This window comes from Chroicocephalus ridibundus, chromosome 1, assembly GCF_963924245.1.
Source record: "Chroicocephalus ridibundus chromosome 1, bChrRid1.1, whole genome shotgun sequence".
NCBI classification, from domain to species: domain Eukaryota; kingdom Metazoa; phylum Chordata; class Aves; order Charadriiformes; family Laridae; genus Chroicocephalus; species Chroicocephalus ridibundus.
Window position 1 is genome coordinate 72,803,356 of NC_086284.1, and position 71,017 is coordinate 72,874,372.

Here is a 71,017-nt window from a genome sequence, read left to right on the forward strand (position 1 = left end):
AAGAATGGGGGAAAGCACAATAAAATACTACTTAGACTTGGAGAAGCAAACACAGCGTCTTCTTCCAAGCAGAAATGCAGCAGTTGCTTTCTCCTGTAAGCATTACCTCAGCCACTTCTGGACAGATAGGCTTTTATCCATATCTCCATCTTCATGAGTCACCATATAAATTGTTTGGCTGCCCTGAGTGGGTCTAAAGAGGGAGAAATATAAAGAGCAGGTGTCACCAGCACATGGCGGAAACCACAGTCCTCAGCTTCATCGTCACCCTCCCAGAGGCACTGCATATACAGGGAGCACAGAGGGCGACTGGCAGAGCCCTGTGGGAAGACCTCACACCAGAGTTCCTCAGTATGAGAGAGACAGAGCTGCCCGGATAGACCCTGCTACCACTTGTGGCAGGACCAAAAGCAGGCAAAGAACATGGAGACACCTGGGAGCGTTGTCAGGGTACCCTCGTTCTTTATCCTAGTCAAAAGGAGATCGGTAGCCAACACTGCCCTGGGCAACCTCTAGGATTAATGTCGTGCCAACAGAGACTTAAGTGTCGCAGTTACTGTGGGGAAGAGGTTTCCACCCAGTCTCCGCACCAGACACTCCAAAACCAGGGGATTTGAGATGGTGTAAGGACTGGAGTGATTGTCAGTGATTGTCCCCCATCTCAAGCCACCAGACCCCCAGTCTTTCTAATGGCTTCACATCTTTCAAGAGATCTTAATCATGCAATGATTGCATTGTTTGAATCAGTTCATTCTAGTCCTGGCACATCCCAATTTACATACTATTTTGTGTTGCCAGTTCTGTCATTAATGTTTAATGCCTTAATTCAGCCATCAATCCCCACTCAGCAAAACGATTCAGCTAAGTACATATTTAAAGTTAAGCACATTCTTAAAGGCTTTGCTGAAATGAAGGGGTCTCACACACACGCTGCCATGCTTCGCTGAACTGGGTTTTCATGCACAAAAGAGTTCACTTGCCATAGGTACTGAGGAGAGGAGCCTTCCTCTTCCTCATGCACCCTCATGTTAAAGTGTGCAGCTTATGAAGGACACAAAGTGTAATATAGAGTTATTCTGTAACGTATGCGAGTTTTCTGTAACGTCAAAGCATTATATTCAAGGAGAAGGTGATTGCGATCCTGTTTTGGTTTTGCTCCAAATGTCATGATGCAACCAGATATAATCTTTTGTATTTTCTGAATTCTGCCAAGTTGATTTATCTTAACCCGAAGTTTGGAAGGTAGCTAGGACTCTGAAAATCTCTCTTCGCAGCAAACTGATCAGATTGAGGTAATGCCTGATCATTGGCGTTATTCATATCTGAAAGGAAGTAAAAATCAATAAACTTTTGCACAGATGTAATTTCATACATGGTAGGTCAACTAGTAGAGATAATAAAAAAAAAACAACAACACCAAAACCCAAAAAAACCCCCAAACCAACAAAACATACTGATTGCTTTCTCAAAGTGGGATATTTCCTTTGTCCACCAGGCCTCTTAGTAAAAATCAATAAACTTTTGCACAGATGTAATTTCATACATGGTAGGTCAACTAGTAGAGATAATAAAAAAAAAAAACAACACCAAAACCCAAAAAAAACCCCAAACCAACAAAACATACTGATTGCTTTCTCAAAGTGGGATATTTCCTTTGTCCACCAGGCCTCTTACTCCAACACTGACCAAATTGTTTTAACTTTTCATGTTGAAAATTTGATAGTATGTTGTTCCAGGGCCTTGGTTTGATGGGTGGCAGGGAGGAATTTGGGTTTTTTTCACTCTCACAGGAGAGTGAATGAAATAAATACCATAGAGGCCTTTTCAGCTCCAGAGGAATACAATTTATTACAATCACATATTTTTCACCGATGGTGGTGGTGGAAGCAGTAGTGGATTCTTTCATGACTGTTTTATACATACTTTATCTTAAGTGCTTAAAAATCTTATAAAGCACTTATTTTAAGTATTTGAGAGATGTTACCACTTCATTGTCCCTTTACAAGACAGCTGTTTCCGGCAATAGCTCCTACATCATCTGTTTACAGCAAAGAGTAACTCACAAGGTATCCAAATCTCTTGAATACAGTGGGGATGAGAGGAGGGAGTAATCTGATGAGGCAATTTTGTGCCAAAGACACTCGTTGCAACATTTTGGAGTTGTCTGTTACCTCAAAGTTTGATTTAAATTTGTCCTAGTCATGGGTAAAAGTCAGAGGAAAGGAGTTTTCTGTAGCACGCCTTTTAATCAGTTCAACCATACTCCTAACTTCAGGTCAAAATTTTGTGCAGTCAAAGTGCGTGTTCCTTAAATACTCTTTCGTTTTATGCAAGGAGGATGTCCATGACAGCAATAAACAGCTTTGCAACTTTCAGCTTATGCAAGAATAAAGACTTACTACAGCTTGACCTGGATTAAATTGAAGAAGCAGATTTCAGGTTTTCAATCAAATTCTACTAGCAGCCTAGTATTTGAAATCAGAATCCCCCTTCTCTCCCCGCCCCGGCAAAGTATTAAATTTATTAGAAAGGTTAAAGAGACATTTTCCCCAAAAAATGGAAACCCCCTGATCAAATAATAGGACTGTCAAGATCTGAAAAGCACACAAATCCGTCTGTCCTGTTATTGTAATCTGGAAATTGGGCAAGAGAAATTCTGTGACCTACTTCGTATCTCTTAAGCCACTGCCAGTAACTGGACAGTTTTTTTGTGCAGTGTTTGCTTCCTCTCATCAAAACTTTCCTGAGTAGTAGGTGTTGCCCGGGGACTTTCTGGTCTGTGTGACTCCCCTTGCTTTCGGTCTGTCACCACAGTAATAGTCCATTTATCACATTTCAGTTTCAGATGTAAATATTTTTGAGTTTTTTAATTTTTATTTTTTTAGTTGTAAATATTTTTTTCCTGCTAAGGCATCTTTGGGCCTAGGGAGCTCCACGGACTTTGTGGAGTTTCAGACAGGTGCAGAAAGCCAGTTGTTGGCCATGAACCTTGAGAACTACGACCAAGTCTGAGAGGCACATGCAAACACGTAAGCAAGCCAGCTGTTGGAAACTGGAGATGAGGTTTCCTCTCCCCCAGGTACACGGAGTGGAAGGCACTGCTGCGAATCAGTAGTGAGCACACCTGAATCAGCAGTGAGCGTGCCAGGCGCAGGCACGGCTGCAGTCTCGTACAGGCGGCACAGCCTTCAGCATCTGCTGGAAAACCCACCTCAGAAGCTCCATAAGTACTTACGTGACAAAACCACACAGATCTTATGGTTGCTGCAATATGGTTGCTGGAAAAACTCTGCTGCTGGTTCTTAACGACAGCCGGTTTAAAGGAATTTAAATAGGCTTTCACTCTGCGGTATTTGCAGGAGTATTTGCTGTGTAAGCTGAATGTCCCACAGAGAAGGTCAGTAGACCATGGAGACACAAGAACAGACAACCAAGAACTGTAACTTCCACAATAGGCTATTAAGTCCACTTATTGATGACATATTGTACTGGTTACAATGTGTATACTAACCAATGTTTTGAGCAGACATCATTTTCAAGGCTTGGTTCCGGGGGCCCTGTGAGTGAGTAGCATCTTCCCATGGGGTTCTCAATAGTGCGCGAGGCTTTGCAGATTAAAAGCAACATGTATTATACATGACATCTGTGTGCACTGCTCCTCAGAAGCAAGCTACATTGAGGGACTAGAAAACCAGCAACCTTCCACCAAAAATTCCCCTTTCCTCATCCCCTGCCCCCCCCCGTCTTTAATATTGCTGTCCTCTGACATGATGGCTTTGGTCGCCTCGCCATAACAAAGCAAGCCAGCCTGTCTGTGTCACACGTGGGCTTTCAGCAGCTAATTAACATGAGGCAGCCATGGGAGTTTTCTGAGAAGCTGAGCTCTGATGGAACCCAATGCCATCCACTAGGAAGCTTTTAGACGCTCCAGCCATACATAATTTATTTTCGCCAGTCACATGGCAGTAAAGCTCATTTTGCATAATGGATACTTGCAATGGAAAAGCGCTTACAGGGTTTCAGTGGGGCAGACAGCCCTTTCATCTATCTATATCAAAGAGAAATTAAACAATTATGGGAGTTTACTGCATTCTTGTAGAAAACTCTGCAAATAATGTTTTAAAGGCGTGCAAAACCCATTAAGGCAGCACTTCTGCTATTCACATCCACTGCCGCACAATTGTTCATTTACGCCTCTTTCCGGCGTCTTTGTGCCTCCTGATTTACACATAATGCATTTTCTCACCTGCAGTTCCTCTGAAATTCACTTTTGGCCGCAGAGGGCTCGGCGCCAGGGAATCCCGCGTCCCGGCTGGCGTTCGCCCCGGGGCCGCAGGTCGCCCTGAGCCCTCCCCTGCCTGTGGGCAGGATCTACGCCCCCCACCCGCCCCAGGTCCCCGGTCCCCGGGGCAGGGATGTGCGGCGGGTGGCGGGGTGGGGGGACACGGGGACAGGGGACCCGCCACCGGGAACCGGCTCCGGCAGCGGCGCGCGGCCACTCGCCACCCCGCCGGCCGGTAGCCAACGGCCCCGAACGGCCCCGAACGGCCTCGCCCGGGATGGCCGAGGGCAGCCCCACCTCCCTCCTGCATCTCTCCATCGTCCGCTGGTGGGTGCCGGGGTCCGGGGTGGCTGCGGAGACCCCGGCTGGAGGGGGGGCAGCGGGGGGAGGTGGTGCGGCTGGTCTGCTCTCACCCCCCGCGCCTTGCCGGGGGGCTGGCAGGACCTACCGGGTGGGCTTACTACAGGGAGGGCTGGAATCCGACTTTTAAACACTTGTCTGGTAGGACAAGGGTCTGGTTTGTTGTAAAGGCCCCATCACAGAGTGATAGAACTATAGAATGGTTCGGGTTGGAAGGGACCTTAAAGATCACCTAGTTCCAACCCCCTGCCATGGGCAGGGACACCTCCCACTAGACCAGGCTGCTCAAAGCCCCATCCAGCCTGGCCTTGAACACTTCCAGGCATGGGGCAGCCACAACTTGCCTGGGCAACCTGTGCCAGGGTCTCACCACTTTCACAGTAAAGAATTTCTTCCTGATATCCAATCTAAATCTACCCTCTTTCAATTTAAAACCATACCCCTCGTCCTATCACTACATGCCCTTGCAAACAGCCCCTCCCCATCCTTCCTGTCAGCCCCACTTTAGGTACTGGAAGGCCACTATAAGGTCTCCCTGGAGCCGTCTCTTCTCCAGGCTGAACAACCCCAACTCTCTCAGCCTGTCTTCATAGGAGAGGTGATCCACCCCTCTAATCACCATGACTGCCATAAACGATACCATGGAAGCGGGGACGTTTCCCTGAAAGTCCATCTCCTGCCACAAGTCTTACTGATGTGGAGGTGGTTTGATGTGGGGGAAAGAGGTTTTTGTCTCAGCCTACCCACTCATAGGGATCTGGCCCCTGGGCTGCCATCTACTTGACGTGACGCTGCAGTGCAGATGGCAAGGACCATCCCTGGCTGGACCACTTGTGGCTCATGTGCTTTTACAGTGGGCAGTGACATGCTGAGTGATTGATGTTCTCCAAGGTTATGTTTCCTCGAGGCGAAGGTAATGGTCGAACTCCCCAGTGAGAAAAATACTTTCTGTGGTGGAGTAAGGTTGTCACCATCATTTTCTTGTGCTTTGAGAAGAGCGTCATCTGCCGTGTGACAGCCAAAGAGAAACCAGGGTTACTTTCCTACTTTCACCAAGCACAGCTGAGTGCAGCTAGAAAGCAGTGTTGAAGCTTTGTGTGAAACAGCAACAACACGTACAAGCGAACTTTTAACTTGACAGCAAGTAATCTTCCGTCTTTTTGTTCCCCCTCTCAGTAACACCTGAGCAGCAGGAGTTATTCTGTGCTTCCCCTGTGATATAGATACCACTACTCCCATTTTAAAAGGATTAAAGGAAGAGATTCATCCAAGGTTATCCAACAAGTTTGAGACACTGCATAACACCGAATTGCAAAAAAGCCCTGAAAGGATGAACCGATGATTTTCTCATCACAACAACTTTCTGAATCACTTTTTCATGTTTTGAAATTTTTTAAATATTTAGCTTCATTTTACGGTTGGTGTGTTAACAATAGCAAACCAGATTTTGGTCCAGAAATGGTTTAACAGCAGACTTGTGAATTTGTATAATGGCCTGTCTGCCAAAGGCTCACATACAACGGGTGGCAAACCCCAAAAACCTAGAGTCCATTTGAGGTCCTAGAACCGATCAGATAACAATCCCAAAGGAAATTGTGGATGGAAAGGAGTAGGTAAATGGAGGAGGTCTTTCCCTGTGTGCTCCTTAGCCTCCATCTTTCTCCCTTACCACTCTGTCCTTTTGCTTTTGTTGTCTTTATTAACAGTTTTGTTTTGATGCATGCCATAAACACACAGGTTTTGAGAACCTCAAGGCTGACAGGCAAGAAGATGAGCACTCTGCTCTTTTCCTGTGTGGATTTTTTTTTCCTGACAGACAGTACTTTTGTATTATGTGTCAGCACTAAGAATGTGTTTGACTTGTTATTTGAAAAAGGCTGGCAGTCTAATAGACGATAAATTCATGAAATGAAATTCCCAAATATTTTGTCACTAAATAGTTAAATGCTGAGGCAAAACTATTGGCAGAAACCAGCTACTGAAGCATGAATTAATTTCTGCAGCAATTCCAGTGACTCTTGTGGTGTTATATTAAGGATGGATTTGGACTTAGGTTTAATCTCCTCCGGGACTGCTCAATTACGAAGGGTTTTGAGATGGTTGCTCTAGAAGAAACGAGCATTTCTGCCTGCTGGGAGGCAGAGCTCAGTCAGGACTCTTATCTAGAATAAATTTCATTTACCTTTCAGCCCCATGATGGGAAATACCCCATTAGTGCAGCAGATCCCCGATCTTTGGTGCAGGTTCCTGCTCGTGTCTAGCCGTGAAGCCTTTGCTGTTGGGTGGTGGGGCTGGAGGTGGTGAGGAGCCGGCACAAGCTCAGCCCTGGCGCTTGGCAGCACCAGCCTCTTGGCTTGGTGGGTGAGAAGATGGGCTCCGAGGAGGTAAAAGTGAGGTATTTTGGGGCCTTTTGCTAGGGAGAGGGAAACCTGGAAGAGGCAGTCAGCCTTCTTCCCATGAGAAGGAGGAGGAGGAGGCATGAATAAAAAGTGAGGTAGACACCATCAGACTGCACAGCAATGACGGTCTTGCTCGGTCTGTTCTAGCGAGCCAGTTTGCTGAAGACCTTATCCGCTATCTCCTGCCAATACAGGTAATACAGAAAAATAAACAGTGGGTCGCCTGAAATCAGGCTGCTAATAAAAGAGAGGATGCTGATTTAAAATCCAACAGGCTTATCTCACCTGGTGATTATGAAAAGTCTGCTTTCCCAACCAGCTCGATTATCAGTAAAGACACAGTGAGTAACTGGCACTGTGCTGCACTAGCATTCATCTGATAAATTAATTAAATATGCACAAATCACTTGGTATAACGGAAGCAGAGTCACAGTAAGAAAACACTGTCATACAATCAGTGTTTCATGCTTTGAAAATTAATCTCTCTGCTTCTTTGCTCCAGCTTTGCTCCTGTATTTGTACTGCAGGAGGCTATTATCTTCTGACATCGAAACCATTGGCATTATCTTATAATTAAAGGTCTTTTTTTTTCTGGTGAAGGTAATACCTTAGGCTAATAAGTAACTAGGTTTACGTCTTCCTCACCTTATTCACGCAAGTAGTTGCATTGACTTGACTATGACCATTGTGATAAGTACGGTGAGTAAGGGATTTGGCCAAAGGATGAGTATTTAAACACCTAAACCAGTTTCAGTCCTGGCAGTTCTGTTACATAGTAACCGTAAATTAAAATTCTGTTCTCTTATTAAACTTGTGCTAAAATCAGTGAGGTTGTGTGAGAACAGAACTTGGTCTTTCATAGTTTGTGGACTCTCTGTCCTAAACCATCATATCAGACATTTTAGATGGAAAAATGCTCACCATATTATCTTTGGTATAGTGGAGACCTCCATAATTAGAAGATCAAAGTTACATCCTGTTAGAGAGATGCTAATATTTTGTGTATTGGTGTTAATGTTGTAATGGTATTACTAAGCTGTATTTTTTTATTAAAAACTACGAGATGTAGTTCATTTATTAGCAGAGTCACCCATGACCTCTCTTATGCTCTGGAAACCAGGAAAGTAGAATTTTAAAGTTAAAAACAAACATAGAAAAAAAAAATACGTGTGTATATATATATTTATGTATTTAAGTTGTATTTTTTTTCCCCAGAATACAGATTAACATAGAAGTAGTGGCTCATTTTTTTTTGATTCTATGTTTCTATGAAATCAGAGTAACTATTACAGAGTTCACTGTAAACCTGGTGAGCTATTACAATCACAAGCTAACAATCCTTTCTTGCAATTCTAACATAAACCAATTGATGTTTTTGTTTTAAAGGATAGCTGATAATTTCTATTTGTGTGAAGGATGCACTGTACCCCGCTGGCTACTATACGAATTGTATATGGAAGGCTGCAGTCCAAATGCCAAGTATCAAGTAAATTCAGCCACCTTTGGAAAGGTACAGAGTAGACAGGATATAGGAGATAAGAAGCAGAGATAGATACCTAAACAGAAAATCTGATGATCAAGTATACAGGCTGCATAACAAGAGAGATTAAATTATGGAGAAGAATGAATATGTAACATATTATGGTTGTGCCTTTTCTAATGTATTTCTGGTAAGCCCTCGTGTAGACACTGTCATACTAAAGAAAAGAGTATTCTTTGTGGTGGAGTTTGTTTTCTTTGGGGAACTGGTATATATTGTACTAGCAAAGATTTATTTTGCCAATATATTTTAGAAAGTTTTACCAAGGTAAACAGCACAAGGTTAATAAACTTGTCCTGAGGAGCTGATTCTTCTGTCCTTAAAAGATTCCTTTGATTGTTACATAATGTTATACTTTCCTTTCTAAATATACTTACAGAGATTTTGCTCCAAACGCAAACTAAAAAAGTTGCTATAGAGTCATCCAAGCAAAACAAATGCAGATGTAAAACCCCATTCTCCTTCAAACAGTTCCACTTTTCTAATACGTGGAGGTTGATACCATCCACAGAGCAATTATCACTTAGAAATCCGGATTGCAACAAACACTCATAGCTATTCAACTTTATTTAACAAATTAAGAAAGACTATTTGTTGCTCAAGACTTTTTGTTCAGAATTTCCTGTTTTTACCACTAATATTATTCTATTAGTGCCCACGGTAGAAGCTACTAAACGTTTTTTTAACACAAAACCAAAATAATTTAAGCAGGAGTTGTACCTGAGATCAACCTAATTTGTGCAGATAACTTCATTTTATGAATCATTTATCTCGATTCAGTTGAATCTAATTTTTTTTTTTTACTGGGTAAGTTAAATCGCTCTTACTTAAAATTAAGATTTGAGTGAGTGATCCAGCGTGATTTATTACCATAGCTTAATGGATCATCGCCCATCAGCCAAGCCCATGGGTAGAATTTGCCTGGCTCAAGGTAGGTGTCTGTTGTGAAGCTAATCACCTTAAAACTTCTTGGTGGTCAATGGAGAGAAATAAGTAGTTACATATGATTCCTCTCACCCTAAATGAGTCATCTCAGGCAGCTCAGATGAACTGTGCCTCAGAACTGCCTGTTTTTCTCCATTCTCTAGAGACTCCGCAGCGACTAGCTTAGACATCTCTACCTTGTAACCACGTAGGTTAATCCCACCCTGACTGTACACTTTCAGGTGCTCCAGCATGATGGAGTTACCACCTGTAAGCTAAGCCTTCTTGTGGTTTGTTAGTGCATTTTACTCTTAAGTTGGGACAGGCATGGGTGAAGCATGAGTCTGGTCACGCAGGAGAGCTTAGCTGATGAGCCATAGCTGCTATAGGTTGGTGCTTGCAACCGTTTGCTCACGGCCTTAACCGACCCCAGTGCATCGGGGTGCAAATTAACACACCCCAAGTGAGCAAACTGGGGTGCAGCTCCCCAGTGGCTGGAAATGGTCTGGCCTTCTGCAGCAAGAGGCTGAGGAGGGCAGGAACTGCAGCAACGCCGGTTTAAACTAAAGGTGCGCACGTCGACGGTCACCACAGCATAGCTAATAGGTGTTAATAATCCACCAGGCTGTAGCAACCTGACTGCATTACACGCGTGTGGACTGTCAGGACTTCTGCAGTCAGGTCCTGTGTGAAACAAACTGTGATGATTTAAGACACCACTAATCCCTCCTGCCCTATCCCTCTGCCCAGATACGCCACTGTCTCTGTAGAAGGGGCAGTGGGAAGAAGTATGTGGTTTATGCCACGGAACCCCCAGTTTAACAGTCTGTCCTTGTAGGAAAATGGGATTATGCTAAAATACCAGTTTGTGAAAGGGATCAGCTGGGGGGTGTGCACACAGAAACGCGCAAAGAATAGGACCACTCCAACACTGTTACAACTGGAGGTGCACGCCAGTCTGAGTTGGGGAAATTTGTCTTTTAGCAGGCTTTTGGACCAGCAAAGCGCACTTTGCACAAAGTCCAAGCTTTGCACTGCTAAGTCAAGGCTCCCCTCACTCCCCACTAACGTTGAATACTTGATCCTCTGTTCCTGCTATATGGGGAATGTTAGCTCCAGCTGTCCTGGGTTAGTCTCTGTCTTCACGGAACAGCTCATGCAGAATAATCGTAGTGAAGTGGATTATAACCCTGACAGTGTCTTATTACTTCGTAGTGCCTAACCTTGACAGATGCTGCGTGACCTCTGTTCACATTTACCACCGCGGTGGTCAAAGGGTTGCTTTGCAGCTTGATGATTCAGGTCCTTTTAAAACAGATCTTTTAAGAAGCCAGGCCCTATCCTGCAAGTACTCCTCGCAAGAGTGGGTTGAGTAGGTGAAGTCCCTCATGTGAGTAAGTCCTACTCGAATGAGTAAGGCTTGTAGGTCTGGCAGAGTACTGGAGAATCACGGCACCTTCGAGTTCCCCTCACTGATATACCCCACCTGATCGTGGGTGGTCTCCCGGTGTGTTTCAGTGCAAGGTAAACCAGACCAGTCTAAAATTTCCTACCCGAGGGAGGTAATCCCTTAAATTCCTTGGATTTTGGTCCACAAAAGCCTGACCGCGTTCAACAGTTACATTTGAGAGCTGTCTAAGAACAGGTATTATCCTGCAGATGATGGAAAGCAAAAGAAGTGAGCAAGGAGAAAAAAATGCAGCAGATATGTTTTTGTGTTTTAGAATTAATTTACCAAGTATCTCTAACTTTCTGTTTGATTTTTTTTTTAGCTTATTCGGTTAGTTTTCCCTGGTCTGGGGACAAGAAGGCTGGGCACGAGAAGGAATACCAGGTAATGATTCTGCTACCGTTGTTTGAAAATGCTATTTATAACTGGTCTAATAAAATCTAAAAATGGCTGAATTTTCAGCTCCAGCACTGTAATACGGCAGCTGAATAGTTGGTTGCAAGTCTGTAATACATTGCAAGATCCAGAGCGATTTGTGACATCACCAAGTACATTAAAATAGAGTTAATTCCCTGAAAATCACCACATGAGAGCTGCTTTGGTAGGGCATGAATTCCAAACCAGACCGGTTTTTAAAAAATTAGCACTTTGAGTTGTAATAGCTTTTACAACATGGTTTGCACGAGGCATCTGCCAGACACCACAACCTTACTCAGAGCTCTTGAGACACGAGATCGGGAAAGCCTGGCTCCAGGATGCACAGGGGCGGCAGCCATGATTAATGTCTGTGTTGTGCTTTTCATCCTTGCACATATCTGTGGAATGACCCAGCATGTACTGGTGGTCACTGGAAATGGTGTAAACAGTTTAAAACCATTTAAATCAGACCACCTCAGGTCCTCTTCCTACATTCCTCTCTTTTCCCTCCCCTCTCTTCTTCTAGAGCACGGAGAGTTTGATATTCTTTCATTGATTCAATGTCCTAACTTATAACCACACTCGGAACATCCAGACTGGAAAAAGGGATGTTTTAAGGGCACCGAGACACAGCAATTTTACAGGCATTCTGAGTAGCTCTCAAGTACTGGCTTGGAGACAAACATGCCCTTACTTGATCTGCAACTTTTCTCCACTAGTCTGGACTTGCTATCAGCTTGATCCAGAGAGATCCTTTATTTTGGGAGTGCCTCACCGCAGACACTCCCAGGCTTCTCCTCCTAGCTGGCAGGATTTGGGAAGGTGCGTGATAGCCCCCAGCCTCCATGCTCTCTCTTCCCATCAGCAGAAGGTTACCCTCTGCTGGCTGCTGGGGCCTGAAACCACAGCACTGCTCCCCTGGCTTCCCAGTGACACAGCCAGGGAAAAGCCAGCTGGTAGCACCTGGATAGCAGGGATGGTGACTCCGCTGCTCACCGAAGTCAGGAGAAATCTTAGACAAGGTCTGGTGGGTTTCTTGGGTTTTAGCTTGCCATGATCACCGATGGGCCATCCAGTTCCTAAGCTACTGTGAACGCCTGCGGAACAACTGCACTAAATCCTTCAGCTTCCATGGGGATGTGGGGACCTCTGTCAGCTGAGCCTCTGGCTCCTGACTTCTCTAGCTGCCTTGTACAAATTTGTTGCACCCCCCATTCACTGGCTTAAGTTTTTTTTGTTTAGAAGAAGGTAACATTCCAGGGCAAAAACTGTTTAAAAGAGTTAGTGAAGAGTTTGTGCAATTGCTTTCTGTTGGGGGAAAAAAAATTCAACAGAATTTAAAAAACCCAATGTAGCTTTTTTAACTTGGTATTTTCTGGCTTATATTGGATGATCATCTGGTTTCAAAGGAGGAATGTAAATTATTCGCTGACTTGTTGAAAATCATATGCTTGTCAGTTCACCATTTTTTTTATTTTCTAGGTATCATTATGATGGAATAGCCATCAAGAAGGACTCTTCCTTTTATGCACGTTATTGCTCTCTTCTGTCTGAAAAAAATTATCAAAGGTTTGTTTTTTAAATGTTTTAATCATAAACCGTCTCATGACAGTCTATATATTATCTGTATGTAAAAGTCTGTAAATCATCGGTTGAACACTGACAATATTATATTTTTCTTATTATTATACACACTATAAAAGTGCTGTGCCCTAGTAGAGAAGCTCCATTTTGAAAACATGTCCTGCCTAATGGGACTTCCTTGAACTGGACATTTTAGCCATGTAGATCTTAAGAGCAGGAACTTGTGCCAAACCTAAAAGAGGAGCTTAATGTAGTCAGACTGTAAATGGGAACTCAAATAAACATGTTGACAATTGCTTCACCACCTTCCTTATTCAACAGTAGGCTGAAGAGAAATATAAATGACTGCACTGTTTTGAAGAGTGCTACACTCAATCATGTTATCAGGGTTTTTTTACTACTTGAAACAATGAGGTATATTACTTTGACAATACTTCCTTCACTTTGTTTTAAAATTTCAGGTTTGAAAATCACCTCTTGTAAGGGAACACCAATGAGAAAATGTATAACACAAGTAGAAATTTATTGCAAAAATTAAAAGCCTGAAAATAATTGATGAATGTAAGATGCTTTGGCAGACTAAACCGTAGACGTGAGCACATTCGTTCTCATGGTTAAGCTCATGGTTGAGATAAACAAACCACAGGCTTGACTTTCTCGCCAGAAAGAAGGAAGGGAAATGCTGCCACTGCTTAGTGGTTTTACATTCCTTTTAAATGCACATAAGAAAAATAGGTGCAGCTGATGGCTTGGACTTTAGAGACCAGACTCATATCCTCACTCTCTTACAGACTTGTACACGTGTATGCGGATAAATTCTGTACTTTGGTTTCCATTCATTAACACGGAGATGCAGCATTTTTCTGTAGCACGAATGTTAGAGGGATACAAGTCAGCCTATTAAGCACCTTGATATTCTGGTGGTGATGAAAGCTGTTTCAGAGTCTTTGATATTTTACATGATAGTTACTTAATTGAATGCATGCTCTGTGAGAGAATGGAAAAACTATACCCAGAGGTCTGTTGCCTTCCTCCATCGGTTTTATAGCAGAGTAATGTTGCAGAAGTGCAGAGAGTGACAACAGTGAAGAATGCGACAGGGCAGAGGATCAGGTTCTGCAGATGATCAAGTGGCAATCGGTTGTTGTGAGACCAAACAAATTATTTATAGGCAACTCGTGGCTCCTTTCCCATGAGACCCTAACCGAAGTGATATCCCTCCGCTACTCATGCACCCAGGATAACCAGAACAGGCCTAAGATTTGACGTCTGTAGCAGGGAAAGGTCTTGGCCACTGTTCAAGGAACTTTGCAGGTCTATGACTGGCTCTCTGCTGGTCTTTCGTCTTTAGAGAAAAAAGGGTGTTTCCCTGAAGTTTCACTTGGAGACAGCAAGCTTGCCGAGTGCAGTAGGAGAGCTGCTAGTTCTGGTCGTAGAAGAGATGAGAGAGAGAACAGAACAATTTGAATTGTCGCTCTTTTTCTTGACAGCTTGGAAACATGCAGAAAAATTACAGAAAGTAGGAGGAACCAAAGATGTAATGTTGGCTAAGTCCAGGCCAGGTGCAGAAACAAGGCCTTTAGCCACTGCTGGCAGCCAGAAGCACCACATACGCCAGCACAGCTTCAGTCCTTGGCCCCCTCACAGAAATGAGCCGTGTTCCCTGACGAGGTAGGGAACACACTACAGCCCATGCTCAACCATAGATGAACTGCTGCGCTGGCTGCAGGCCTCCCTCACCTTCTCCACCAGCTGCCAGAGGTGCCTGCCTGGACACCTACGCCTGAAAAACTTATGTTTCATTTGGTCAATCCAAGGAAAAGGAGGTGTATTCCAGGGAAAGAGCTGACATCACCAGCCATCTAGTGATCTTGATATAGTTTCTTGGGATAACTTTTCAGATTTAAAAAAGTCAAAATATAAAGATTGTATTCAGACAAAGATCATCTTTTGAGTTGCAATAGAAAAGTCTCTTGACTACAAAATTACCTTGTCTGACACTTCCTTCATCGAAGACAGTTGTAAGAAGCCACTAAGCTGATGTGTGACACCAGACAGCTGAAATCAGAACAGCTTCCACTGTAAATGCTGGCACACGTCCCTGTCCTGAGCACACGTGCACACCCACAACACCTGGGCAGCCATGGGTCACAATTACTTCTTGTGTCTGTTAAAGGGCAGCAGGAATAAGAAGGAGAGAAAGTAGTAAAAAAGCACAAAAAAATGCAACCAGAGATGTATGAATAGCACAATTAAAAAAAAAACAAAAACCAAAATTAGGCCACATACAAAATAAACAGCAGCTTCAATCAAATAATTGAGTTTGTTTCCATCTGGATTTAGGATTTTGCACATACTTTGCAAATAAATAGGAATGCATCAAGGAAATACCTCATCTTTACTGTCCTCTCAATAGAGTTCAGTACTTTTTGAAATCAGAATTAATTTTTCATGATCCAATGAAGTTGATAAAACCATCAATGGCAAATTCTGGACTTTTTCTTTTTTTTAATTAGAAAATTGAAATTTAGAAAGAGAGTAATGAAAACTTGAAGACTTTTCTACCTGCAATAAGTATTGCTCCCTCCCATGCCTGAATAGAGGCCAAAATGATGATGCTTTTTCTGTTGAATCTACCTGAGGGGAAGGTGGAGCTGGGAGCCCATTTGCAAGACTAAGGCATCCACCTAACCTACTGGTTGGTGAAGAAAGGGCTGGTTTCAAAACTATGATCCACTGTCTCTAACTCCTGAAAATAATATTTCTTGACGATATTGGGATAGTTGGCAATTGCCACGATGCTGGTAATGAGGAACTAGGTCTGTGAAGGATCTGGCAGGTTGGGAGCTTTGCTTATTGGTGTAATAGAAATGGCCGTATGATTATAATGGTTTGCCTTTAATTACAAAAAAGGCATTTGCCTTTTGATAGTCAGTGGGGCCTCATACATGTCAGTTGACTGAGTTGGAGTGATGAGAGTTGGATGCTCTTATACAGCACCTGTGAGTTGGCTTGTTTAGAAACCTTGAAGTTTTTGAAGATATGTGTACCACGGCGCTGATGATGATGTGGTGAAAGAAGTGTAAATAAAAACAACTGTACCCAATGAGGTCTCCAAATGGATTGCAGAGATTTAAGGGAATATGGTATTTTCTGATTTGCATTACAATAGGATGCCCTCTAGGAATGAGAGCTTTGAGGATGAGCTCTCCCTAAAATGGTACTTGTTCTGGCAAATCAAGGAGGCTTGGAGTATGGCGGTGATAAAAAATGCCAGCAAATTTTGGCTTCATAAGAGTTACTTTATGATTCTAGTAATAGGGAAAGTTTGGGCTTCTGATTTCTAGTACAGCAAACCCACGATTTTTTAATAAAAAAAAACCCTGATATCATTCTAGCAAATTAGCTTTTCTAATCTCAGTGTAATCTGACAGTCAACAGCACACACATTCGCCACTCTCCTTCCTTTCATTTTTCCTTTGTCCTTTGCATTCACCTCCTCTTTTAAGTCTTTTCATCATCCCCACCATTGTGTTTCCCGTTTTAGCTCTAGTTCCCACCCCATAGCTTCATCCAAACTCTGCAAGACACATGGTGAATATCCTCGTGATTTTGCTGTCACCGGTTTTCCCCTTCTCCCACCCACCTCTTTTTTTATGTGTCCCGTCTTTTCCCAGGCACCGCTCTCCCGGGGAAGCGAGCAGCTCTGCCTGGCAGCCGAGCACCCCTGCGGGCACCGGGTGAGTCCCAACCACCTTTGCGAACAGTGGGAGGACACAGATGTTAGCTTTCTTAGCACTTAATGGTCACTGAGCTGCCGGGGTGTGGGAGGACCCACGCAGCAGCCCTTCTCGCACCTCGCCGTCCCCGCGTCGGGGGGAGCGGGGAGCCAGCCTGCCTAAGGAGCCAGCCCACTGGAGAAGAGCGATGCTGATATGTGTTGCCATAGCAGCAGCAGCAGAAGATACAGCTGGCCGCCTTCTCGGGGAGAGCAGGAGCTGGAAAATATTCATTAATTTTGTTTCACAGGCTTTAGAAATCTGCAGGAAGGACCTGGTTGAAAGAAGCGTTATGAAACATTTCTACTTACACATTCTTCCCTTTGTCCAGCCACCAGCTCCAAAACGTCTGGGAGAGTTGATAGCGTTACCAAACATACCCAACATGAATGCTGTGCCCTGTCTTGGGCGGCCAGTTTGGCTGTTTCACTGGAGCACCGCCTTCATGGCAGAGAGTAGTGGCAGAGGGAAAGGTAATTTTTCAGGTGGCGAGGGTCTGTTCTGTGGGCAGCGAGAGGATGCATTTTGAGTGGGTTGAGTTTCCAAACAGATAAGGTGTTACGTTTTGTCCCCCATCCCTTCAGGACGTATAGTGGTACCCTGGTTTACAATACATCACAGCAGCGAAACCAGGATCTGATTAGATAGCCCGAGTGCTAGCAGTCACCAGTGGAAGCACATTTTGGGCAAAGTTCCTGCCTGACACCCTTCAAACCAGCCGAGTCTAAAAGGACCCTGGAGTTTGAAATGCCTTCACAGACAGCGAGCAGGTGTCAGCAGCAGATGGGGGCTTGACTGGAGGAATCCAAATCTCACAGCACGTCCCTTTTACTAGCAAAATTCCTCTCCCTCCTGTAGGATTAGCCTCAGCAAAACAGGCAGGGAGAGAGGTAGGAGATGGTAAAGCAAGAAAGCAGCCTGTTGTGCCCGCATCCCTGGCTTTTCGGCCAAAATCCAGTGGTCAAGCCTTTGCAGGTCCGGGTGAATTCTGACCATGTGGAACATCATGGCAGGCTTGCAAAGTAAATGGGGGACAACCGGAAAAAAAGCCATCTAAACTGACACAGGGTGTAGAAAATGGAGTTACTGTGAAATCAAAGCACAAGGATGATTACGCTTTCGTTATTTGTGTTTATAATTATTATCATTCCAAACAAACTGCGACTACAGACACAAACCCATGATTTTGCAGGAAGTTGGAAGACATTGCACTATTAAATGGCTAATACCTTGCCATCTTTATAATGAATGGTTCAGTTTTACCTTAAAATTAAGAAATTGGTTTTCAGACTTGTTAGAAAATCATAGGCTGCTGAATGGCAGGAAAGTGAGCGGGGTTTCTTTCCCAAACACAATGCTCCAAACTAGTGCACTCTATCCAGTTTGAGCTCATTGTCTTACTAAATACAGAATAAGTTGGTGAGCTTTTTAAAGTTTGGGTTTTTTTCTTTTTTTCTTTTCTGTTGTATATTCTACCACAGTGGAAACGCCTGCCGTTATGGAGATGCAGTTGGTTACAAGGGCAATAGCCAAAAAAAAAGAACAGTGAGTTTCAGATACATTAAGATACATTAGACTTACAACAAAATGTCTATCTGTGTGTTTAATTCGTACTGCTATATAATATGCTCTGGTGAAATGCAGTTAACCCATCACCTTCTTCAAAATAATCTTTGTCTGCGTAATCTCACTAAATGCTTACTCCCCCCACTCCTGTTTCACCTGGTAGCTAAATATTTTTCTTTTCTTAACGTCACCTCAAATAATTTTATCTCTGCTGAGACTGGAAATCGTGGCTGACAGCCCAGGTTTTGAATATTAGGGGAGTTAGTGGGGCACAACCTTCCTTGCCTGAGGCCCACAGTAACAGACCCTCGCGCTGCTGAGCCGGTGTCTTTTCAATGCGCTCAGAATTTGTCGGCACAATAAGTGTTTAAATATTAGGAAATGATTAAGAAAAAAAGAGCGCAACCCCTGCTCACCGAAAAGGGCAGACGCGAGGCTAACCTGTGGGACTTCTCCCATAAGCGTGCTGTCATGGGGTGGCTTCACACCAGGGTTGCTGGAAGTCAGCAGAGCACGAGCAGCAAACTTAGGTGGACCAAAGTGAGGATAAAAGGAGAATCTGGATGCCTGTCTTATTTTCACAGAGCACTCGGGTGCGGTAATGAGTGCTCTGAAGTGGATGTAACGACAGCTGATGAGAAAAGCGCTGTCACCCCAGCAGCAGAGCCAACTATCTGCAGCCTTATTTAGAAGGTTACAACTGTGACATGAGTGCTATAGAACACATATGTGGGAGATACGCATAGCATTAAATATTTACCGGTTTTGAAAAGAAATTCATGTACTATTTGGGATTTAAACATTTAGTCAACCATGCTTGTTTCTTTCATCCACCCCTACTTTCTGAAAAAAAGGACAAGCATTCCTCTGAAGAAATACATCGTATTAAAAAATCATGTTATACAATTTCAAGAAAGTACTTAATACATTTAACAGAACTGACAAGATAATTGTGATCTTCCTTTTTTTTTTTATTGTTCAAAATAAATTCCGATGCATTGAGAGCAAGGATTTGCACTGTTCTCCATCTGTCATTTATCTGAAGACGGAACAAGAGAGATTTCAGTACCCTTGGCCTGAATTCTGCAGATTCTATTCTTGGGAGCAAGAGTTAGGGAAGAAATATTCCTATGAAATGGTACGTTTAAGTATTCGGTTATCAAGCTAGTTAGCTCTTTGCCTGTGTGATCTTTCTGTACCCTCTTTCTGGTCACCTTCTTCAGGTTGGACTGCTTGCCAATGAGTACTACAGCTATTGTCAAGATATTTTACGTATGGTGAGAGAGAAAGAGCTTGACAAGGTATGCCTTTGCTTTAATAACACTCATTCTGACAACAGCAAACAACTCCAAGGATAAAATTGTTTCTGCGTAGTTTATTTACTTGATGGTTTGATCTAAGGTTGATGTTAATTTATAGACAAAAGGAGCATTCAGTCAAATTATTTGGGAATTCTTAATTAACGCAAGATGCTCAGAGAATCTGAGTTTGTAGGCATACCCGGAGCACTCCTGGCACACCAACAGGTCTGAGCCCAGTACAAAACACAAGGCCATGGAGACATGTCTTTCATTATATCCTCATATCCACGGATTAATTCTTTCTCTCCTCCTTCTTACGCTGCCTGAAGTTCAGCTTGTTGCCCCAGGACGCTTCCATTTATGCTGGAGCCCAGCCAGGATGGGGCCAGGCAAAAAACCCAGCTCCACGGTCATTCTTCCGCTTCTGTGCTTATGTGTGTTTTTTTACTGAATTACACTTCACATTTCACAAGTGCGAAACCAGTGAAAATTCATACAGGACTTTGTGCGACAGGTGGAAGCCTGTATCATCTCATTCTGGAGGTCTCTGCAGCCTGAAAGAATAGCACTGATGTCCATGCCAGATGTATGCCAGCTGTTCAAAAGCTATGATAAGCAGCTATTCAAGGTACTGTAGACACACATGTTTGTTGCCATTATGTTATCATGTGTTTGTCTCTTTTTGGTAGCTCTTCCTGAGGAGAAGGGCCAGCTGCTTCTTTTGTGGGATTTTCGTTTGTACCTCAAGTCTGTTCTTTGGCTTCTTTGGGATTTTTTAAGGAGCCAGTGGAATTTGAGATAACTTCCATTTTGCTGCTATATATTCCTTTGAAATTTCCTAATATCAATGGAGCGTGCTGTTAAAAATGTGGTCTGTGGTTCTGGCATGGGGTTATGTGACTGAAATTTCGACTGGTAATTGTTTTCCAAATTAGGAGAGTTATTTTCCCTTTGAGAACACTACTGCATTTCTTGGTTACATTCAACATAGAAATATGCAGTTTTCTGATCAAAATAATTTGCTTCTTATTTAAAGCAGGTCATTAAGTAGTGTCTGGTAATTAATTCAGGAAACGACGTTTATTGTTACTATCTTTTTCCTTCTGCTGATAAATGTAGCTTAACTATGGCTTAATTGGAAGAAAAAAACCCCGAGCTTCTTTACATTTCCATTTAAACTATCAATGCAATTTATTTCATGCATCTGTGGTACACCAATCATGTGCAGCTCCATGAATTTGTATTCTAGGTAATGGAGAACATCCTATTTCACGATTTCCTGGAGGAGATGCCTGTGCAACACATGCAGTCAATCAGATCGTTCAGTAAAAATGTTGAACTTTGGCTGCTTAATGCTTTGAAAGAGTTTCCATTAACACTTCAAACATCCAAATCTACAGGTATGTTTGAGTAACAGAGAGATTTTCATAAAAGAATCTTTGCTTAAACTGCAGAGAAGATTGTGTTATGAGACTCGTAGAGAAATTATTATAAAAACTTTTTTAGCTGATGTAACTTTGATATAGGGAGGACTAGAGGTAGTTGGGATACAGTTAAAAAGAAACAGTCTCAGATAACGTGTGAGAACAAATTTAAGCCAAATTTATTCCCAATTCATGGTAAATTAAAGTGTACTTGAATCTTTTTAAAGATCTGTCTCTTGCCATGATCGCTTTAGCTGCGTAGATGGCTGAATAATATGCAGTCTGCCCTCTGAAATTTAGGTATCATTCTGCTTCTTCACCTTGCGAATGGTTTTGTGCGGGTAAGTTAATTAATGGCTATAGTGTAGTTCAATATAAAGGGGAAAAAAGCCATAGTCCCATAAGGAAACTACGACTCTGTCATTAGAGGACAATTTGAAAAAATCTGTACTATACAAAGCTGTGTGTATATATGCGTGCTCGTAAATATGTACATATAGCTACATATGATCCTGAAGGTTCTGGCTAAAATATCATGTTGCTCAGTTGCTCATCGAGTGAAGACCAGCTCCTCAGTGACAAAGCAGGGCTCCTGTGTAGACAATGGATTGTATTAGCATTCATATACTCAAGTAAGACTTCCAGACAAGTCTGGATTGCTTAGGCCCTGCTGTGTTGTCCCTCCCAACAGATTTTGGAGTGGCTGAAGTCCCCCATGAGGACCAACATTTGTGAATGTGAGGCTGCTCCTATTTGTCTATGGAGGGCCTCATCCTCTTGGTTTTCCTGGTCAGGTGGCCTGTAGCAGACCCCCACTGTAACATCACCTGTCCCTGACTTCCCTTTAATCCTGACCCATGAGCTCTCAGTCGGCTCCTCATCCATCCCCAGGCGGAGCTCCAGGAACTCCAGCTGGTCACTGACGCAGAGGGCGACACCCCCTCCTCATCTCCCTTGCCTCTCCTTCCTGAAGAGCCTGTGTCCTTCAATTCCTACGCTCCGGTCACAGGAGCCATCCTACCACGTCTCTGTGATGCCAATAAGATCTTAGCCCTGCAGGCATGCGCATGTCTCTAACACCTTTTGTTTATTCCCCATGCTACATGTGTTTGCAGAGAGGCATTTAAGTTTTCTACATTTGAATGCTTGATAGAGCAAATTTAGTAATGTGTTTTCAACACGTGTGTGCATGGAAGTATATGTAATTAATCAGCCGTGACCCTCTGTATATACATCCTGGTCTTTCTGGTTTTTACAAACTTCAGGGAAAAAGAAATTTTCACTTGACCATTGCCTGTATACAGAGCTTTGCAAGTTGCTTTATACTTGATTTTCCTGCAACCAGGAATCAGTTATTTTATATTTTATTCTTAAAAGGATGTCATTGGGACATTCTTGTCATAATTGCAACGTATTATAAACAGGAGAAAACAGAACCAAAGAAACCAACTCCGACTAATAGTGCTGCAGAATTACAGATGCATAAAGGTGGAAATGTAAACCCTCTAAACAAAACATAGGAGGTTTAGAATTAACGTTGCTTTCACTCACCTTAAACCATACGTGTAAAAGAGTATTAGTCTTGATTGAGAAGTATTTAATGTAAAAAAATATTGGAAGTATTTTTCCTGTGTGTCATGGGTTAAGAGATTTGCGGTGAAGGAAGAGTGGTGACCTGGGCAGCTTCTGCTTGCCAGCTTTAAACTGCGAGGCTCCTCAGCCCGTACTGTTGGCTCAGTGTCCCCGCCGTGCCCGTCATTAGACTGTTTCTCCCCTAGGGATCCGCTTTCTAACTTAAAAGATCTGCTTTCATTAACATCTTTTGGACTGTAAAATATTAATGATACGAAACATATGCCTCTTCTTCTTTAACAGAAGTTACAGTGTTTATAAAAAGACTCAGGAGAAAGACAGACCTTTCTAACATGGCCAAGGTATGTTCCAGAATCCATGAAACAAAAAAGCTGAAAAGCTGGGCATCTCATTCACTCAAGCAGTTTGGACTATTTATGAGATGCTCCATTGTAGGGCAACAGCAGCAGCACAGACGTTCTTATCTGTATTCTGACCATGGCCCAGATAATCATTACTCTCCGACCCATCTCTTCCCACACTGTAAGTATGCTGAGGAGGCCTTTTCCTCCCTCTGGATTCTCTGAAAGCCTCTGAGATATGGTCAATGGTTCCCCATGGAGAGAACATAGGAGCTGGAAGGGTCAGATGACAGTTTCCAGTATTTTTGCCCAGCCTTGAAAAAGCTGCTCTGATAGCACATGCTGGAGTTATTCTAAAATTGGTTCTATGTAGCATCCTGACCACTCTCTCTGACGAGTGCTACAGCAGCCTGCACAAGAGAAACCACCAATAGCTGGCTGCAGAGAAGCTCTGTGGTCAGGGAGCAGGCCGTAGGGTCTATAAGGGCACAAGACCCTCACCTTTCTCAGGGACCCCAGGGATCAGCTGACAAAATCTTCTCCATCCTCTGAGCGGACAGTGTTGGAAGGAGTGCTGCAGGGAAGCATCCTCTGAACTTTCCTCCTCGGAGTCATCACTCAGACTGGCTTTTCTCCTTGGAAAGAAAGAGACAAAAATCTCTCAAGCAATTAATATCTCTGCCTGCTTTTTGTTCTGCAGTATCATTCTTCTCAGCATCAGGAGATGCATACAGGAGATGCATTTTTAACCCTTTGAGCACTGCAAAGTAAGTTGTTTCATTAGCCTGTACTTATTCAGTGCTGCATTATTACGAGGGGCTGTACCCTCCTTGCAGCCTTCCTTCCATTGGTGTCCTTTGATACTTCCAAAACCTTGGCTTTTGAGGCTGTCCGGGCCAAAACAAAACACATAGGTCACAAATGGGGAAGGAAGAAGACAAAAGGTGATAGATTGTCTCCTCTTCTTCAAAGAGCAAGTACGAGATTTTCCCAACACGCCACCTGGATTAAATCACTGCACTGTGTCCCCACAATAAAGAGGAGGAAGGAGGGGAACTGTGGCTTCATGAACTGCACGGCAGTGTCCTTAATACACTTAGCTTCTCTTTACGGGAAAACTCATCGCCAGCAACTCACAAAGACACACCTCACTTTAAAAAGGTTTTAAAAAAACATAATAATGCACAAACATGCATAGGTGCACTAACAGGCAAAAGGTGGACCTCTGTGGGAGGTGCCGAGCACTCGCAGTTCCTATTTACGCAGCAGCCCTTGGAGATCCTAAATACTCGAAAAGTTCAGCTTCGTGTGCTTCGAGATAGTGCTTCTTATGCACTGAAGGACATGATCCAGCAAAACTGCAAGTGCCAGCTATTCCCAGTCGTTTGCATTTGATTTGTGTACTCAGACTTTACATCATCCTTCTTGTGCTCGAGCCATGATGTCAGGGGGCTGGCTGCAGCTTTTTGCTTCTTCACTGCCTGTTCCTAATGTGCAATAAAGCTGCAGAGAGTCAACACTGAATTTACACCCTCAAAATTTAGGGCAAGAGAATTTAAGCCTAGTCAGGGAGAATTCCCTAGCAGCAGCCTCTGGCGGCTCTACATCCCCTTTACACCATTTAACTGGCACAAAGTGAACCTCATAGACCTGAGAATCAGGTTCAAATCTACGCTTACAGCTGAGCACATTCTGAGCTTGGTTCTTGTTCATGCTAATGAGCTCTTGGCACTGTTCTCACAAGTAAATGATGTTTGCCCCTTCTCTAGAGCCTCTTTAAAATACATGGGGAAAGGCAAAGGAGTTCCAGCGTACCTGATGATTAGTCCCATCGGCACTTTAAAAACAATAGTTTCAATAAGTGAAATTATGTAAGTCTTGTAAATGAGCATCCCCGTAGTCTTTCAGGGGTCACATAGCCTCTATTACAACTTCTGTTAGAGATCTTGCCAAAGCCATGGATACTGGGCTCCAGCAAAGCAGGGTAGGAAACAAATACCAGCTAAAAATTCTCATGTAAATGCATCCCCCTGTCCAACACACACCAGAAAATGGTTAGCTGAACACCACAGGTGTTTAAAATTTTCAGCTTGTGAGAAACTGTTCTTCTTTACTTTGAGGGTCGTCTTTACTTTGAGGGTGGCAGAGCACTGGCACAGGCTGCCCAGAGAGGTGGTGGAGTCTCCGTCTCTGGAGACATTCAAAACTCGCCTGGACACATTCCTGTGCAACCTGCTCTGGGTGACCCTGCTCTGGCAGGGGGGTTGGACTAGATGATCTCCAGAGGTCCCTTCCAATCCCTACCATTCTGTGGCTCTGTGATTCTGTGAAACATGCAGATGCTTCATGGGAAGGCGGACATCCCTCAGAAAGGATGGACGAGTGTTTTAGTCAGACCTGATCCTAGGCTTTTGTGGACTCCTATCCCATTTCCCCTGGTGGCCCTCATCAGACGCTCATGTGAAGTGGATATGAGTAGAGCAAGCGATACCTCATTCCTCCTCCATTCCTTCATTGTACTCTCCTGGCTTCCAGCAACATAAGATGAATGTTATATCCACATCTTGGTATTTAATACCTTGGTTTTTCACATGCACAACATCTTGGGGTAGTGAGTTCCAGGGTTTGATTATTTGTTGTATGAAAAAAACCTTTCTTCTATTATTTTAAAGTTCCTACCCTTCTTCATGCAATTCTCCCTGCAAATCCCCATGGCATCCTTCCTCAGTCATTTCTATCCAAAGCTGAAGCTTATCTCATCTTCTCATGTAGGAGTCGTTTGATATTTCTAATCAGCCTTCTCAGTTTTCTCTGTCTAAAACGCACCTGGAATTTTAACTAGAGACAACTGATGGTCAAAGCAGGTGAGAGAGCTCCTAATGAGAAGTACTACAGAGGAGCTGTGCAGCTGCAGCCTCTGAACGGTGTAACCATACCGACCCTTGTAGAGTGCTTTGCAATAATTTAACCACCTGGTGGGAAAATAGGAACCGTTTTGTCAGGGTCAGCATTCAAAAGAAGAAAAAAAAAAAAAGTAACCTTCCCATCGTATGTAGCTAAAGCAGGCTGACAGCTGCTACTACCTGGGCACGCAGAAGTAATTAGAGCATAAAAACGTGCAAATTCCCTGCGAGAAAGGAATGTGAATACGCCGCTCGTCATTTCTTGGGGCTGATTCCTGCCTCTGGTAAGCTGTGTTAAAGTGTCGTCAGAGCTGGCTCTCAGTCATTTAGAGAATTATTTTTTAGTACAGTCCCTTTAGTACAATATCTAAAGGGACTAATCTGAAACTCGTGGAGTCGGGTGCCAGCAGCGTATTGCTGGTGCGCGCGCTTCGGCTTGTGTGCTCTTGCTGCAAGCAGCAGCGGCTCTTCTTCTGACACTGGAAACTCCAAGTAAAGTAAGAAAAAAAGACTTTGCCTTTAACTCAGCTGAAGGGGACGGGCGAGCGAGAATCAGAGTGCTTTTGGTATTTCAGCAAAGCTAGCAGAATGATGAAAAAGAAAAATGGCCGGATTGGGAGCTACGCTTGCAAACAAATGGGCAGCTGCATTCGCTGCTGTTTGTGGGGTCATGGTAAGCACCTGGTGAATGGGATTCGTTAAAGTGCTTATGAATCCTGAAGGTTTTTTTACAAAAATTATTTTTCCTCTGGATGGCCAAACTGGACATGGATTATCAATATAAAAGCCCAAAATTCAACAAAGGCTTTAGGATCTTACTCTTTTCAGTATGGAAGTGAGAGACTAAATGTATGGATTAACAAATTTTAATGGATTCATGTTGAATTGCCTTCATGGTTTTCATTATTTAATCAAGAATCTGAAGCAATACTGTTTGATATTAGCAATTAAAAAAAAGTGAAGAGATGAGGATCAAATGTTGGGCTGAAAATTATTTGCAATATCTATGTGAGCAATACTTTGGGGGACAAATACGAAGCCATACTCATTCACAAATGACTCATAAGCAGATAAAAGGGATAAAATCACAACTAATATTATCATAACTAATACCATATTTCTTATCTTATTTTTACCTTCTCAAAGGTTTGGGCAACTTGAGAAAACTTGCCTTTGAATTTAATTGAAACACGTTACTAAGGACAGGTAACACGGAGGGGAAAGTCGGCCCTGATACACCATTCCATGTTTTAGACAAAATACCATTTTTTGGCATAACTGTAATAACTCTAAGCAAAACCAATTGCCCAGGCAATTGCCCAGATACTTCAAGCATGTTAGCCTTGTCTGCTCCATCACAGACAGCAACAGAGAGTGTCATTGAAAAGAATATCTCCCAGAACAAAAAACTCTTGAAGACAACTTGAGATTCATCTCCTTTGATTTTTTTATTTTTTTCCCTCCCAATTTGGAGACTGGTTATATAAAGTCTGGTATTGAATAAGGGAAGCTTTTTGACATAGTTAAGGGCTTGAGAAAATGAAAGGCATTAACTGTTTTCTTATTCTCTATAGACAATGAGAACAGTCTTGAACAGCAACAGCAAAGTCACTGTTCTGCGATCAGACTTGCATGCTGTCATCGATCAGGGATTCCTGGATGTGCCTGGAAACCTCTTTCAAATGAAGTGTAGGAATCCGGAGGAGCTCCAGAATGACATAGAACTCAAATGTAATTTTTATATTTTTTTTGCTATATTTTGTCTATCCGCTTAAGCCCTTGCTTGCCATTGTTAAAGCTCCAGCATTTCCTCTTGTTTATTCATGGCATCTGCCCTAATGGGAATTACAGTCATACCATAACCCGAAGTACTGGAAAAGAGCCAATAAAATTGAGAATGGAGCATGTAATATTATCCTTTTAACTTTAAAGGTTAAGAATTAAAGGCTTTCCGTTCTGACTCTCTCTTACAGCTTTCTATGGCAGCAGGAGTGGGGTTTGTGTTACTAAATGCTGTATCTTCTAGAAGAAGGTTGACAAACAGGGATTTACCTTTTTCTTTGACAAAGAAAAAGTTTCCAAGAGTTTCATTTCGCATTTTCCTCTGTTATTAATCCAAGTACAGAAAATCATTTCTTGTGGCCAGATTTTAAAATATTTTATGCTGAACTGGATGAGGACTATTTGCCTTTCAGCTTTCGTGTCCTTTCGCTGTATTGCAGCCTGTGGAATCAGTGTGCTGCTGTAAACAATAAAATGCGCAGTTTGTATGCAGCCATGACATAATGCATTTGCCAGCTTAATGAAAAGGGATGGGAACGTAATGGCAAGGTAATTTTTAGATTAATGGGCTGCTATTTAAATTATTAGCAAGAGACGGGCAAGTTGGACGAGAATGTGCACGGAGCTGACAGGGGGGAAACCTCAGCTCTTTGTTCCTGGCCGGCCACCGACTCGCTCGCTCAGAAGGGATGCGCCACAGCCTTTCCGTGATGGCTTTCAGCGGGAATAATAATTTGCCTTTTTCACAGAACGATCAGGAGAACCATTTAAATAACATCTATATGTGGCTTAAAAATCAAAACCACTGCACAGAACGCTTTTATTACATTTGCTCATTATATTAATGATGAACTTATTCTTTCCAAGACGTATTCTCTGATTATATTCTCTGTTTTCACTGCTTTTCCAACCTGCTACTTGTAATAAGCAAGGTTTCGCAGACCCTATCCATATGCCTTCTTGAAGGAAGACGTCTCAGTTAGCAGGATATAAATTCAGAGAGGTGCCATGGTGATGTAGCTTTTGGCACTGGGTGGTAGGTTCCAATCTTTCGGGCGAACAAGCTGTACTGACATGCGGCAATATTATATATATTTCTCTTGGTCTACAGAATATTCTGCGTTTTTTGTTATTGTTTTAAAACTGTTTTCTCCCCCCTCCCAAACCAAGACTTTTTTCCTCAACCACATAAAATCTCAGATAAGTAAGTTGGTATTGAATATAGCCAAATTCCAGCTTTCACATTGGAAGTGTTTATTCTTGCCACCTTTGCCATGACGACTAGGTCAGTGCAGATATGGTGGAAATGGACATAAACATGAATTCCGACTGATTTCAAAGTAGGGTTCTATTCCTCACTAAAGCAATAGTATAATTATATTAAAATGCTATAAACAGATGTCTTAATATATTTTAAGCTAAAGATAAAAGAAAAAAAGTGCTAAAAACTGAATAAACAAACCAAAAAGCAAGCCAATCACTTCAAGTAATGATCTCTTTCCCATATTTCACAGGTTTGAATGACTTAATGTCTTTGCTGGCACCTTCCACAGATATTCGGGTTCTCCTGAACTGTGTGTCTTCAAATCTTCAGGCTTTTGTCATTCAGGTATAAAATGAATTTAATAATTTCAGAAAAGAAAGACTGATCACATCATTTATCCTGCTACATGCTGACTGTCACTACATTGTACACTAGCAACCTGACCAGACTGCAAATTTGCATAAATACAATTTATGCATGCTGCAGAAAAAGGGAGAATTAATTGGCATACAAAAATTCCATCTGTGCAAACAACCACAAGCACATTTCTGTGCATCTATCCACTCAGGCGGTTTCAGTATCTGCTCTCATTTTGTAACCACATACTTTAATAGGCCCTAATAAACGAAAATTCAGTAGAAAAATGTTAGTAAAATGAAGAGAACACTTTATGATTCCTGAAATCGTTGATTCATGAAAGTGTTGACTTTTAGGAGGTGGTAAGAGAGTGATCATTTCTAGTAAAATGTCTGTAACTCTTGTGAAAGATTCATGTATGATCAACCTCGCACATGCACCTTCCCATAGGTTACCAACTCTACCACCCCTGTTCCACCAGTGATTCAGAATTAGCAGTAGCTTGATGGCACCACTGCATTTGGTTGTTTGACAGACCAATTAATTTGGGTGTGGGAAGGGGTTAATTTTTTTTTTCCCCTTTCTGAAGAAGCAGGGTAAATTGTACTTCTTTAGCTTGCTTATTTCCTTTTTTTTAAAAATTAAGAATAGTACTTTGCAGTTCTGTGGTGCCTTCATCTCATAGAACCCTCAGTTACCTCGTGGGATGGTATAGGGAAGATGGACTGGGAATTTTCCTGGGGGCCGAGAGTTGTAGGGCACAAGACGATAGACACAAGTTGCAGCAAAGAACATTTCCAATAGATAAAAAGAAAAAAAAAATACCATGAGAGTTGTTAAACATGAGAAGAAGTTACCCAGGGAGGTATCTCTATCTGTGGATTCTCCATCCTGGAGGTATTCAGAACTTGGCTGGACAAGGCTTGAACTAAGCTGGCAATGCTTTGAGCAAGTAGTTGGATTAGATGATGTCCAAAGATCCCTTTCAACATAAGTTATTTTAGGATTCTAATAAAAAAAAAGCAACCCTGCTTGTTCCACCTTTGTATGCAGTTTTTACAGGGAAATACTCCGCAACAGTGCAAGGAGTTCTTTTAACCAACTTTATCACAAAGCAATTTTTTTCTCTATCTGCAGCCAAGCAGGAGTAAGGAGGAGTTTAGAAAAGTGGCATCAGATTTCCAGTTGAGGTGGAACTTCCTGCTGACAGCAGTAAGCAAGGCTTTGACCCTCACCTACGCAGACAGTTTTGGTAAGTAGGATCTTAGTGACTCTCATCTGACATGCCCCTCTGTGTCCTGAGATGGCAGAGGCACCAGATAATTTTGACTGACACAAATTTACACCACAGTCGGTAGAGGCATCACTTCTTCCTACTCCCTTCCTTGCATCAGGCAACACCATTCACCTGGAGATGTGGCTAGCCAGGTCAGGGAAATTAAACGATTCATCTTCAACCAGATTTGTTTCCTGATCCCAACCCTAGGATGTTCAGGAGGGAGGGAAGTAGGAGCGTGCAGCTGGAGATGGTGGGAAGGGCAGGACTCCCTCTTTCGGCAGAAGCCATCATTTGTCTGTGGACACACCGGGAACAGCAGCCCGAGTAAGGTGTGAGCCTCTGCTCTCCCTCCTTACAAGACCTGCACCCCCCAGCAGAAGGGTGTGATGGAGAGCTGGGGACACTAATATCTCAAACCATAAAAATTCCAGATCTTTCAAGTGATAGCTCCCAGCCCTTCAGGTTCTTTCTGTATAATACAGACAGAGCAGACCCACTGAGATAACTACTTGCCAAAAAGGCGGTTAGTTCTTCTGACAACAGCTATATGCTCCTTCTCCTTGTGCCTTACACTGACATAAGTGCTTGGCTAGCCAGCAGCAAGCCTGTTTAAGCTGTTGAACTGACCGAAAAATAGTCACTCCTTTAGCTGGGTTAGTTTCCTCTCTGTTTTAGGGGTCTGAGCTGTCAAGCATCAAATCCAACCCACACCAGTGCAAGGCAAGGGAAGCGAAGGGACCGTGCAGTCACAGTCACTCGAAGTGGTACTTGAAGTGGTACAACCACGTCTTGAATCAGTTCAGTCCCCTTCCATTGCTATATTTCATCAACCCGACCTGCCTTTCTCTTCATCTGTAAAACCTTTCAGAGGCTCGCTCTCTATTATTCATTCTGCAGAAATGCACCGTCTCCTGTGAGCAGCATCTGATCCCAAACCACATGAACTGCTTTTTAGGTTTTCAAAGGCGCACCTTCATATTTTTTCCTCTTCTGACGGATGGGGCTTCACACAAACAGCCAAAGAAAACCTCATTATCTTCTTTGAAACTCCCCTTCAAAACTGTACTTTCATGTATTTCCTACAAAGACATAACAAAGGGGTATGTTAAGGTTGTCGCCTTTTGTATTATTTGGTATTCTTCCCCTGCTAATGTCAGTGTTTGTGCGTGTATGTGTGTCCACTTTTTCTGCATCTAGCTGCTACCTTTTGCCTTACATTTAGATTGCAAACTCTCTGGAGTGGGATCAGAGTTTTATTCTGTCTCTGCAGGGAGCACAGTAGGGTTCCTTGTCCATCAGCTGCTGCATTACGGTAAAAAAAAAATAATCATTCCTTTCTCCAGAGGAGTTCTGCACAAAACTCTCCAATGGTACATGCAATATTTTGAGCAATGAGGAGATTAGGAATGAATTCCAAGAACAGCACTGGAAGCATAATGTTTATCGAAATTCCCCATGATGATGAAATCCTCTTCCCTCTTTCCACTGCAAGAAGAGTTTAATGAATTGCCTCCCTGTTCTGCAGTTGTTGGTGGCCAGGGACACAACTGATGGAGAGCATCCGTTCCTCTGCTGAGGCTTCCTTAAATGAGTTACACATGATATTTTCATCCCATTTATGACAGTCTTCCTCCTATACTTTGGTAGCACTAATACTGAATTTATTCTCACATATGAGTGAATTAAAAAAATGTCTTTTAATCTTTCCCTGTGATGCTCCAATTAATTTGATCATTATTATCTTCTCTCTTAATACCTTTGGTTCTTTAAGATGTTGGGCTATATGACCTAACAATGTCCCTTCTTTCCCATGTTTCTATTCTGGTAGGGTTTTGAGTTTTAGTGGACACGGCTGAAGCCGTTGTTAACAAGCCATCTGGTGTAAAAATTCTGTACTCAGGGTCATTGCTTTTCAGAAATTTCTTAAATCTCAGCATTTCTTGCATGAATGGTGGGCAGCCTGCAAGTGGAAATATGTAGCATCCACACAATTACTTAGGGAAATGTGTGAATGTCAAATTAAATGCAGTGTGCCTTCCCCCAAAATAAACCACATACCAGTAACCAAACCCAAACTTACTTCTGTCTAGGGCTCTTGCCTTGGAGCTTGGCACATCTGGCACACATAATATGCTGACGTACTCACACCTCTGGATTTAGGATTGACTTTTACCCTTTTCCAGCCCAGCCTCCACATCGGTGATGCCCAAGTGTGATGGGAGGAACCGTGCAGTTACCTCCCCTTGTAAGGCAGCAAGGAGCCGGTGTGCTACAGCAGTCAGGGTTAATGGGACCTCTACAGCTCTTTCAGCTCCACCCCCTCTCCAGCAAACGTGCCCCTACATACCTCCATCACAGAGCCTCATGTCAGCTGGCCCACCTCCATTTCCTTTGCTGGTCTCCCTTCGGAGGCATTCAGGGATGTATCGCTGAGCAACACTGGCTGGGCAGTGACCTGTGCATTCCTCTTTGGAAAGCGAGCTGCTTCAACACACTACCTCTTCAAAACCGTGTCCCTCTGCATAATCCCACGGGGCAACTGGAGTGGCAGCTTTTGTTTCATGCTTACTGAGTACATTGAAAACACCTGTAAGACTGTTAGTAACACTCGTGGACTACTTATGTCAGGTCTGTATAGTTTGAACTCCAAGTATAAAAGTCCTTTTCCTTGCCCCATACATAAACAAGTACTTCCACTTACTTTGCTATAATTCAAAGATGTACAAAAGGGCAAAGAGCAGAAGCAGCAGCTTCTCAGACACAAATAACATCAAAGTAGGCAGTATTTCTCATTTTTTAAAGCTCTGTAAAGCTTGGTCACCCATACAAATTGTGGTATCTCTTTGTTGATGTCCATGTAACCATGTTTGTGGAATGCATTAATTGCTTGAGGAATCGCTATGCAGATTTATGACATGGAAGAAGACCTGCTCTTTACTGTAGGGGCTTTCAACCAAGGTATGATTCAAAAGTCAACGGCCTCAGTGAGTCTCTGTTGGCTTTTAGCAGTTATGCCCCAAGCTCCCAAGTCGGCCGTTTAACGTCATAGATACAAGACATACAAACGTCTGCAGGAGAGTTTGCTTGGGAAGAGGTGGAATGGGGATGATACGTGGTTGTTGATAAGCTTTGTAGTAGCAGTGAATTGGGGAGAAGCAACTAAACACAAGTACACTTTCCAGCTAAAATAAGGGGAAAAGGCTTTTACCTATGTTTAAAGTCTGCAGTTGGTACCTATTTTGCTGTGATATTTGGAAGTACCTAATTCTGTAAGTGCTGTTTGATGAGTGCTAGTCTGCTACTTTGTCTAGTCCACTACTATAATGAAGCCTTTCAAAAAAGAACACATCATAAAGATAAGCAAATGAAGAGGATGTTAAAATTATTTTTGCTTTTCTTTAAACCTAGGATCCTGGCATTTGTTTAATTTGCTCCTCATGGATTTTGTGGCTCACATTTTCCTGTCCTATATAGAGGAGGAGGGAGATGAAAGTTTCCTGGTCACAAAGCAAAATGAGTCCCCTGTTGTGTGGATTTATGAGCCCAACTATCTCTGGGGCTATTTCACAGAGGAGCAACCTCAAGACAATGCTCCACAGACAGCTCTCGTAACTTTGGTGCAGAACCAGAATAACTTCGGATTAAGCAACATTCTTCCAGAGTTCTGAGTTGTTCGCTGGACACAGCCACAGGCCGCAAGGTGAAATAAACACTAACTTTAAAGAAAATTACAAAAAAAAGATGTTATATATTGGGTAAATTGGGAGGGATTAGGAGGGGTGTGGTTGTTTGGGGGGTTTTATGTGTGTAAAGTAGAACTAATGAAATCTAGGTTTGCGTGGATCTGTGTCCAGTGTCACCTAAACCTCAAGCCACAGAGCATCTTCAGCAGCCCCCAGCCACCCCACGATCCTATCAAGGGATTGTGATCTCCATACCAGCCACCTCCCCATCACCGCAGTTCCCTGATTCTTTCCTTAGGTTTCCAGCAGAACTTGGTTCTCCTTTAGGTTGCCCAAGCATTGTCTAAGCAAGTGCAGCACTGTTCTGGTGGGTAGGGAGCAGCTTGTGGACTTGCTGACCAAACGGACTGCATACATTTATTGATCGGAAGAGAGAGCGCATGGCGTGGTCTTTTCTCACTGTTGGAAGCACCGAGGGTCTCTCTTTCTTCCACCTGCCTGTTAGTTTTATCAAAACAAGCAGAAGCATGAAATCCTTGAGACCTTTCTGCAGTCAGTCGCCTGACTCAAACTTACTAGCATGGGGGATGACATACAGGTAGAAAACAAGATAGACTCTAAGTCTTCCTAGGATGCAAGGCTGTCCTTATATTAGGACATATGGGAACACAGATCAAGGCTCTGTGCTTAACACAAGTGACAAATTAGACATTCAGCTGTTTTCATATTTCTCTTCCATGCAATAACAGCCCTTGTCTTAAATCTTAGAGAACATTGTGTTTTTCCAGAAAACAGTGCTGGACAAATGTTAATGGCACCACGACTCACAAAGAAAATTACATTTCGAGAGTCATCCTGCTAGAGTTATTTTACTGTTTATCCTGCACCTCCCAAGACATATTCAGCTTCCATAAACTAGGACCAGGACTGGAAATAGACTGTTTTAAAAACATCTTTATTAGTTAGAAAGACCCTTGGAGGATCCTTGTTTTTAAACGCTAAAACTAGCTCAACAATAAAAATTGGAGGGGAGAAAAAAGGCACGAAGGGGACAAATCAAGAATTATACACGATAGGCATGTTTGACAGTTGTTATTTTTCAAATGTATTATAATGACCCATCCTGCCATACCACCTTAACCTCAAAAACCAAACTGAGATGAGTGCAGGCTATGAGCAAGGAATCTCTAAACCACCGATGGTTAGAAATTAGGAGACAAAACAGTAGAAAGCTTACTTAGTATCTGCCCTGCTTTCTGCGCTTTCAGCGTGCCGCCCATATGCACTTTTACATGGCCCACTATGACCAATGTTTTTATGCGGGTGTCAGCAGACAAGGGTTTGACCCAAGTTTTGTTTACCCATGTGTAACGGTTTTCCCTATTTTGTACATGATCTCAGGAATAAAGCAAGGCTGATGAGAGTGTCAGAGTAAGAGAGGATGGGTATAAAACATGAAATGGGGAGTAGGACGATTTGAGAAAAGGTATGGATGAGGGAAGGAGAAAGTCTAGGATTGGGAGAGTGTAGAAAGAGCTTAGAGATGAAAGATCCCGATGGACTCAAACAGTCCACATGCAAGATGCTGATAATGGCGATATAAAAAAGAGAGTCTAGTAAGAGCCTGCTCATGCTGTGATTCAAGTGTTTGCAGTCTGTGAGGTAGATGAAAAACTTGAAACTGGAGCTGTGACGGAGTGAATGCGCACTTCTGCCTACTCGTGTCCTTCAAATGGGTGGTAGCTCCTACCTCAACCATTGCAGGCTCCTTCTCTGGGTGTCAGTACTAATTCCACGGGCTGCTGAAAAACACAGCTGCCAAAACATCACCCACTGCTTGGTTCGTATTGCCATCTCTGTAGATCCCCTGAATAGATTCCCACTGCATGAGGATTTGTGTTCTGCGACTTTTTGATCACCAAAAATCATCATCATGCTCCCAAGCAACCATCTGTCCCTGCTCCTGACTAATCCCCCTTCGGCCACAACCTGTTCTGCGGGGTATCGAAACCCTCAGCAGCCTCAGCAGCATCCACCAGCCACGCTGCTGTTTCCTGGACCGCGTTTCTGACATATTGCTCTGTGCATCACGGGTATATTTCATAATTTTTCCTTTTAATTCCTTTACCTCACGCAGCCTCTGCAGCTCTTTGCGACCCAGTGTCTTTCGTCAGTTCCCATCCTCCACTCCATCCTCTGCCAACAACACCAACCTCCGTATCTTTTTCATCTTGTCCCACAAGGCATTTCTATGCCTTCTCTACAGCCTGTTATGCTTGGGAAAAAAATCTGTTCATCGCACCTCCACCCTCATCTCATTGAAATTAGTGCTAAAAACTCAGTTTTGCTGTGAAACCCTGTAAAAAAGAGAAGGAGGATTGGTAACAGAAATCAGAAAAGAATCTCCCAACCTTGCCCTGATATCAGCAGCATCAATATGTGTCTGGGCCTTAGCAGATCCCTTCATGATCTTTCAGTTGTCACCTTCATTCTTCCTTTTCCATCCCCATCTGTTTTTGGTCCTCCATTCCTAGTTCATGCTGAATATAAATCACACTCCTCGGCAGAGAGACCATGTTTTTCCATTTATTTTGAACAGCACAGCACATTTCTGAATCTTTTTTTTTTTTTTGGTAATTTGAAGCATGAAAATAATTCTTAATAATCTTGAAGATCGAATACATTCCAAGTTGGTGACATCTCCTGAGGAAAACATTATTTTTATATGACAAAATGTAGAGGGCGGGGAGTGAGACAATACAAGATTTATACACACTGGCTTAACGGGGAGTCTGGCAGATTAAATGCTCTATAGCCAAACGCACATCGTATGAACTAAGAATTGTTGAAACCGGTGGCAGCAACGAAGATGCTCTGAGTGAGCCATAATCTATAAAAGTGCAGCTCAGAGAGCATTGGCCCGATCTTTATTCCTTATCACAGAGCTTGCAGTTGCTTTCTCTCAGCACGAATAGCATTTTTTCATCTAGAAAATCCAATTCTAGGCTTCCTCTCTTTGTTCACTTGTTACCAAATTAAAATCCTATTAAACTGCACACCTGCAGTGGGTTTATCTGCAGAGCACCGTGCTGTAGCTTTTAATCCAATTCTACACCTCCGTAACATAAAATATACTGCAAATCAGGGCACGGAGAGACGGAGGTTACGCTGTTCATAGCTCTGTTGGCAGAGAGCAAATCAAACACCTTGATTTGTTAAAAAGGGAGAAAAAATAACGACATAGTTAACTACTTCACTTAAAGGAATGATGAGTGTTCATCTGAGTGGTCTGTATAATCCAGGGTACAGAGATCAAGTGAAATCATTAACTAAAATGATCAAAAAATGAGAGTAAAATCTTGACCCTGCTTAAATTGAGTGGTGAAACTTCCACTGATTTTAAGAAAGCCATGATTTCAGCATGAAAAAGCAGTCCCCGTCAGGGGGAGAGACGGGCTGAGACTGTTTGTTTTGAAAAATACCAGAAGGGCTTATAGCAGACATATAAAGTGTGAATGATGCGTTAAAAAGTGGATGTGGCCTCCTACCGGACCTCTGCCACCCTATGAGGAAACCCAATGTGTAGCTCCTCTTGTTGGGTTAATTGATGTAAAATAAGGTTGGGTATCTGCAAAATACCTCGGGTTCAGCAGGAAAGAACAGAGATGACTTTTTTTATTCAACAAAGGGAGAAAGAATGATTTGCAGTCCCTACAGTCAAAAGGTTGCCCTGTTTCTTTTCTAATTTTTAGCTCATCCAGGTTATTTTGGAAGACAGAATTCTAAATTAGATCTTCCAGTCAGAAGGGAAGCACTTCTTACTCAAAAAGGTGGACCAACATGCTTTATTTTTGCATCTGACAAACAGCAAATCTTCAGAGAAAACCAGCCTGACTTGAAAATTCTTTATGCTAGACCGTTCTTACTTTTCGAACCAACTTTAAGAAATACTGTTCTCATTCTCTTAAATTTAAGATCTTTTTTGAGAAATACTAAACGCAAAACTGCCAGCGATACAGTTATTTTATGTTGTCACACGATTCAATTGGTTTTTAGTTGAATAAATCTTCGGAAGAAAAATGGAAAATATTTGTGGTTTGTTTTTATCTATTTCTTATATTTTTTCTTGTCAGTAAGGCTGAAGGCCTACCTGATGCACTAAATTTATCTGGATGCTACAGAATAAATGAATGACTCTGTGTCAATGCTGCTTTGTGTCTACAGTGCTGTCGCAGTTTAACCCCAGCCAGCAGCTAGGACCACGCAGATGCTCATGCAGTTCTACCCCTTCACCCAGAAGGGCAGGGAGAAGAGGGAGAAAAGGAGGGGAAAGGGAAAGGAAAAAAACCTCATGGGTTGAAATAAAGACAGTTTAATAAGCAAAGCAAAAGCCATGCACACAAGCAAAGCAAAACAAGGAATTCATTGGGGTTGTTCAGCCTGGAGAAGAGAAGGCTCCGGGGAGACCTCATAGCGGCCTTCCAGTACCTAAAGGGGGCCTACAAGAAAGCCGGGGAGGGGCTGTTTGCAAGGGCATGTAGCGATAGGACGAGGGGCAATGGTTTTAAACTAGAGCAGGGCAGGTTTAGATTAGACATTTGGAAGAAGTTCTTTAAAATGAGGGTGGTGAGACACTGGAACAGGTTGCCCAGAGAGGTGGTGGAGGCCCCATCCCTGGAGACATTCAAGGCCAGGCTTGATGAGGCTCTCAGCAACCTGATATAGTTGAAGAAGTCCCTGCTTACTGCAGGGGGGTTGGACTAGATGACCTTTAAAGGTCCTTCCAACCCAACATATTCTATGATTCTATGATTCCCTGCTTCCCATGGGCAGGCAGGTGTTCAGACATCTCCAGGAAAGCAGGACTCCGTCACACGTAACCGTTACTTGGGAAGACAAACGCCATCACTCTGAACATACCCCCCTTCTTCCATCTTCCCCCAGCTTTATATACAGAGCATGACATCACATGGTGTGTAATATCCCTTTGGTCAGTTGGGGTCAGCTGCCCCAGCTGCGTCCCCTCCCAACTCCCTCTGCACTCCCAGCCTGCTCGCTGGTGGGGTGGTTTGAGGAGCAGAAAAGGCCTTGACTGCCTAGCAACAACCAAAACCATTAGTGTACTATCATCACTGCGGCCATCCCAAACCCAAACCATAACGCTACATCAGCTGCTACTAAGAAAGTCAACTCCATCCCAGCATATAGAATTTAGCACTAATTTCTATGTCTTGAAAAAAATCCTGCTTTGTTTCCCATTTCTGCAGGATACAAGAGTCAATATGTCACATATAATACTATTAACTGAAAAAAATAAGTTGCATATAATGTTATTTGTTTATGTCAGACACTAGGTTGTTTGAACTTTTTCTATAAGCAAAGTACAAGATAAGACACTATAAAGAGAAACCCCGGAATAAATTTGTACGAAATAGCAAATACAGGGTACGAAATTTCTATCCTGCATGCATGAGATTGCATGAGGAAATTCCCTGAAACACCAGGAAAACTGGATTTTTAAATAATTTCGAAGAGCGCGTCTACAGGGTCTGTTATTTCAAGAGGGGACAACTGTTTCGTTGTTTCAAGAAAGGGCATTTCCTGAACTAGAGAAAAGCACTTGTCAGGAGCTTATCAAGCTTTCACTCTTTTTGTTTTTGGAAATCTACGTTTATTTTCCACTTGCATCTACGTTTTTCTGTCTCGGCTCAAGCACTGAAGTGGGAATCAATTCAAAAGGGTGGCATCACTGCAGATGTAGACCGGGCCATGTGCTAAAGGAATAGGTAGTCACGTATTCAGTTTTGCTGATAAGATTAAGAGTTTGGTGGCGAAATTACATACTGTAGGGAAGTATCTTCACAATCTGAAAAATTAATTTGAGCCTTAAGGCTCATTATACCCATTTTCACCTTTCCTTCAGGTTTTTGTGGTGAAGATAAAAAACAAAAACAGAGGGTCTAGGAAAAACATAAGCTAAAAATGCTCAGTATTTCAGTCCGCTTTTATTTTTAAAAGTTTATACCCTAGATTAGATATGCAGCATATTCTCATGAAGCAATGTAGCAGAAGTTGTAAGAGCGGAACGACCTTGTGATCTGTTCTTCGCAGCTATGGAAAGGTAAGGTCTATTAGATGTATCTGACAACCTGGCAAAAGGCAAAGACTCCTTTGAGACGCATTCCTCCCTGTCTCGTATTGAACCTGTATTCCTGAAATAATCTGCGTGAATACAATGAAAGTTTGCAAGCAGAAATTATAAAGAATTGTAAGTTTGCATTGCCATGCTGAGGGGGTCTACTGCCAAGAACAGAAAAGGAGCAGGATGCAAAAGCGCCTTTACTAAATAGAGCCATTGATATAAACCCAAAGATGCATTCAAATCTTTGCCTAATTAAAACCTTGCCTGGGAAACATATCATTTAATAGCAGCTCCACGTACTTCCATGTCAAAACAAACCCCACGAGCACTGGAACTAATGAGGTCTGCCTTCCTAGGACTTGCGGGTCTTGCTGTTGCTCGACCCTGGTGTCCAAATGAAGCTTTCCCTGCAACGGGAGCGTTGAAGTGGACGCGCTCCCTCCTGGATTCTCTCTTCTCCAATAAATGGAAGAGACCGCGCCGCCTCCGCTTCCGTGGGTTCACGTGCCTCTCGCTTTTGCGGCACACGCAGAGAATTATCTCATGCCATACCTGCCCGAGGCCCCCCACCCACCTCCCTGCCCCGAGCCCCCTCCCCTGCCAAGGACACCCAAACCCAGGGCAAACCCGCAGCCAGCCCCTCAGCCCCGCGTAGCCGGCGAGCCGAGGGAGGCCGCCATCCCCCCCGGGCTGCGCCCACGCCGCGGGCGGCTGCCCCACGGGTGTCACCGGCGGGCGCGGGCAGAGCCAACACCGTGTTACCCGAGCCGCACCGGGGGGGGGGGTGGTGGTGGTGGTGTCGCCACATGAACGCGTGACGCCCGGCCCAAGGCGGAGGGGGGCTGCTGCAAATATTTGGGACAACCGGCGGAGGGGTGTTGGCGGGGGGGGGGGGGGGGGACGGGACGGGGCGTTGCGGGGCGGGCGGCGGCCGCAGGAGGGTGCTGCGGGCGCGGTGCGGTGCCGCAGAAGATGTCGGCGGGGCGGCGGCTGGCGGGGCGGCGGTGGCTGCCGGCCTGGTGGTGGTGTCTGCTGTGGGGCGGCGCGGGGGGGTACGTGGTGGTCAGCTCGGTGTCCTGGCCGCTGCCCGAGGCGGGGGCGGCGGCGGACGAACTGCACAGCTCCTCCACCGAGGACACCCTCCCCTCCTTGCTGGAGGAGGCGGGCGGCCTCTGGAAGCAGAGCTACCCGGCCTCGGCTTACCGGGAAGATGCGGCCCTGGGCTCCGGGCCGGCGGGGAGGCGGCCGGGGCAGGGGGCCGCCCCCTCCAGGATGTTCTCCTACCGACGGGAGGGCGGCGGGGCGGTGGGACGCGCCGGCACCGCCCGCTTCCTCGCCCGCTACAACACCTGGGGCTTCGTGGCTACGCGGGCCGCGCAAGGAAAGGTACGGTGTGCCCCCCCCCCCCCCCGCCCCCGACCCCCCTCCTCGGTGCCCACGGCCTGCCGCGGTCACGCGTGAGCCGCTAACGAGCAGCGAACCCACCTCCCCGCCCCCCCCCCCCGCGCTGTCGCCGGGAGCGGCGTCGTGGTCCGTCCCGCCGGTGTCAGCGGGCACCAAATGCGCGGGGAAACGAGTAAAAAAACTCTTTTCTGGGGAGAGGAATCCTGTTCGGAGTACTGCAAGGGAGCCACGCTAAAAAAAAAAAAAACAAAAACCAAAACCAAACAAAAACAAACCAAACAAAACACAAACCCACAAACACACCGGAGAGGCACAGAAAAAGCAAAATCTTTAAGGCAGAAGCAGAGCGACAGCGTTGGGTTTTTTTTTTTTTTTTGGAGACAGGCTTTTCCACCCCTCGCAGCATCGCCGAGCCCGCTCCCGGCCACTGTCCCTGTCCCTGCCCCGGGGGCTGAGCGGGGTGCGAGCCCCCCCTGACTTCCCCGGGCTCTGGCTGTCACCGGCCGGCGGGGGAGAGGCGGGAGGAGGAGGAGGGTGAAGAGGAGAGTCAGCTGGGCCACCACGAGATCTGTCCCTCCCGCAGCGGTCCAGTTACACCGGCTTAAAGGACGATTTCACCGTCAGAAGCATTAAGCAAAAATAGCTGGGCTGCGCTGGAGAATCGGGGTCATTAATTTTCCCGGCTTTAACATTTTTCCCTTTTTAAAATGAAAGGTTGGAATTAGACACAGCATCCGATACCACCCAGACAAAAGAAGAAAAAGAAAAGAAAACAAAAACAAACAAACAAACAAACAAAAACAAGAGAAAAAAGACAGTTTTAACCTTCTCTTGAAAGTATTCACAGATTAATTAACTTGCATTTTAAAAAATAGACGGAAGCACGTTAATCTTCATAAAGCTTAGCTGAGTTAGTGGCAGTTTATGTTATTGTGAAAAACAAAGTAACAGCTTAAAAAAAGATACCATTAAATAAATATCTGTGTGCACACACGAGGCCCGTAATTCTACATCAGATTGTCGGAAATCCTATTAAATCATATGATCTTAACTCTCCTGGTTTATGCTCTCGCCAGAAACCCTTGGTGGAATTATGGCTGTAATATAGCTTGCAGTTAGCTGTCTCTAGTTACAACACAGAGGTAATACAGAAAAATTGGATTTGTAATAAAATTTGGAATTGATGAGGGGGGTGTTGCTGCTCTGAATGCTGAGTTGCGCTGCCTGTGATCGCAATTCTTTTTGAGAATCCACTGTAACATTAACCAGGCATGACAGACTGAACATTTTAGGCAATGGAAACGCGGCCTGCAATATTAATAACAGCTCCTATTTTTCTTTCATTGTAACTCTTAATAATAAACAAGTATTTTTAGTTTCTAAGTTACGTAGCTTCATTAAAGCATTCCTTCTAAGGAATGCTAACAAGGACCGTTTATAAGCATTAACATTTTAAAGGCATATAAACATTAAGAATCAGCATGCAATCCAGGTAATAACATCATCCAGACTTTTCTTATTAACTATTCATATTTAATTTGATTTTGCTGTAAAGGATTTACCAGTTGCATTGAATTAATATATTGACTGATGATTTTACTATTTAACATCTAATTGACCACAAGGAAGGAAATATCTGAAGACCTGAAAAAAACAGTAATTCATTAAGTATCTGTCATGGCGATTTATAAGGGGATGAAAAGCATGGTCGGAGTATAAATCATTATGGAGAACATTAAAGTGTGTCACTGCAGGGCAAGGACATTTTTGTATGCGTTATATCCACCGTGTGTACGCCGGTCAGTGTATGGGAGAAAACTTGGCTCCCTGGTGCTCCTCCTCTGGCATGGGAGGAAGGTTTGCTCCGGCTGGCTTGGTGGCTGAGTCCCACCTGTCCCATAGCTGAGGTTCCTGCCCAGGCAGCTGAGCTGACATCCAGCTTGACTTTAAACACAACTCTGGCTCAAACGCCTTCTCCTCTCTCTTGGCAAACCAATGCCATCACATTGCAAATCAAGGACAAAAGGGGAGGCAAAATTAGTGTAAAAAGCAGGCTGAATCAAGGCTAAATTAGGCTCTGTATCCTTTTGGGTTTGAGAAAAGTTTGTCAGCGCTATTGTGGAGTCAACATTGCTTGACACTGATGGCACTGATTTTAATGCACTTAAACGTTTTTAATTTGGTGGAAGAGAAATCATGGGCAGGATGGGAAAGAAGAAATGGAGGAGAGATCTGTTTTCATAGAAGCATGATAGATCTAATGTAGAAGAAAGTCTGTCTCATGACAACAGAAAGTGGTAGACTGAGCAGCAGGGGCTTGCTGTCCTCTCTGCAAGAGCCCTTGAGGGAATTTCAAACATTGTAAACCGTCTATGTGCAAAGATGTAACCAGTTGCTTATTTGGATTTTGCAGATCCAAGGTATGCCCTATGGGAACTGTTTACTTCTTAGCGATGGTCCTGTCAATAACAGCACTGGAATCCCTTTCTTTTACGTGACACCAAAGGATAACACTGTGGCAGATCTCCTGAAGAATCCTGTGGCTTCTCTGACCCTGCCAGAGGCAGACGGAAATTTCTGCAGGTAACAGAGTTTTATCTGTCTTCTACCACCTTCAGTGAGAACAGAGTCCTCAGAACAAAATTCTGGGTCCCACCTTCAATGTCCTCCATTTATTTTTGTCTCTCACCATCAGCTACAAGATCCTCCTTAGCTTTGTTTTGCAGTAAGTTGCCCCAGTAAAGAATGGTAAAGAGAAGCAGAAGTGTCATTGACGTATATTGTAGCATCAACAGCTGCAGTGGCTTTCAGCTTGCACATTAACGTACCTAAATTTTAATGTCCTCTTGGAGGTGCCAGATAAAATCTTAGGTGTTCAAGATCCCATTGTAGGCCATGAAGATCTAGTCAATACAGTCTATATTGTTTCAAGGGCTACCCAGGTCATGATAAAGTAGACACCCTTGCTCTGCTGGCCAGCTCTGGAGGCCCTGCTGATTGCTTTGACAGGGCTGTAGTTCTCCAGGGTCTGTAAGAGCATCTCAGGCTCTCAGTTCACAAGTTATATCCTCAGGACCGTGCCACCCAGCCTAATTTCCACCTCTTCAGAGGGTACGATTGAATATGATATCGTCACAAATTTTTGTCACCTTGTATACCATAAACAATCAGTAAACGATCCCCCACATAAAGGAAGCCGGCTCTGAGATTTACTGATCTACAGCCAGCCCTAGGTTTGTCTCTCTAGAGATAGCAGGGATTTGACTTCTTTCTTCCTAATCTTATGTACAACAAATAACCCCAGATCGCTGAAGCCCTACGTGTGTAAAATGTATGTATGGAAATTCGAAGATGATTCAGTTTCCCCCTCCATGCTTGTCTCCTTGAAAAAGACATTATCTCTGCCATATGTTTGTTTACAGTCAAACATGTGGCAAACTTGGCTGGGTCACCCTTGTGTGAAGTGTTATTTCCAAAGGCCTCTTTACGTGACGAGGTACACGACACTGAAATTGTGTCAGACAGGACTCTCTTACCAAAGCAGATCTTAGCTGATATTCCAAGGAGAGAGAGAGAAGAACTGGTAATTGCAGGCTGCTTCAGAAAGAAACAGGACTGGAAGTTTGTACCCCACCTTAAGGTCCTTTTTGAGGGAGGAGAGGTTTATTGTAAGAACTGGATCCCAGATTTCCACAGCTGGGGATTGCCTTGGGCATCATCCCCCCTCTCAAGCCCACTAGCTGAGAACAGCACGGGAAAAAGCAGCAAAATGGCAAATATGAAGCACGTTACTGTTGCACTTGTCTGTATTCGCCTCCGGAGCCTACTGTCTGTTTTCTTAAGAGTTCTACGGTGTCAAAATGAAATGTTTCTTAGGCCTAAGCAGTACAAGTGATTTCAGGCTGGCATCCTGTTCCCAACGAATGGAAATCACAGCTTCCTCTTGCAATGTCAAACACCTGATAGGAACCTTCTATCGCAACATTTGTTAAGGTAATTCAGCTTTGAAGGCTTGAGAAGGTCAACAGAGCGGTGAAGTTAAGACCAGAATGGTTCTGCTTGTTTCTTAAAATTATTTCATTAAATTTTTTGAATTAATAATTTCAAATTTAAGTAAGTGTATCTGTTATTTCTTCACGGGCTAATGGAACTTATTGCTGCTTTCTAAGCATTTTCACGCAATCAAATAGTGAGCTGAATATCTAGACCAAGTGCTTAAAAATGTGTGTTAAGCCCAATGTCCCCGAACCTACCCAATGCCCTATTTTCAGAGGCTCAAGACTCAGAGCAGCTTCCATGGATGAGAACTTCTGGTGTTGAGCACTTCTGAAAACTACACACGTGTTTAGGCACTTAAGTGTGGCCTTTCATCCCTGGCTTTAAACATCCGCTCTTGAAAGGCTTTGCCTTTTATGTTTTAGCAACGTCACCGCCTGATTTACCTGTTTGGAAAGTGCCAATTCACCAACAAAAGAGAAATGCTGCATGATTTATAGAAATATGAAATTCATATACATCACAGCGCTTTGAGAATATTTATTTGCTCTCTTTCTATTAAGTAACTATTAATTTCCAAACAAACCACTACCCTTTTTTTTCCTGTGCCAGAATGTGCTGCTGTTTGTTTCGCAGCCAGGGCAACCTGGATTCTGCCACCCGACTCTGTGGTCCCCTCCGCAGCCTGAGAGCATGCTCTCTGGTGAGAAGAGCTCTCTGGGCACCGCCAAGGAGCTAAACCTGGTTTTCCAAGACAGCTTAGGCCAAACTAATTACCAGTTGCCACATCCCTACTCTCGCTCCCCACCACCAGTTGCATGGTGTGCCATGTCCTCCCCCTCCTGCATCAGCTCTGGACTTTGCCTGACCTTGAGTTGCAACATAAATCTGAAGAAAATTATGCCAACGATGAGAATAAGGTTTTCTCCTGGTCCTTCTTCCTTTCTTCCCATGGCCGCTGCTGCTCCTGGCCATGCAATCCCACCCCCTCCCTTCAGCTGACCATATGGTGGGACTATTTTAGCTCAGTAACCCAGCAGAAACCTCTTCCCCTTTTTTTAAAATTAGATTTCTACTGGGTTAGTAACTTGAATCGTCTCCCTGAGAGCCACAGGAGTGCAAAGGAGAGGGGAAAGGAGAAGGAGGAGGAAAATAGGACATCCCCACTTTGGCATGTAACCGTACTCTAAATATTGAGCTTACTACTGAATTGAGTACACAGATTCGGAGTCTGATCAGTGCTCCTTTCATTATTTATTTTGTTCTTGCATTCAGTTTGTTTTTCATTATTTCTGGAGTTCTCATCTGGAACAGACGTTTGTTGGCATTAGTGCAAAGAACGAGCGATACGGGGAATGAGAAGCTGGGGCATTTGTTGAGCTGCAGTTTGTGTTTTTGACCGTAGTTAGGAGAATGTGAGCAACCTTTGGGGCTGTCTCACAGCCAGGACGCGTGTGGGCACTGGGACTTTAACTTTCTTCTTTCCCTTCCCTCTGTAACCAGGGTCAGAAATGAATTTCCATTTTAAGCTGCGGGTGAAGTTCACATTTTAAACTAGCAACGTTTTAAACGGCAGCCCTGCACAGCATCCCACCGTTACCCCACAGAGAGGGAGGGCTTCTGAGGACAGGGCGACGACAAAGAAAACAACACGGGTGTCGGGGTCCCGCTGCCAGTGCGCGGGGTCGCCTGTCCCCAGCACTGCCCACAGCACTAGTCACGGCCAGATGGCCACCTCTGCCCGCCCAAGGGTAGCCCGAGCATCCCTCCGGGGTGAGCTCTACCTGCTGAGGTAGCCAGGCTGTGCCACGCAAGCAGCGCGTAGCATCCTTCGTGCAGAGCTTTACGTGGTGGCTCAGGTTTTTGTATAGCAGGTTCCTTCCCCTTCTTTACTCACACTGTATCAGAGGCAAGACCTTTTACACTGCCGGTATTAAGACAGTTTCTGTGGTGTTTCCTTTGCAAAGTGGCGTTTATAGATGGTTTTAATACCAAAAGTTCTCTCAGCCAAGGGCATCGTTGTTTTGGTTTCAAAATAATTATACAAAATAGCTAAGTGAATAATGCTCTACGTGAGAAAGTTCATGTCCTTGTATGCCAGCAATGCCTTTGTAGCTCGTTTTCATGTGGAATTTTATTAGAATTTCATTATTAACCTGCTCTGAATTGTAAGAATTAAAATAAATGTGAAAGCTGGTCGATGCTTGTAGTCAATGCTCCTGGGAGTATTTGGCACTGTCCTGAAAAATGCTTCTGACCTATTGCACGCAAAAGAAATCTCTGGCCTTTAGAAAGAAAACATAGCTGACATTTCAATAGTCTTCTTGTATCTAATGAGTATCAAGTGACTTGTGTGCATGTACATCAGTGTGATATTAAATTTATTTAGTAGCGAATTTCATTTGTTTTGTTTCAGAACAGACTCGAGTTTCAAGCCCTGACAATATATATTTTCACATCTGGGGATGTGAGGAAAACAGAGTGGCCTTTTTGGTGCTCCAGCCTTAATATTTAATCAGCTGGAGAGAAAAATTGAAAAGCCTAAACTAATAAGAGAAATAAGATTAAATAATGAAAGAAAGAGAGCTGCAAGGCATCTGAATAGCCGCTAATTGCAAGACATTATAGTGTTGCAGCTACAGTCTGGATTCCTCATCTCTGACCTAGAGACTGCCATTTCCCAGAGGGAGACGGGCAGCACTTCTCTGAGGAGGCTCTCTGATGGCCAGGCTGCAGAAAGCATTCGTTAGTAACTACACTGCGTCCTGTCTGAAGGCTGATAAATGGATAATAGAAGCAAGAAAAATTAAATGGTTCAGGGCTATAAATAGACGAAGGGGGCACGTCTATGCCACAGACAGGCTGAAAAGATTGAGTCCCATTCTTATAGCTTTCAGAGGGAGCAAGACGGAGCCCGACATTAAAGAATAGAGCAGCTATTGTTCTAAACGCATTGCCCAACACACAGGCTGCTCAGAGGATCTGCCTTTCCAAGCAAGCTCCTGGGCCTGCCTCATTACAGCTGCAGTCTGGAAAACAGGCAATTAATTTTAAATGTGTGTCGCCTCCTTGACATCAGGTTCAGCACATTCGTAGGGACCAACTGCAGCTTTCTTGGAGAAGGAGCAGTTACTCGGCTGCCGACAACTGCTTTTCACACAAGGGAAAAGGAAAGAAAAGCAGCGGTGGGGTCAGTCCACGTGTTTGTTTTCCTGTGCTATTAGTTTGGAGGATGGTGTTTCAAATCCATGCTGCAGACAGTGAATGATTTTTGAGGGACCCAGGTTCCCCTCCTGGTTTATGACCTGCATCAGGGGTGGCTCCATCAGAGCCATTTTACCCACCGTGCTCATCTGCGGTTTGAGGTAGCAGATCGGCACAAGATGGCAGACATCTTCAGTGGAGATAAGCTGACTCCATAGGTTTCCTAAACTCTTAATTGAAAAGGCTGATGGGAAGCACTGAGCATCTCCTCTCCAGCAGTCCTGAATACCAGCAGGCCATGGGAATAGGAGAGTAATTTGGTGGGCTAGGGTCCCTGCTGCGTGGTTGATTGGCAGCATGCATAAACTGCTGACTTCATTCATTCCCAGTCAATCCTGAGAGACGATAAGCTTGCCATGGGTGGCAGGCACAACCTTTGAGATGTCAGTTGGCCATCCAATATATAGAATCACAGAATGGTAGAGTTGTCTAGGTTGGAAGGGACCTTTAAGATCATTGAGTCCAGCCATCAACCTAACACTGCCAAACCCACCACTAAACCATGACCCTAAGCACCACGTCTACCCATCTTTTAAATACCTCCAGGGATGATGATTCCACCACTTCCCTGGGCAGCCCGTTCCAATGTTTGATAACCCTTTCAGTGAAGAAATTTTTCCTAATATCTAATCTAAACCTCCCCTGGCCCAACTTGAGGCCATAGCTACCCCTGGGTTTGTATAGAGTCACTGTGTGTTAATATGAGGATGAATAGAACAAAGAAATTTGGCACTGCATCTTCACACACAGAGAAATGACGCACACAGAAGACAAAGGCTCAATCCAGACATCCCTCAATTTCTGAGATCCACCTCCTGGTTCTGTGGCACAGACACATTTCTAGTTCTGGTATTTATATGGCCCTTTTTAGTCATATGCAAATAATTATGTCAGTTGCTGTTCCTGAAAAATCTGTATTTAAAAAATCAGGATGATACCAAATTAGAAAGTCAAATATGAAACCTACTATCATCATGACCCAATGCACACAATATAGCTCTAAATTACTATTTTTTTTCCTGTATTCTTAAATAACTAACTTCCCAAAATCCCTTTCTAGTGAAGTAGTATATATTTCTCTGACTCTGTTTACAGAAATAGTTGATGCTGTGATTCTTTTTTTTCCCCTTTGAATTGTCTATGGTTAAACTATATAAAAGTTTCCTGTCTGAATCATAGAATTCAGCTAAAGAAGTGAGTTGTTATTGTCAATGAAAACAGACAAACAGACTGACTTCACTTAACAAATTCTAATTAAAACATTTTAGGAAGGATTATCTTCTAGGAAGAGTGAAATTATTTGAGACATGAAAACAGGTATACTATGAATACAGGCTCACTTGGATGCAGAAGCGCCATTGTACCAATACTCCTCAGCTCTCAAGCCTGACTTCAGATTCAGAACAGAAGACTGCTCTTCCAAAAGCAAAAGCAAAGGTGTCTTTTAACGATCTTTGCTGCCTCTCAGACACGGCTGATAAAGAAATTCTTGTCAAAATCAGAGCAGGGTAGGGCAAAACTGCCCAGCCGTATCCAGCTGAAGGCCAGCAACAGCTTTTCAGATTATGAAATTGCTTTCAGCAGAGATTTTGTTTGACGTTTATGCCATGCAGATTAGCAGCAGTGATACATTCTTTCTGCTTCAGAGGCTCCGGTAGTTAGTGGCAAGCAAATGAAATGTACGAGGAGGATAACTTGCTTTTCAAAATTAATCACATTTATGAATCAAAATTGCAAGCACTTTACAATAATTCTCTGAGGACACAGCATTTCCTCTCTTCCTTTCTGTGGATTTTAGGGGACAAAAAGTTCTATGATGTATTATCTATACTAGAGAATAACTCTTGAGTCTTCACCTCATGCCCAATTTGGGGCTAGGCGAAGAGGAGCCCTGCACAGGGTGACAGGGTGCCTACCTCGCATCGTCCGTGGGAGGTAGCAGGGATGAGCTGTTCCGGCAGCCAGTCACCACCTCCTAATTGTATGGCTTTGCACAGCTGCTGCTGCCACCACAGGAAGGTGAGGATGTGTAGAGACAGTCATTATTGCCCTTACGCCACACACGAGCTGCATACTCTAGAGCAGACAGAAATGTAGGAAAACTGTTCTCTGGGTCTTTCTTCTCAGCTCTCTGGCTCTCCTTTTCTGCAACAGGAGAAAGCTCTTTCCCAACTTCTTTTCTCTTTCATTCTGCTCAAGAATTAGGTCTGCTCTAGGTGACCCTGCTCTGGCAGGGGGTTGGACTAGATGATCTTCAGAGCTCCCTTCCAACCCCTGCCATGCTGTGATTCTGTGTGTAAAAGCAGTGCTTTCTATCAGGGCAGGGAAAACTGCGTTCAGGGGAGATGGGGAGGATTTATGGATCCTGACAAGGAGGATGGAAGGTCCTCTCACCTCAGGGGAGTGGCGGAGAAGGACGGCAGCTTCTCTGTGGGAAAAGGAGGCTGGGGAAGAAGAAGAAGAGAAATTCCCCTCCACAGATGCCTGCTTCCTTCCCTAGTCCCTGGAGCATTACTGGAACCCTCCCACCTTCCTCCTACCAATTCCTTTGCGGGGACACCTGGCTCTCCTTCCCAAGTGCCTCCCAAACTCTGATTTTGCCTTTACTGCTGATCTGTGCCAAATCTGTTTCACCTCACTAATGGGTTGCTGAGGCTGAGAATTAAGATGATACCCCAGGGATAGTTTTGGAACCCAGGAACCAGGAGACAGAGCATCGTCAGTCAAAGCAGAGATCTCAACTGCAAAAGGGAATCCTACCAAAGTCCCAACATCATCACCTCGTGTGCCAATATAACTGCATTAGCCTCAACTATGGGTTCATCAGATCTGGACTTGGCTAGTTGTTGTATAGGAACCTTCTAATTAAAATCCAAGAGATGGCTAGTGTAGTAAACAATTTAATGAGTAGGTGGCACTCTTAACTCTGAACCGCTCTTGAACCGTGACCCAGAAAGTGCGGAAGTGGTACGCAGTAAAAGAAGTGGGACGTGTTCATCAGCGGTGAGCTTCGTGGCATTGCATCGTTGTTGGGAAACGTGCTTCACGTGGACACAGACTTCTCCTTAAGCTCAGTAAAGCTGGCACCTCTGCAAGTGAACATGGCTCATGCGCTCAGCTCCCACGCTCGGAAGTGCCAACTGCCTGGACAAACTCTGCATACCTGGTTTGCTCACCGTAAGCAGAGGAACAGAGATAATCAATTCTTCCCTCTTCACAAATCAGATGAATAATTAAGATAACCTCTCTTGATGCACTGTGTTCTTATAAAATGCATAAACTGAATCTACTTCCATTTTAATCTGGCATCCCTCAATTTCTGCAACAAGGTGTATGTATTCTACATAAGATAAAAAAATAAATGTGTTTGCTATTGCTTGGTCTCCTTCCACAGTTCCCTGCTTTCCCTTCCCCTCAGTTCGTCTTTTGTCATAGCCTTCAGGAAACCCTCTCCAGGGAGACAGAGGACCTGATTCTGGTGAAGACAGGGTTTGAGAAGCCACCTCGGGTTTCCTGGACAGAGTGTCACCGTCTCTCCCCCTGGCTCTGCCTCCCCCTAGCCCCCAGTCAGCAGCGCACAAATGTTATATAAAGCCACTCCTCCGCACCTACTTGTTCTTGTGCCAACGAAGATAAAAGGAACCCAAGGACTGAGAGCTGAGTATGCGTTTATTTATACAAAAGGCAAGAAATGACTAGTGAAGGCATGATTAGACCTCTACAGATGTGAGGGAGGAGGTATATAGTAAATATACCTATTTATCCCTAGTATCCCTTTATTATCTTTAGTGAAAATATGAGATATATCCCTGGCTATATCCCTTTACTCCTAGGAAGCAAAGCCTGCATTTACATTAGTTGCACTGGTAACACCACTGAAAATCAAAACCTGTTCACAATGGAGTTAGAAGTCGTAGCTGTAAGTTTAGTGATTTTTGATGGTTTGAAAAGTGTAAAAGTAATCATACATCATCAGGGAAATACTATGCCAAAAATGATGCAGAAACAGATTTACTTCACATTATGAAGGGCTCCTTTGATAAAGAAAATACTATTGCTCATGTAAGATTAGAGTACAAAGCTTCTATTCTGAAATAGAAAACCTATGGCAAGAGGCAGCGCTAAAAGCAAAGCCAACAAAGTAATAACACAGCGTACTGAACTCAAATGTATCCTTGTCCTGTTCAGCTCTTCCAAAACTTCATCTAACATAATCTCAACAAATAATTTGTTCGCCTCATTACCCAGAAAAACAAACTGGCCCTCCAGAATATTATTCCAATATGCAAAATTCAGATTGAATAACTTTTACTGGGAAGCTAGTATTATGTGTGACAATCAGTCTAACACCCTGACTCACAAGTACGTAAAGAAAAATGCAAACAGAAGAAGGAGCCAGGGGAAAAAACAGAAATAAAACCATTCCAGATATGGATGTACAGTGTGTGGGTTTTGTTGTCAGCCAAATACGTGGAGAGCAGTTTTTCCTGTAAATCGGGGAAGAGTCACATCCGACACTAGTCCTGTCAGGCAAAAATGTCTCAGCAAAGGCAGGCAGAATTCATTGCTTAACTACAGGAACGTCAGGTCTCTTGCCTACTCCAAATCAATGAGCACGCTTTTAGAATAAATATGTACTTGCACAAAAAGATCAAATAATTGTAATTTGAGAAGGTGTCAGACCAAAATCTCCCACTGCTCCTGATCATGCCCAAATCTATCACTTTGATCCGCTTTGTGAGATGCAGACATCCTTTAATAACAATTCCTTTCTAATTCCCCTCTGAAAGTAATTAACAGCATCTTACCGAGGAGCTGTGCCCGAGAAAGGCACTTGCAAATACTCCTGCTTTTCCCGGCTCTTCGGTTGTTTTACGGTACTGTTAGGCTGCAGAGGAAATGGTTTCATACACACAGTTACTAGTTTAAAGCCATCTTCTGAACCAAAATTTTGCTACTGAGAAGTCCCTTCCCTTTTGTATTTTTAAGAATCGTCAAGTTAAATATATAAACATACGTAGAGGGTGTTGATTCAGTATTAAGATTGAGCACAAAAGGTAGCAATAGATGAGGAGATCACTTCAAATGGACTTTGGGACTCTGCTGTCCAGGGCCAACAGCTGCAAGAGTGTGAATCTGCACAGCCCTGGCTGCTGGACATGAAGATCCTCGGCTGACACCCTTTGTCAGTGGGATCCAGCTCCTCTCTCTACAGCTGCATACGCTCTATTTGCCTATATTTATTCATGTTTTGGTGGGTGAGCCTCTTGCTGGACCACAGACGCTGAATGGCCACACAACACCCAAAGCCTATGTGAAAGAAATGCCAGGAGCTATGGGTGTCGCCCAGGACATGGAGCCGTTTAGGGACAGGATGCTCTCAGGCCACTGTAAGCCAGCTGGGAAAGTCCAGCATGCTGTAGGAGGTAGCATTGAGGATCTACAGCGTGCCAAGGTGACCGTGTAGACAAGTTTGTACTCTGAATACACACCGAGAGAAATAAACCCAGTGCCAGGGTAGGGAATGCGGATTTTCAGTTACTCAGAACACCATCCATTTATTACTTCATAATAAAAAATAAAACGTACTAGAGAAAATCAGAGCATTATTTATTGATGTGAACAGAAAGTCTGAGCTTGATCCTTGGCAGCTGCCATTCCTCCCATGCAGAAGGCGCATTAGAAGAAAAAGAGGACGAGTGGAGTTTGTCCAGATTAAGGTTAAACTGAACACCCCCTTCGGACAACTGCAGCGCCAGACTGAACAGGATGCTGAAAAAAACATCCCAGAGATGATGTGACTGCAAATGGCTCTTTGGAGCTCAGGCTACAGACGGTGCCAAGTGCTTACCGGGCATAGCTGCGTATCAATCAGCCCCCCGTCCTTCCTCGCCTATCTCCGTTCCCGGCCCTATCTATAAAAGCAGATACTTCACCCAGTGAGCTACACAGTCTTTCATAACCATCTGCGGGGAATCTGCAGGTGTTAAATTAGCTGCAGGAGGATGCCCATATGTTTCCTGCATGCAACAGACACATATTGAGAATTATTACCAAAGAAAAAAAAAAAAGCCACTGCAGATTGCATGCAGTTAAGGCTAAAGGGCTCAAGCCAAGTTCTTTAAGTAAAATCGCACACAGATGAGATGTAATTTGCTGTGATTTGCTGCTTCAGATTAAAACACAGAGAAGAGGAAATGCGGTCCTCATTTCCTAATGTAGTTTTTTGAGCTTATGTTCTTATGTAGGGAGACAGTCCTGTGAGATGCTGAGCAGTTTCAAGCTGCTGGCAATGGAACTTGGGGCTGCTCAGCGCTTGCCAGGATCAGGCCTTTGCAATCATTTCATACAACTTTTTTTGCAACTGGTCAATTTACTTATGATTTATATCCTTGTATTGTATATGTCAGAGTCAGCAATTGCCCCACAGCTACTAGTGGGAGTTATTTATTATTACCGTATAGAAAGAGCCAAAACGCAACAAGTACTTTCCCTGTCTGGGTCTGAAGGATGAAGGCAGTGGGAGAATACTTTTTAATAGACCTTACTTGAGTCTTTGGTGTAAAGCAGTTGAAAAATGGGTAAAAATGAACAAGGATTGAGTTTCTAGGATAGGCACAAGGTAAAGACCTTACGTTTTACACACAAATACATGTACGCGTACTTATTTTGTAGGTATAGGCACAGACTAACCATCTCACTATTTCTCTTCAAAATCCTGAATTAAGGTCTGTATATATGTTTGGGAAAACTGCCATTCTCACATTTTTTACAGTCTAAAATATATCTATATATTTTATATATATTATATATTTTTATACACATAATATTTATATATATTATATAAAAACATAATTTAAGAGCATAAATTAAGATTAGGCAAATCTCTACAGCAGAGATCCGTTTCAGGTGAGTATTCCTTCAAGAGCCCAAATGTTATTGCTGGGTGTAGAAAAGACCTGCAAGCATTGACAAAACATTCCAACTTTTTATATGCAAGCAGGAATTCATATTTCTCCAAAGCTCTTAACAAAGAATGCAAGCTATTACACATGAGCATTTTTCTCTGTGCACAGAAAAAATGTAATTGATCCGGAGGATCTGAGGTGCGCCAGGCTGACTCTCACGGGACAGATGGTCACGGTGCCTCCGGAGGAAGTGGAATTTGCCAAGCAAGCAATGTTTTCCAGGTCCGTATGTAACAGGCACGTCGTAGGGTGCAACCCCGCAGGTTTGAGACAAATATGTGGCCGTTTGGTACGGAAAATCGGAGAAGTAACAAGCCTGATCTTTACTTTGGAGCCACGGAGCTCCTGTGTGGCGCGGAACAACAGGCAGAGCGGTGCGACCTCCTTTTTAACTCTTGAGGTAATGAAATATGGAAGTGCAATTAGTCAGTGTTGGACTCTGGTAAGGCACGTGGCTTATAATGTGAGGGTTATGAAAATATTTCACCTGGCTCCGAGGAGAGAGTCCATAAATCCAGGGTGTATTTGTTGCCTTTAATGATTCTTCCCCCCACCCCCCTTAGGACAGGTAGTGCTCCTCAGCCACAGCGCCCCACTCAGAGCAGAGCTCTGCTGCCTTTGGGTTTACACCTGTCTGCAGGGTGGAGCTTACGGGTTTTATTACCTCTCCTGACGTTACCAGGACAACTGTTTCCAACGCCGTAATCCTTACAGGACAGTCTCCTTTGAACATAGGTGAGCACAACCCTGACACACACACACCCGCACACACCCAGGGTGTGCCCCCATGCCCTCCAGTGGGTCTTCAGAATCACAGGCGTGAAAAGCCCCAACATCACTTAGCTGGGTCAGGCACCTCCCACGCAGGCTGCCAGGGACGGTCCTCCAGGCGCACCCTGCCTGGTAAATCAAATACTACTGGGAAACTGGGATGAACTGGGATCCAGACCAGACTGGAGGCGGTATTCTCTCTGGCCTGCTGGAAGGGGTTAGGGTGGGACTCTGTCAGCGGGTGTCCCATCAGTAGCAAAAATGAGACCAGGGATAGACGAGGGCACACAAGCCTTTTTTACAGACTTTGCAGAAATCAGACTCCTACACGAGCCAGAGTCTACCAGCGCCTTGGCAGCGGATGCTCCACTGTCAGGGAGCAAAAGCCAGATTTTTTTCTGAGGACACAGTGACGGCTGCCGGGGCTCAACCCATCCAACGCTGGCAGCAGCTGGAGCCGCTTCCCAACACCACAGTCGTGGGTGCTCAAAGGGACAACTCAAAACGGTGGGAAACTCCAGCTCAACCTAGAGGTTGCCAAACCCACCACCTCCTCTGCAGGGTCTGCCCCGACTCGCTCTGCTTCCCCCCGCGCTCCCGTGAAGTCTGCAGCTCGAGCTGCTGTGTCCCTGCGCTCCCTGCACCCCTGCCAAGCATCCCACGGCATCCTCTGCAGATGCGCTCGCTGGGGCTTGGGGACCAGAGGTCTGCACCCGGTACTGCTGGCTGCTCCCTGACACCCGTCCAGAGAATCTCCTCTGGATTTTTTTCACTTGGAGACCAAACAACGTCTGCCTTTAGAGATGGGGTTCTGCAACGGGGGAAGGCGGCGTTCGCCGGCTGCCTTCATTGGAGCTCTCACCAGACTGGGGCGTGGAAGATCACAAAACTTACTGCAAGGGAGGGCAAAAAAGATGAATGGTGGTGTTTCTCAGATCTCAGGTTTTCACCCTGGCTGAGCATGCTTGGCTGAGGAAAAAAAAAGCAGACTACGCATATGCTTTGGCACATCTGTTAAATTTATTTTTTTTTTCTTTTCTTTGTCCTTCCAGGCACCCGGTGGTAAGAAAGTGGCCTCGCAGCTATGAGTGGTTCTTCATGAAAATGAACATTGAGCACATCTGGCTTCAAAGCTGGTACGGAGAAGTTTCTGCCATTGCAGTAGAAGAGTATTTAAAAGCAGTTCCAAGCAAAGGATGATTGAATGGGCTTCGAGATAGAGATTTTCTGAGTTTCCTTTCCAAACGCTTTTAAAATTTCATGCTGGATGGTTACTTTACAGTGGGTTGGGTTTTTTCCCCCAAAAGGCTTCAAAATAGCCCTGTCTTACAGGGAGCGGAGTGAAAATAAACCAACGCAGACTTTCAAATTATAAAGGAGAGGTGGATACGAGCCCTACCCTGCAATGTACAAACGTGTCATTTCAAACAAGCAATGCATCATTTTGAACGCTGCTTAAAAATGCTTTGTATCTGTTTGTTTTGACTTTTATTGCTGTGCACCCACAGGGAAACTACAGTATGTGCTAAACATAATGTTCTGATTTACAGAAAAAGCAAATTGCCTATTCAGAACCCTGTATGTATTGTGGAGATATTACTGCTGCTTAGTCTCTCTTGGTTTGTAAGTACTCTAAGATAAACTTAATAGCTGCAACTTTAGATATTTAAGTTTTAAAAAAAATATTTTGCTAAAGCTGTCCTCATTTGCTAAATTATATTTTCTATGTGTGTTTTTCCCTAATTATCTAATTTGATATTTCACTTGGGAATTGAGCAGAAATTATCCCTTTTAGTAGAAAAAAATGCAAGCAGCTCAAACAACACGCCTCCAGAACAACTTGTCTCTTACTAACACAAAGCTGGTTAAACGCGTTAAGGGCCCAAACCAAATCAGCCCCACAAGGATTATCCCAATGCAAGTATAAACATTCTCATAAGAAGAATTTGAGTAAATGTTCTTGGCTAGCTTATTCTTGTTATGGGACAGGAAAAGTATTTTTAATAGCCTGTAGTCCCTATTTTTTTGCGTCCTTTCTCCAGCCACCGCTTTATTTTTAACTCGTTTGTGCAACTGATTTTTGTAAACCGCCACTAACTCATCTGGGGGTGGAGCCAGTCCCTTAACTCTGTTTCCTCATCAAGTTTTAAAGGGCCTGTTCATGCATTTATTTTTTAAAGAAGCCTAAAGATAGGTAGATATTTCAGGCCGTGAAAAACTCCTTTTCCTAGCGTGGAAAGTGCAAACTTTGTTGCAGACAGATTATGGCATCTCATGTGATAATACCGAAAGAGTTCAAAGGTATTTTATTCCCCTTCAGCCCTTTCTCTAGGTGTCCTGCTAAAGTTATTTTGCAGTTCCTAGGGGTATCGGAGTAAGACAGGTCCCATGGCTAACCTGCCAAGTCAGTACACAGTTTTCAAATTATACGGCTGTTCTCCCTGTTGCACTAAGAAAGAGACAGGTTGAGATGGGGTTTCTGTGCCTGTGGGGCACAGGTGCCTCCAGCATCCCTGGGAGAGCACCCGAGCTCTGGAAACCGGCCCGAGCCTGGGTCCCAGGCGAGCGACCTGAGCTTATACAGGTTAATCCCCGGGCAGAGCTCAGAGGCAGCTGCCTCAGCTCTGACAGCTGGAAGCCAATTAAGTGCAGCCGAGCTTATTTTGGTTCAGGCATGGAGAGAGGGAGTCATTCCCGCAGCGGAGCTGGGCACCATGCTGGTTTAACTACCAGGGGCCGCTTAGCCCTTCAAGTCTCTGGGCGTCACTACCATTCCTGATATTCCGTAAGAAACGATAATAAATGCGGGGGAAAAACTTAGTTTAGACACTTACAAGTATTTTTTTTTTCTTGTCTCATTGACAGAGACTCTGTTAGCAGTGCAGATCTTTTGCAGAGGTAATTACGCAAAAGGAGGGAGCGTCCTGCCTGAATCCATTTCCTTTTTTTTTTCCCCTTGGCAAATGAGCAGCATTTTCCCATTTGAGTTTGCACCCAAATCTCGCCCTGTGTAGTACTGAAGCAAAACGGCCCATCCTGTACAGATTTGTAGAATACCATTAAGTGAAATCCTCCTCGATTCATATAATTTTGCCGTGGAGATCTTTGTCCGCTATGGATTTGATAGTTTGCCCATTAGGATTAATGGGACTTTTAAAACTGAGTTCAACAGGCAGAGCACTAGACCCTGTAAGGGAATCTCCACAGGTCTAACGTTTCTCTGCAAGTTTAATTACATGCTCCATTATCCCAGTTCACTACTATTCCCGGAGAAACCTGAACTGCCTATTCTCTCCCCCACCCCACAACACACACACACACAGATTAAGCAAATCCAGTGTACAAGCTTAATGTTTAAACAAGCTGAGAAGAAGAAATTTAGAAACGCTGCTGTTACTATGGTCTCAATTTCACTCACATCCTCAGACAGCCTGGTAACAGTGACATGGTCCTATGTCCTAGCCCTTAAGTTATGAACACCCTTGCCTTAAAGCAGTAAGGGATTGTATCAACAACGCTCAGTAGAGCTTGAACTCTTTAAGAAGTTAGTGTGCACTAAGAAAGGTTTGGAATTTACAATACCCTGCTTGCTACCGGCTGTCTCCCTGCGCACCTAGATTAATTGGAGTAGCTTCTGTATTGTAAATTGACACATTCATCAAGAAGCTTTTCTATAGGGACCTGCCGGGAGGCTCTTGACAGAACCTCAAAACATGAAATGGCGAGGGCACGTAAAGTGACAAAAGGGGCTTCATGAAGAAACGCCGTCTTAAATCACCTGTTCTTATTTCATGCTTCCTTCTCCCAAGGAATAGCTACAATAAATGTCCATGAAAGTCTGTAGAAATTCATCAAAAATATGACCCGCGGGTTTTGAATGGAATTTTCTGGAGAAAAAAAAGGGGAGGAGGTGGTAGTTTGCTTAATTGGGCTTTACACTATTAATTATGTACTACTTCTGATTTTTCTTGAAACTGACAAATGGCTCAAGTGATATTGTTCATCATGTGGTAAGTGATGTTTGTTAAAGCTTTTTACCCAAAGAGTGTTATTGAGATATAATAAAATCATAGTTCCTTGAGACTGTAAAGGATCCGATCTTGCTTCAGTTCAAGTCAATAGCAAAAATCCTATTTATTTGTTGTGCTTGAATTATTAAAACAAATAAGCGTTTTTGTAAAAGGACTTAATAAGCCCTTATGAATTTATTAAGCATTTCCACTAGCTGAGGTGCAATTTATTTCCATGTGTTCTGCATTTTAGTTATTTCTGCAGCTTCCCCGAAAAAGCTTGTTGTGCAACGTGTATCATTTAAAACTTTTAACTGTGGTTTTGCAATATTTAAGAGACACATTTAGTCAAGTCTGTATACTTGCTGAAAAAAAGGAAGACAAAGTTCTAAACTTGGGTTTTCTGATTTGTGCAAGAGTAATGCATGTACAGGATTTAAGCACAGCTAGTTTGAACTGCTGTTATTTAACCAAAGAATGCTCCGTTTCTGATGAAATTTTCATCACTTTGGTGGATGAAATGCAACCTGTCTTGTTTCTGGATGTGTATTGCAAATTGCAATGTATTTTGATTTCTAAAGATACTGAATATTGTTAACAAAATGCCTATCGAGAAGAAATGCAAATAAAACAAATTTCAAAGTGGAAACTGCAGTTAGAATATTCTTGAGTGTGCGGTACAGCATTAGCCAAAGTGAGTGACCTTTTCCTGACAGCCATTAGAATTTCTGTCTGATCTGAATATCTGCTTTTTGCTTTTTTTTTTTCCCCCACTTGCCTGAACCAAGCTAATTTGTCTCAAAATCCTCCTGGGAATTGAGACTCAGATCTGCCGTGGTACAGCCTGGCTTTTCTCTGGGGAGAAAAGTCTAGCCAAGCACCTTTTTATCTTTCCTTCGTCTTCTCATTACTGTCAGATTTTCTTTCACCGTGGTGGTGAAATGTCACTCTTAACAACGTTTGCTCTTCTTTTCTGCACGTGGGGACTGAGCACTCACCTCTCAGGTGTGCGTTAATGGTGTTTCGGAAGTTTCCTCAATGTTATTTCTTCCCTTGCTAGCCTTGCTCTTACAAGTTCTTGTTACAGCTTGTTGGCCGCTGTCTGCTTTCCTCTGGCACGTTTTCTTAAGCCAAGGCTGACAATTTACCTTCTCATCTTGCTTTCCCGCACGGTCTCCTTTCAACAAAATTCAAGCTCTCCCACTAAAATTCCCGCTCCATATCCAATAAAGGTTATAGGAAACAGCCTGCGTTTCCTATTTACGCCTTACGGTCTTTGTCTTGCCACTGGTTGGACTGCATTGGCTGTGAGGACCGTGACAACAGTTTCCTAACCTGTACAAATCACAGTCAGCATCGGTTTCCTATTTCCAGTGACTCCATATTCTTTAAAGAACATTTCCTGCAGCTGTTCTTTTCCTTTGTACTGACTCTTTTTACTTTTATACTGTTTCCGGAGTGATGTCTGTTCTGATTACACTAAGTGTCTTTCACTTTTTTTTACCAAAAAAATTCTCATTTGAACAGCAGTTTTGGACTCACTAAAGTACTGTCACTTTTCTTGATCTGCTTTTTGCCAAACACTGTATCCGTGCTCCTTCCGAATTGCCTGTCACTTGCCATCCTTCAACATGGCTCACCCTTTACCTGCCTCCACTCGGCCCACACTTCCATGTGCCGTCTCCCATCCAACATTCTCCTGCTCCTCTGTTGCTTTATCCTCTTTTTCCTATTTTTTTTTTCTTCATTAACTCTAGTTTTTCTGTGTTCTTCCCTCAGCTTCCCGTTCCTTCTCCACAGCCCCTTCCACATTACTTTGTCTGCACAGTCTTGGCTGTCTCCTTGATTTTGCTGCTTTAATCTTGTTCTCACAATGCTCAGTGCCTTTGGAGAGAGCCCTAACACTGCTGGGTGCTTTGGGAGAATGCTAAAGAGTTACTTTAAAGAATACTTTGGATTTGAAATGTATTTATTTATTTAACTATTTTTCTATTTATCTATTTGAACAGAAATGGGAGCGTGTTTGCCTTGGTGCCAGCACAGGGTAGGGCAGTTCTCCGAGCTCGTGACTTTTGTCTGATGCCACCTTGTGATGCACAAACCATTCCAGGCTCTACTAGAGCCCGTTTGTGTCAGCAGCTGCAACACATAATCATGATTAGGAAGGAAAGGCCATTACCCAAGTTTGATGAGGTTGTTTGACGGCATAGGTTAATGAGGTGTGATCACACGACTCTTTATGACTTCTGAAGGGAAAACGGGGGTTTGAGACCATTCCAAAAAGGCTGGCAGCCGGGGAAAATCAGCGATCCATTCCAGAAGCTGGAAGAAGGTACAGATGTCTTGTATGAAAAAACAGGTAAGGTTTTAAACAGGTTGCCCAGGGAAGTTGTGGCTGCCCCATCCCTGGAAGTGTTCAAGGCCAGGCTGGATGGGGCTTTGAGCAGCCTGGTCTAGTGGGAGGTGTCCCTGCCCAGGGCAGGGGGTTGGAACTGGATGATCTTTAATGTCCCTTCCAACCCGAACCGTTCTGTGATTCTATGATTTAAGAAGAGGTATGTAAAAAAAATTCTAATTAACGGAAAACAACTCCATAAAATTATCGTGTTTATTCAGTACCTTTACCAATCGCATCAACACATTTCTCTCCATATTTTTGTTTGTTTGTTTTTGGACGCGTTCCTGACCCTTTTACCATTTCCCACCCCTTCCAACCCAGCTCCCCGCGGGGCGGGGCCGCCGGCGAGAGGGGGCGGGGAGAATTAGAGCCCCGCCCCCTTTCCCCTCCGCTGGGGCGGGGCCGCGCCTGCGCGCGCGGGCGGGCGGGGCGGGGCGGCCCGGCCTCCCCCTCGCCATTAGCCGCGGCGGCGGGCCGGCTCCGCCTGGGGCGGGCAGCGGGGCGGCCGCGGTGGCGGAGGGGGGGGTTTACCTGCGCGGCGCGGGGCAGAGCTGAGGCGCGGCGGCGCGGCCTCTTCCTCCTCCTCCCGCTCCCGTTGTCGGCGGGCCGCGTGGCGGCGGCGGCGGGGCCATGGTGCGTCGCGCCCGGCTGGCGCTGGTGGCGGCGGCGCTGGTGGCGCTGGGGTGGCCGGTGGGCGAGGGGGCGCGGGCCCTGGAGTGGTACACGGCGTGGGTGAGCACGGCCTACGTGGAGCCCCTCAGCAACCGCACGGTGCGCGGCAACACGGAGAGCGGCCGCTACGGCGACAGCTCGCCCAAGGAGAGCGCCCAGGGCCTGGTGGGCATCCCCCGCGGCGCCTCCCCCCGCCACATGGAAGGCTGCGCCGCCGACACCGACTACGACGTGCCGCTGCCGCCCGGCGGCCGCGGGCCCTCGCCCGAGGGCGACCCGCCGCCCTGGATCGCCCTGGTGGCCCGCGGCGGCTGCACCTTCAAGGACAAGGTCACCAACGCGGCGCGGAAGCGGGCGGCCGCCGTGGTCATCTACAACGAAGCTCGCTTCGGCAACAGCACCGTCTCCATGTCCCACCTCGGTGGGTGAGCGGGGAAGGGGCTTGGGAGGTGTGGGGACCGAAGGCGGGGGGGGCGGGGGGTGGCTTTGTCTGGCGCCGGTCCCCCTCGGTGGGGCGGGAGCGCGGCGAGGGATGGGGATGGCGGGAGAGGGGGGGAGGCAGAAATCCCCGTAAAAATGGTGCAAAGAGCCGGGTTTTTGTTTCCTCTTCCTTTTAAACCCCACTTGGTGAACGCAGGGACCGGTTTCTGCCTTCCGAGTCGCAGCCCGGGTGTCGGGGAGGAGATGCGGTGAAGGCACGGGGACGGGCGGCCGTGTGACAGGCTGCGGTCGGAAGCTTTGGGCGGGGGGGGGGGGGGGAGGACAACGACACGGGGTTTATGGTTTCATTTAGAACTACCTTTTCCCTTTCTACCCCCCCGGCAGAACAGCTACAGCGGTGACAGGTAGGCCGTTTTCCGCAGGCTGTGGGGAAATGTGCCAGGTATCCCGAAGATGCCTTCTGGTGCTTGTGAAGCATGGCCGTAGCTGTTTGAAGGCAGCTTTCGGTACAGGTTTTGTTGTAATAGCTTCATCGTCCTCTCCTGCGCAGGTCTGTAAAGGCTGGGAGAAGAGGTGTAAGCATCAGGTAATTCTTAAAGGCTTGTGAATGCAGGAGGAGAACCGAAGCCTGGAGAGGATGTCGGCTTGGCTTGTCTGAGCGTGCCGATGGTCTGTAGCCTGCAGAAGGGACCTGTGATTTTTTACCGAGATAAGAACCGAGATGTTCTGCCGCTGCAGTTCCTGCTTGGGCTGTGACACTGAAGTCTTGCTGGGTTTTTATGAGCATGACAACATCTACTGCTTAAATCAAAGACGGGGGGGGGGCAGGGGGAACCTTCAAAACCCTGCTATAAAATCTGTTTGTAGACTTCGAGGAACTGGAAGGTCTTCAGAGGAGGATACTCCTCTGAAGCAAACTTAAGTAAAAAATGGTGCAAATGTGTTTCGCGTGTTCCTGGTACAATGAGTTTGTTAATGCCCAGGTTCTTGATCATGAGGAAGGGTAAGACCAGGGACTCGGTTGAAGTAGAACTGTAATGCATTTCTAAAGAAAACAAACTTACTTTCTTTAATATAGTGAGCTGAAAATCTCAGTTAGGGAGCTGTTGCTTCATAGCACGTATGATATATCGGGCGGAAAACAAGTCTCTCTTCTTGTAATACCAAGTGGCACCAACCTGGAGGTTGGAAGTGTGATTACCGTTCCTCTTAGTCTGTTGCCTGCTTGGGTAGATGAGCCTGACCCATCTCTTGCATTCATAATGCACTGTGAAAGCGGAGGTGGGATGCTAGGTAAGATGTACCTTTGATTTTGATCCCATGTGGCAATTAAGGTACTTTGGGTAATAATTCTTCTCTCCATACCAGCTGACAGATTTTTTTTTTTTTTTCCTTTCTGTCACTCTGTATTGGTCAAACAGTACAAAATTTTTTTCTTCCTTGTGGAAATTTTCCCATGGTCCTTTCCATGCCCCCTCATAGCCTCTCATAAACATTGTTTGCTCCTTTGTGGAATCTCTTCCTCCTTTTATCATCTTGCTTGTTTTATGAAATTTTTATGATTTTCTCTTTTCTGCTGTCATCTCTGTGCTGCAGAAGACCTTCTTGGGCTTATGCTCAGGTTTGGACTTGCTTGTATAGTTACATCTATGAGTGGTATAAAGAAAAGTGCTCCCTGACTGCTCATTGGCTTTTTTCTTCTTTAACTGACAGAATGTTGCTGATAAAAGCTCTGCCTATGTAAAGGGTGTGATTTAGTATAGTATATATACAAGAATACATTTGTACTTATTTATATTAACTTTGTAAATGTAGGGGCGACCTCAGGGTGATTTGGATGGGGTAGGAATATAATAATATGTCACAACATAATCACTAGCTCTGCTGGGGTCACAAATCTTTGTTTCATGGATAGAACTTTTAGGCATGTAAATACTTAAATTTATCAGTGTACTTTGGTAATATAGGGAAGAATTAGAGTTTTAAATCTTGTTTTTTTTGAAGTGTGTGTGTGGGTGTCCGTGCAAGACAGGCAAGGAAGAACGTGGAAGGTAAAGCTGTATTTTATAGGATCCGTTTGCCATTCCTGTGAAGGGATTTGTGAACTGACACATGAGGAAACAAACCCTGTTTTTGTGAGGAAGAATAAATACTCTGGGAAGTCTTCAGAGCTGTAACTAAGGAGTGGAGTTACACGCATAAGGAACATCCACTTAATGGATTTGCAATTAGTGGCACTGAAAATGATGTGAGATGGAGCAATGGTTATGGCTGATAGAGGTGCAGCCTGAATTACGTGAGGGTGATAAGCGGGTAACTTTTCTGATCTCAAAGTTTCATCTTTTCATTCTCCTTCTGAAAAACTTAGCCTTTGAACTTTCTGACGTGTGCATGTGATGCATGTGTGCTGTTGGTGGTGGGGGGGGTTTTTTGGTGTTTTTAGACATACTCCAATTTAAGTAAAAAGAGAGATTCTTGATTAGACAAAGAAGTGATTTGCTTTAGCTGGTGTCAAATCATTTGATAAAGGACAAATATTCCAAATGCTCTGCAGTTTAGTTATCTTTTCAGGGGTACCTTGTGAGCTTCGTGTGTACAGTGAGTAGGGAACAGGAATAGGAGAGCTGAGAGTTCGAATCTGTAGCCTTGCAGTCCTGTCCCTCCTTCCAAAAAAGGTTCTTCAAATATGACTCTGCTGTGTGTCTCATGTTTTTCAAGCCTTTGCTCTCTGCCCGAATTACGTTGTTCAAAATGCTGGATGACTTACTTCCCTTCTTGAGGGAAGAAATAGCAAAACAACTTCACATGTGTCTGAGGAGGTTTTTTCCAGTGGAAGATACTCATTTTACCCAAATGACTCAAGGAGTTGTACATCAGTTATTCAATCTGAAAAGTATAAACTCAAACGTTAGTTTTACAGGAATATAGGCATGGCAGGTAGTCTTAATGCTGTTCATTTTTGATAGTGGTGGTGAACTTAATATAATACAGAGGCTTCACATTTTTTCCAAAACCAAAATAAGTATTGTATGTAAATATTAGCTGGGAGTGGGTTGGAGAGGAGTTTGAAGAATCTGGAGAGGCAAGGTGTGGAGTATTGTGGAGAGCAGACTAAGGAGAGTTAGAGGCTCAGTGCTGGTTGAGAAATTAGGGGGAGGCAGGGGTATACTGTAGTGGGAAGAAAAAAGGGTCTTCTGGTTCTGGGTTTTTTTATGTTATACTTCATGTTGGGCATCCAGCCATCTCTGAATCCCTTCTCAACCTAGGGTTTGGTGATCCTGATAAGAACATAAATTTGGTACCTTGAAGACTATGGAATAAAATACGATTGTGCTTGACACACAGGGGGAAGGGAGGAAGGAGGACTGGCTACAATAGTTTGAGATAGGTCTGGAGTGCAGCTTTTGTGTATGGCTTGTGGGTTTAAGGGAAGCTTGGGACTTGAGTGTATGACTTTGTGTAAAGAAAATGGTCAGCTTTGCCAGAATACACCCAACTAGTTCTTTCATTCACTGTCATGTGTTTTTTATGCAGGTATATTGAACAAAACAGATGTGAACGACTTTATACTCATGATTCTGTAAGTTCATGCCAGCTCCAGAGCAGCAGAGTTAGGGTTATTTTGGCATGTAGTTCAACTCTTTGCTACATTCCTTTCAGCACTGCTTAGGATTCTCAAGTGGTGCATAACTTCTGTATTACTGATGCTTTCTACTGAAAGGTTCTGGTACTGCTGAAAGGACAGAACTGACATCAGTGGCTTGCTTAACTCAGAGAGTGACTGTGTGATGTTGAGCTGCTATGTTGTTCTAAAGAAGCAGGAGTAACTTCAAAATGCTTATACCTATTTTATACGTAGGAGGGCATACATGTTAGAAACCCATATGGAAAGAGGAATGTATGCCAGTGTCGATTGCTTGACTACTTGAGTCTTCTGGATATGCATCCTCCTTCCTGGGGCAGGTGAAAACACAACGCACACCAGGGATTCGGTGAGATGAGGTTGGAGTAGATGGTCGAGACAAAGCTTATTGTCAGATGGCTAGTGTGCTGTTAAGCATTTGGTGAAGATCAGAGACATTTATTTGGACAAGGAGCTAAAAAGAACACCCAGTGTTAATTGTGACAATGTTAGTAGGGTGCCTATGCTTAAACAGATCTAAGGACTGACCTCAAACATTTGAGTACCAAGGTACTCAAACTCTGGGAGCTTTCTGCTGTTTCTCATGAGGACAAAAACTAGAGTGTGTCTGCAATTGGTTTCCGAATGATGGAAATGATCTTTGTTATCTGCAGACATGAATGGGAATAAAAGTGATAGTTTGGGATGCTGGGAATCAAGATCTATATCTGTGCTACTTTTTTTTTTTCTTTTCCTCATTGGGAGAGTGTTGGTTTCCTTTTTCAAGAGAAGACTAGCAATACTAGCAGTAAAATTGACCTTGGCACATTGTCAGGAAACATACCTTCATCTTCAGAGTTTCAAATTTGTCCTCCTTTCCAGGTATCCTAAGGATCTGCCAGCTCTCACTGCTTTATTTGGATGATAATGTTAAAACAAAAAAGCACATACCAAATTTCAAATCTATCTGATTCCACTGAAGCATCACTCAAACCTAGAAAAGAAAACAAGTTTACGCTAGGAGAGTAAAAATGTGGTTATTTACTGCAAAATTAGGAAGTTACAGAAAGGTAAAGCCGACAAAACATGCTTTCAGTAGTTATGTGTATGTGACACTTGGAGTTCTTTTGTAAGTGTGATTTGAGGTCTCCGAGTTGTGTTGCAGTTGAAGAAGCTGATGGAATGACTCAACAGCATTTCAGTCTCTGAATAATGTGTTTCAGAACAGAAGTCTAAAATTAGTGAGGAATGAGTTAAAGCCCTTAGTCTTACAGGCTGCTCAGGGCAACTGCTTCTCTGAGACTGCTCTTGTTCCTTTTGTAATAGTGGATCGCAATTTTTTTTTTCTTCTTCCCCTTCTTCTGTCTCATGACCTTCAAGGCTGTTGTGTTTGGTTGCATGTATTTTTAATGGCAGGTTCATCACCAAGTCTTTAAAACTGTTAAAATGCTTTTAATGGTCACTTATTTAAAAATGTATGGCGTGCTTGTGTTAGTTCTAAAACGAGAAGGTGTCACAGTGTCTAGCAGCCATTGCACAAAAGTATCCTGACTGCCATTTCAAGGAAATAACTGGCTGATAGTTGGACATGCTAGTGATAAAACCGAGAAAGGCATTACTGATTGTTGTGGGGTTTTTAAATACTTCTTTGTTAGAAATCATGCAGAGAACTAGAGAGCAGGATTAAACTGACTCAGATTTCAGGATTGAGAAGGAAACCTTTATTGATTGTAAAATCCAAGCTGCCTCTAATCTTGAAACTTTCTTTTCTTCCCCAAGCCTGAATGAAACCACATATATCTTTCCAGCACTCCTATAGTGTTCACTAGCCATCCGTAGGCACCCCTTTGTAACTCTTACAGTTGGTTAAGGACATAAGCCCTAATCTCATGATTCAGGTATGTTGATAACAGTTCTCAGCAATATGAGATAAATTCCTACCTTCTTACGTTCTTTTCTTGTTAACTCCTGGTGGTGTTGTGCAGGGTCAGAAAGCAAGGAGTGTTTCACACGCTCTTTTCTACGAGATTCCTGAGTCTCTCTGGTAATGCTTTCATGCTGGTTTAGAGAGGACAATAATATTAATTAACCAATTTTTAGTGTGCTTGGACTTGTGGTATCATGTGGATCGGCACGTTGTTGGTGAGTAGGACTAATTGGCGGAGCCAAGTTGCTTGTGGGTTTGTCCTGTTGGTCTTAAGCTTCGCTGCTTCGTGTCTCCTAATGCACCCACCAGGCAAGGCAATACGTGCTGGGTGGGTGCTGCTGACGAGCCGAGTGGACTGTCTGAGGGGAGGCGAGAGTTGAGCCTTTCCCCGGTAGCATCTTCTTTGTCTCTCCGCACCATCCTCAAAACTTGCAGAAAGGTAGCCCTGTTTGTGAAATCTCCTCTCTTGCTGGGCCTGGATCTGGCAGGCGGGTGTAATGGTTCTTACGGTAGGTGACCAGAAGTGGGATGGTTGCATAAGGTGAAGCTGAAAAAGGGTAACTGGCACTGAGACAGGAAGGTTATTCAACTAGTAACTGGAACCTTTAGTGTTTCATCCACAGCTGACTGTCTGCACCTTATGGAGGGAGGAGCTGCTATGTACAGAAATGAAGCTTCTGCACATTCCCCTTGCCATGGTAGTGGAGTGACCAGGTTGATGACATGTCACAGCCAGAACCATACTCAGCTAAAGGAGTCTGTTTTAAATATTTCATGCAAAATAACTCTTTGTCTTAGTAGGCAGAGAGGTGGGTGAGTCCAGAATGCTGCTTTGAGTTTTGAAAATCCCCACTTGAGGTAATGTTATAAATTAGGCAACTGTTTCTGTTGACATAGCTTCTCAGTAGTGAATCTAACACAGCTGGGAGGCAAAAAGGCTTTAGGTCTTCAGTGGGAGGTCTTGTTGCAGGTAGGTAATCTTGTGAATCTAAAAAGGTAGCTGTGACATGACAGCTGTAGCTTTCCAGCTAGGAAAACCCCTCTCTTCTTTCTTCTACTTTCTCTCTGACTCAAGCTTAGTTTCACTTCTTGTCTTTTTCACTTTTTTCTTTCTCTCATTTTTTTGTAGGAATGCAAAGCAAGCTATAAAGCCATGACTTATCAAGGGTGTATA

General features: G+C 44.0%; 3 protein-coding genes across 5 annotated transcripts in view; all 3 read left to right on the forward strand.

Annotated features, from left to right (window-relative positions):
• The first annotated feature begins 4,559 nt into the window (after nt 1-4,559).
• Nucleotides 4,560-38,009, forward strand: RFX8 (regulatory factor X8). The gene is made up of 16 exons (XM_063339457.1): nt 4,560-4,609; nt 8,428-8,551; nt 11,278-11,339; nt 12,855-12,941; nt 16,634-16,696; nt 18,217-18,280; nt 19,305-19,439; nt 19,525-19,602; nt 20,117-20,230; nt 20,852-21,002; nt 22,902-22,960; nt 27,438-27,594; nt 29,160-29,254; nt 30,404-30,518; nt 33,954-34,245; nt 37,981-38,009. Exons 1-15 carry the CDS (start codon nt 4,560-4,562, stop codon nt 34,211-34,213), a joined length of 1,614 nt encoding a protein of 537 aa, XP_063195527.1. The 3' UTR covers nt 34,214-34,245; nt 37,981-38,009.
• A 3,292-nt stretch (nt 38,010-41,301) lies between these two features.
• CREG2 (cellular repressor of E1A stimulated genes 2) lies at nt 41,302-61,426 on the forward strand. 2 transcript variants are annotated; one of them, XM_063339380.1, is made up of 4 exons: nt 41,313-41,756; nt 44,188-44,357; nt 56,111-56,224; nt 57,826-61,426. In XM_063339380.1, the coding sequence occupies exons 1-4, from the start codon at nt 41,343-41,345 to the stop codon at nt 57,971-57,973; spliced, it is 846 nt and encodes a 281-aa protein (XP_063195450.1). In that variant the 5' UTR covers nt 41,313-41,342; the 3' UTR covers nt 57,974-61,426. The 2 variants fall into 2 exon arrangements, with proteins under 2 accessions (XP_063195458.1, XP_063195450.1); XM_063339388.1 differs by lacking the exons at nt 56,111-56,224; nt 57,826-61,426 and adding an exon at nt 51,354-52,443 and having other exon boundaries at nt 41,302-41,756.
• Nucleotides 61,427-63,609: 2,183 nt separating this feature from the next.
• RNF149 (ring finger protein 149) overlaps nt 63,610-71,017 on the forward strand; it is a 19,569-nt gene continuing 12,161 nt past the window's right edge. For both annotated transcript variants that reach the window (XM_063339401.1, XM_063339410.1), the window contains exon 1: nt 63,610-64,274. In XM_063339401.1, the coding sequence (XP_063195471.1) occupies nt 63,812-64,274 (463 nt within the window). In that variant the 5' untranslated portion in view covers nt 63,610-63,811. The remainder of the gene's footprint in view (nt 64,275-71,017) is intronic.

Coding starts and splice junctions, on each gene's coding strand:
- RFX8 (XM_063339457.1), top strand. CDS start 4,560: ATGGCCGAGGGCAGCCCCACCTCCCTCCTGCATCTCTCCATCGTCCGC. Junction 8,552..11,277: donor ATTCAGCCACCTTTGGAAAG/GTACAGAGTAGA, acceptor TTTTTTTTTTAG/CTTATTCGGTTAGTTTTCCC. Junction 12,942..16,633: donor TCTGAAAAAAATTATCAAAG/GTTTGTTTTTTA, acceptor GTCTTTTCCCAG/GCACCGCTCTCCCGGGGAAG.
- CREG2 (XM_063339380.1), top strand. CDS start 41,343: ATGTCGGCGGGGCGGCGGCTGGCGGGGCGGCGGTGGCTGCCGGCCTGG. Junction 44,358..56,110: donor GCAGACGGAAATTTCTGCAG/GTAACAGAGTTT, acceptor CTCTGTGCACAG/AAAAAATGTAATTGATCCGG. Junction 56,225..57,825: donor AAGCAAGCAATGTTTTCCAG/GTCCGTATGTAA, acceptor TTGTCCTTCCAG/GCACCCGGTGGTAAGAAAGT.